The sequence below is a fragment of the Elgaria multicarinata genome, chromosome 3, assembly GCF_023053635.1.
Source record: "Elgaria multicarinata webbii isolate HBS135686 ecotype San Diego chromosome 3, rElgMul1.1.pri, whole genome shotgun sequence".
NCBI lineage: Eukaryota > Metazoa > Chordata > Lepidosauria > Squamata > Anguidae > Elgaria > Elgaria multicarinata.
Genome location: NC_086173.1, coordinates 174,513,791 through 174,585,879, shown reverse-complemented (window position 1 = coordinate 174,585,879; position 72,089 = coordinate 174,513,791). Strand labels below are relative to the sequence as shown.

The following is a 72,089-nucleotide window of genomic DNA, read 5'->3' as shown; positions in this document are numbered from 1 at the left end:
TGCTTTAGGTTTTAGTTTCAATTTAATGTGTTTCTAATTGGCAGTTTTATTTGTTTCATATGTAGCTCCTGACGAAGGAGAATGTCTGAAATGCATTGAGTACATTGAAGAACTATTTTAAGAATAAAAATATTGATTTATAGCACCAGAGCTTTGCTCTCCCCTTTTATTTCTTTGGGCAGAGCAGTAAGTCTGTGTGACCAGTTGCTGGGGAACATGGGTGGGAGGGTGCTGTTGTACCATGTCCTGCTTGTTCATCACTGGCCGATGGCTGGTTGGCCGCTGTGTGAACAGAGTGCTGGACTAGATGGACCCTTGGTCTGATCCAGCAGGCCTCTTCTGATGTTCTTACTTCTCCTCTCTCTCTATCCACCTGCCCTCCATAATTGCCTGTTAGTCCGCAAACCAAGTCCTATGTGGAATGATTGAAAGAACGAGATGTTTAGGATGGAGAAGAAAAGATTTTCCTATTGTACATTGTTTAAAATTATTTTAGATATATGTGAGTGTGTCTCTGTGTGCGCTGTCTCTTTATATGTTTGTATGTAAATGGTTTTTATAATGTGCTTCAAAGGATTTGGTCTTTGTAAATCTCACAGAGAGTCAGTGTAGAAAAGAAACACATGAAATAAAATTGAAGATCAAGGGGAGATGTGATAGAAGTCTCCAAATATCTGAAATGCTACTGTCAGAGCAGGGAATTAAGGGGTAGAAATTGCATGAAAGCAGATTAGTGCTAAACATTTGGAGAAATGTCCTCAACTGATTTGCTTTTGTAAAATCTTCTTCCTTTTACTGTTTATATCTATGTCCAAAGCTCTGGAATACGTGTTAGAAAATTGAAGGGTATATAAATGTTGTAAATAATAATAATAGGACACAATTTCAGGGTTGTTGTGAGTGACATAGGCCATGGCTAGACCAGGCCTGTATCCCGGGATTGTCCCAGGATCATCTCTGTGCATGTAAATGACACACAGGGAATCCTGGGAGCAGACAGGGATGACCCCTCCATTAGCCTGGGATAATCCTTAGGTCTAGCTAAGACCATAGTCTCAGCTTTTTGCTCCCCACAATACTAGATTATATTGAATGCCTGCTAAGTGTCTTGGAACTAGTGAACAAACTATGAAGGTGATAATATAAGCTGGGATAATGTGAGTCTTAATAAAAACAGCCTGGTAGAAATGGAAAAAAAACATCTTTCGGTACCTTAAAGCACAATATTTGCAAGCTGAATATGAGCCAACAGTGCGATATGGCTGCAAGAAAGGCAAATGCAATTTTGGGCTGCATTAATAGAAGTATAGCTTCCAAATTGTGTGAGGTACTGGTTCCTCTCTATTCGGCCCTGGTTAGGCCTCATCTAGAGTATTGTGTCCAGTTCTGGGCTCCACAATTCAAGAAGGACGCAGACAAGCTGGAGCGTGTTCAGAGGAGGGCAAGCAGGATGATCAGGGGTCTAGAAACAAAGCCCTATGAAGAGAGACTGAAATAACTGGGCCTGCTTAGCCTGGAGAAGAGAAGATGGAGGGGAGACATGATAGCACTCTTCAAATACTTAAAAGGTTGTCACACAGAGGAGGGCCAGGATCTCTTCTCGATCCTCCCAGAGTGCAGGACAAGGAATAATGGGCTCAAGTTACAGGAAGCCAGATTCCGGCTGGACATCAGGAAAAACTTCCTGACTGTTAGAGCAGTACAACAATGGAACCAGTGACCTAGGGAGGTTGTGGGCTCTCCCACATTGGAGGCCTTCAAGAGGCAGCTGGACAACCCTCTGTCAGGGATGCTTTAGGGTGGATTCCTGCATTGAGCAGGGGGTTGGACTCGATGGCCTTGTAGGCCCCTTCCAACTCTGCTATTCTATGATTCTATGATATAAAAGCTAAGAATTATTCAGCTGCTGTGAAATTAACTTCCTCATCCAAGAGTTGTAATTAAGTCCATGTAATTGAGTTTTCATTGTTGTGCTATTGCTGTTATTATAACACAGATATTGGAGGATGCAGGGTGACAGCTAAAGCTGAGGCAGGGACTTAAAATTTTTGGAAATGTGGTCCAGAGAAGAACTCACAGAAGCAGAGGAAGAGCTACTAGAGACAGCAACTCAAGTAATGTAACTCACCATCCCTCACAGACACACAGAAAAGATTTGCTCAATTATTTATTACCCAATTTAACGGCTTCTTGTTGCTCGATGAAAATGTCCCCCCAGTGTGCGGCCACTGTAAAGAAGGCAAACTCCATGTTAGGCATGATAAGAAAAGGAATTGAGAATAAAACTGCCAGTGTCGTACTGCCCTTATACAAATCTATGGTGAGACCATGGCCATAGCTAGACCTATGATTTATCCCTGGATCGTCCGGGGGTCAAACCTGTTCATCTAGGTGACACACAGGGGATCCAGTGCTCAGGTACTGTACAGTTCACCACACCTAAAAAAAAGTATTATAGAGCTGGAAAAAGTGCAGAAAAGGGCAACTAAAATGATGAAGGGGCTGGAGCATCTCCCCTACGAGGGAAGGTTACATCAACTGGGATTGTTTAGCTTGGAAAAAAGGAGGCTCAGGGGTAGGGTGACCAAACGTCCGGATTGGCCTGGACACGCCCGGAAAACGGGGGGGGGAAATCTGGGTCTGGTCGGAAATACCTTCCCCCCCCCCTTTTTGTCTGGCCCCAATGGAAGCCGGGAGAGCCTTAATAAACCCCAACTTACCAGGCCTAAATTTCCCTAGTGAGTGGTGATGGCCATCTTGAATCTCGCCCGAAATCACGCGAGATCTCGGCAGCTGGCTGGGAACTCTGCGAAACCCAGCCAACAGCCGAGATCTTGCGTGAGTTTGGGCGAGATTCAAGATGGACACCGCAAGGGGTGGGTAGTGAGAGTGGGGTGAGTGGTTGGGGGCTGCGTGCAGGAACTTCCAGCAACGCAGCCTCCAGCCCCCCCCCAGTGCAAAAGCTGCAGCAGCAGGAGCAGTAGGAACAGGAGGAGGTAAGACTGAAGTTTGTGTGTGTTTGTGTGTGAGAATGTGTGGGTGCATGGGGTCTTTGAGTGAATGCATGTGTGCATGCATGTTTTTTGAGTGAGTGATGCCTAGTGTGTGTGTGCATGAACACGTGTGCTGGCAGTGCGAGTGTATTGATGTCTGAATGGGATGCCTGGTTGTTTGACTGAATGAATGCATGTGCATGTTTGCAGTGGGGGTGGCTGTAGTTTTCTGTGAGTTGGGGGGATGATTTGGAGGTGAAGTTCCTATTAAATAATGCATTTTAGACCCATAGACCTTCTTTTCCAATTTATTTACTATAATTGGCATGACATATGTTTTGTAACAGTGGCTGACAATTGTTCATCCTTCTTAAAGAAACTTTTTAAAAAATTTACAGGGTTGCTATTATCATCATTATCATCATCATCATCATCATCATCATCATCATCTCTCTTTTCTTGCTTGTGGTTTTTCTAGATGAACATGATGGGCTTTGCCAAGTCATGTTGTCTTTTACTGATTCAGAAATGTCCTGACTATTGAACATGTTTTAAGTATAACTACTTTCTGGATGTTGGCATGCATGTATTTCGGTAGACCTAATTTCTGAAGGTTTTCTGTAAAAACAATCACAATGTCATGCTGGTGACTGATGTGACTAACAAATAATTGTATGTTTTTCCTGGTGCCATAGTTCTTTAACTTCCATATCCAGTGGTGTATATTTTTCTTTTCTGCAACATTTTTGTCATCAGGTATTGCAATTTCAAGGTAGGTGTGTTTTTCTTGGTTGTTTTTGACTGTTATGTCTGGTTGAAGTTGAAACAAGCTAAGACAAGCTTTAATCCATTTTGTTCCATGGCTCACGTTTGCAGGCTGTTACGTGATGCGTTCTCATTAGACCCATGTACAAAAAAGTCCGTCCTGCTCACAGAAGCTACCTTGTAACAACTCCCCCCATTGATGACAAACCAATCTTATTGGTGGCATCTTCACAACAATTATACAGGTTGGAACTGGAGACTTATTTCACTGGTCTAGAATCATAGTAACTACTCTTTCTAATTAGACTTTATAGCCAATTAGAATTTATCCTTAAAACAGGATACAGTATTGCAAAAACATGTTCATGCTGAAAACACAAAAGTGATAATCTGGCAATACACAATACTACTGACAGTATAAAAACTGTGGCACTTAAACATATTCTTTCTGAGGTGGGGGAACACATTTTATATGATTCTTTCATTCTTGCTTATTGCTTATGTGTGACTGCCTATGTATGGTGATTAGCTGGTGGAGGGAATGGAAGAAGAGTTGAATGTACTAGGATAGACAAAGAAACTTGCTATTAAGGAGGGAAGCATGGGGTAAACTTCACAATATTAACACTATAAATGTTTTGGGAAAACAACAATTGGAAGAGAGCACATCTTTCTTTATACAGGAGTAAAACAATTTCACTCAAAGTTCTATTTTTATTCAGCTGAGATATCAGTTCTTGATGGGACTAAAATTTCTAGAGCTTCTTCAAAAGCAAGTTTTCTTGCAACGTGCATCGCCCCAGTTCCAGCCGCAGAAGCCGCAGGGAAGACGCTATCCCTGCAGCGTCTGCCATTTTTTGTTTTGTTTTAAAGGGGCCACGTGCGCCCCGAAGACTCCGCAGCAGGTAAGGTTTTTTTAAAAAATTAAACCCCCGTCCCGCTCCTGATTCCCCCCAGCCCCCCTGCCCACTCTTTCTCCACCCTCCCTCCCCAGCCCCGATGTCCGCGCTCGCCCTCCCAGTCATCCTCCCGTGTGTGTGTTTGTGCCGCTTGTCCGTCTCCGCCGCCCTCCCTGTCCCCCTCTCCTGCCGGTCTGGCCTCCCCCTCCCCGGATCCCCTCCCGGGGCACTGTTCCCTCCGCGGCTTTTCCCGGCTACTCGCGAGCAAGCGAATAGCCGCAAAAAGCCGTGGATGCTGCTAGACCTTCCGCAGTCTCGGCCTCAGGCCGGGACTGCAGAAAGGGCGTGCCATAAGCGACTTTGCTTATGGCGCCTTTAACCAGGTCTCGGCGCGGCCTGGGCCCGGATTCCCCTGTGCGTCATCTGCATGCACAGCAGGGAAACCGGACCTCGCAGCGCGCTAAGGCCTCATCTAGCAATGGCCTAAGTTATCTGGAACGCTGCATACAGTCTATTGTGGGTCTTCTCACTGACGAGCAAATAGTCTATATGGAATTATTGGGTAGCTGCTTGTTTTGGGGCTCTTGTAGTCTTTGGATGCTGGAAGACTACTGCAACTGGTGTCATCTGGACTCTGGTCTTCTGTACTGCAGTTCATCTGGGTTCCATCTTTCATTATTACTTTTCTGAGAAGACTTCTTGCATCTCTTTAGGGTTATGATGGTGTTGGCAAAAACCTGCATAGGAAATTAACTACAAAGAAGTGTGGACTTTCTTCATCGCTGGATGAAGAGCAATAACAAAACAATAACTATGTATATGAATCTGCATCTTTTTTTTTCTCCTTAAGATTTAGAGGCTAAATTTTTACTCTGCACATGCTCTTGGCTATTATTTATTTATTTATTTATTTATAAAGCACCATCAATGTACATGGTGCTGTACAGAGTAAAACAGTAAATAGCAAGACCCTGCCGCATAGGCTTACATTCTAATAAAATCATAATAAAACAATAAGGAGGGGAAGAGAATGCAAACAGGCACAGGGTAGGGTAAAACTAACAGTATAAAGTCCGGCTAGGCTGCCAAGGGGTAGTTAAAGCTGAGTGAAACTTTCAATCAGGGGGCTTTGGGGGTGGCAGCATTTCTTGTTCTTTAAACATACTTGCATGGCTGGCTAGAATAAAGAAAACTAAAGCAATTACTCTGAAAGTTACTGGTGCTCTTTGTGCAAAGCTTGACTGAGTAATTGCAATTGAAAAAGGCTTATAGTCAGGGGGCTTTACTTTCCATTCTTTGGACTGCAAGCTACGGACACTCTCAGCTTTAGTTAGGCAAATGCTATGCTCTTTCTTGGTGTCTTGGAGGGGCTCTCCTTGTGCCTTACAAGGGTCTACCCAATGCGTGTAATTTTTGTCTACTCTCTGGTGGCTGCACTTTGAGACTATTTAATAGATTAGAGAGAAAACTAGGTTAATTTTTAAATTTAATTCAGGTTTGAGGTAGACTCTTCTTGCCGTTGGAGGCTCTATTTTTGAAGTTTTTCTGGTATGAACAGGTTGCTTATCAGGAAGCAACAGCTGGTTTGCAAACACCATGTTTTCTTTATTAGACTTTGCTACTAGTTCAGAAGACAAAGCAAGTTTTGCTTCACTCTCTTGAGATCTTTCTTGTTGTTTTATGCAGCATTCTTTAACATGCTTTATATTTTTAATTTCTATTTCTGAGCATGCCATAGGAGTTTCTTTACAACTTGGCATGGCAGAAACATTCAATTGGGTTTTCTCTTGAACTTGAGGTTGAACTGGGGGAGCTTTTAAAACTGGTTGTTCTATGGGCTTACTTGGCTCTGTAAGTGAAGCTTCAGTTTCTCTAGCGGTGCACTAGACACAGCAAGAGATTGCTTAGGAGAGTTTTTGGGGGCAGTTACAGGATTGCTTCTCTCTGTAGCTAAGGTTTTAGGGAGAGTCTGCATTTCTGTTTGCTGCTTTGGGGAGTCTCTTTCTGTTCTTTTAGATTCTTTCTCTAGCAGCAATTGTGAACTCACAGTCTCTTGGTCTTTTCTCATTTCTGTTGTTGGTTGGGCTAAGTATCCCCCACTGTAACCCTGGCAGGGGGCATCCTCTGAGCATTACACTGAAGATGTCCACGGGGAACCGGGCATCCCTATGGTGCTGCACACACTTCTCTTAAGACCTGCTTTTGCTCAGAGGTCCGGTGGTTGGTGTCAGTGACTGGAGCTAACTGGTATTTAGCTTTTATGCTTTTTAACAATTCCCAAACTTTAGACGAAACTTCTGTTGGCTGCTTGTCATACTTATTCATATCTTCTCCTAAAGAATGGAGTTTGTTCCAAAGGAAACATCTGTATGGATCTAATTTTCCTTGTCTTGGGATGAATTTGTCGCATGTCATCTTGCGAGCCTCTGAACTGGAATGAAGTTCCAAAAGCTCCAAAAGCTACAGAAGTAGGAATGAGTGAACTTAATTTCAGATACATTGAATGTCCCACTTATACTTTATTCCAGTGATTTATTCCAGGCACAGTTACAAAATGGGGGATAATTGGCTCAACAATACTACAAACGAGAAGGATTTTGGAATTGTTGTAGACCGCAAGCTGAATATGAGCCAACAGTGTGATATGGCTGCAAGAAAGGCAAATACTATTTTGGGCTGCATTAATAGAAGTATAGCTTCCAAATCACATGAGGTACTGGTTCATTCGGCCCTGGTTAGGCCTTATCTAGAGTATTGCGTCCAGTTCTGGGCTCCACAATTCAAGAAGGATGCAGACAAGCTGGAGCATGTTCAGAGGAGGGCAACCAGGATGATCAGGGGTCTGGAAACAAAGCCCTATGAAGAGAGACTGAAAGAACTGGGCATGTTTAGCCTGGAGAAGAGAAGATTGAGGGGAGACATGATAGCACTCTTCAAATACTTAAAAGGTTGTCACACAGAGGAGGGCCAGGATCTCTTCTCGATCCTCCCAGAGTGCAGGACACGGAACAACGGGCTCAAGTTAAAGGAAGCCAGATTCCAGCTGGACATCAGGAAAAACTTCCTGACTGTTAGAGCAGTACGACAATGGAATCAGTTGCCTGGTGAGGTTGTGGGCTCTCTCACACTAGAGGCCTTCAAGAGGCAGCTGGACAACCCTCTGTCAGGGATGCTTTAGGGTGGATTCCTGCATTGAGCAGGGGGTTGGATTCGATTGCCTTGTAGGCCCCTTCCAACTCTGCTATTCTATGATTCTATGATTTTAACATTAAGATGTAATGTAGAACAGGTCTGTCTTAATTGTGTGCTGTGAAATCAGACCCGTGACCAAGGCCATGTTTGGGTGGGCACGCCCCTTTGGGGGCTGGACATGCTGGTGAGCACATCCCCTTGGGGGCTGGACATGTTGGTGGGCACGCCCCCTTGGGGGCTGGACATGTTGGTGGGCACACCCCCATGGGGCGGCCATGTTGTCCTCCTTTTTGGTTTCCAAAATATGGTCACCCTACTCAGGGGAGACCTGATAGAGGTGGACAAAATGATGCAGCATGTGGAGAATGTGGAGAGGGAGACATTTTTCTCCTTTTCTCAAAATACTAGAACCCAAAGGGGTCATCCCATGAAGCTGATTGGTGGGAGGTCCAGGACAAATAAAAGGAAGGACTTCTTCACACAGTGCATAGTTAAATTATGGAACTCACTACCACAAGATGTAGTGATGGCCACCAATCTGGATGGCTTTAAAAGGGGGTTGGATAAATTCCTAAAGGCAAAGGCTATCAATGGCTACTAGCCCTGACAGCTGTGTGCTATCTCCAGTATTCGAGGCAGTCAGCCTAGCTACACTAACTGCTGGGGAACATGGGTGGGAGGGTGCTGTTGCACCATGTCATGCATGGTGGTCCCTGGCCGATGGCTGGTTGGCCGCTGTGTGAACAGAGTGCTGGACTAGATGGACCCTTCAGGGCATCAGGGCCCTTCTTATGTTCAGATGTTTTGGACTTCAAGTCCCATCAGCTCCAGCCACCATGGCCAATGGTCTGGAACGCTGGGCTGCTTGGTAAAGTTTATGCTGCCTAAAGTAGGTGAAACTCCAGGCATTTGGGCATGTTCCACACTCCTGTTATCTATCTCACTTTCTTTATTATTTCCTTCACATGCCTCTTATATATACTTAATATTTTATATGGTCTCAAGCAGATTAAAATACTGTCCATAATATCTGTGTATTTCCAGATTGGTATATGGGAGAAGGGATTATTTGAGGCGGGTGTCTCACCCTCTTACTAGGAGCCAAATTTTCTTTCTTTTAAAAAATGTTTTCTTTTCTTTCTTTCTTACACTATTTTCATTATTTGGGAGAGGGTTTTTTTGAGGGGGGATGTTGGTACTATGAGTAAGAGTTGTTTTCCTTTTGTTTTTATTTCCCTGTTCATTTTTATGGTTTATTTTAATGTTTTGTAACTTGTAGCGTAATGATACAAGTTTAAACTTTTTCAATTTTTTGGGATTGAAATGTATTCCTTCTAGGATTTATATGTTGCACAGTTTAAAAGCAGGAAACTTTTGTAAAACTAGCAAGATTTGCTTGTCTGGGGACGGATAAGCAGCATATTTATCTTGCTAATTTTGTTCTTTCTGCGTTTAATGTGACTCCAAGCAAGGTCAAGGGATTGCGAAATTTAAATCAGCAAAAGAGAGTTCTGTCTAAAGGAAAAGCATTTAGTATTGATGTGGCCTTTTTTACGAGGGACTCATTTGATGTCAGCTAATTGTTTGAGAAGGGAGGTCTATGTAACAGATACTTCTACGTGGTTTAAAGCGGTTGCTGTTTTAATTCAAGTGGTTAATGATTCCGATGGTCACTTTTTTATTTTGGTTGGCAACTATATTGGTAAGGTAATTGCCGTGATAAATATGGGCCTAATAATGACTCACCGGTGATGTTTCATGAATATTTTAGTCAATATTGCTTGTGATTATTTAATTGTGAGTGGGGATCTTAATAAGATGTTAGATTCATTGCTAGTTAGGAGTACGCCTGCTTGTCAGAGGCAAAGTGTGGTAAGCAGTACAGCAATGGAACCAGCTACCTAGGGAGGTTGTGGGCTCTCCCACACTAGAGGCCTTCAAGAGGCAGCTGGACAACCCTCTGTCAGGGATGCTTTAGGGTGGATTCCTGCATTGAGCAGGGGGTTGGACTAGATGGCCTTGTAGGACCCTTCCAACACTGCTATTCTATGATTCTATGAGATCTGTACTTCAGCCCTATATGGCTGAACACAGTTTGATTAACACTTGGTGAATTTTGCATCCTGCCAAGAGAGACACAGGGCCTTGCTAGACCTACCTGAAAATCCGGTGGGGAGTCGGGGTGACGGTGTGCTGCAATTAGCGTGTGCCATCGCCCTTTTCTAGACGTCAACACGCGATGGGGCAAGGGAAAGCCCCGTCACGTGCTCCGGGTTTTCTCCAGTTAAAGGGCCATGTGCGCAAGAGCGCACCGCCGGAAAAGGTAGGGTTTTTTTTTTAAAAAAAGGGTCTCCACTCCCCCTGCCCCTGATCCCCCCCACAATGCTTTATGCCCCCCCTCCCCGCTTGCTCGGCTGTCCTCCCCCCGCTCACCAGGCCCTGTCCCCATCCTTGAGGCCTGGCCCCGTCCTTCTTCCCTCCCCCCGTCCGCCATGCCCATCCCTGTCCTTCTTCCCCCATCCCCGATGCCCGTCTCCACTCGTCATGCCCTGTCCCCGTCCCCGATGCCCGTCCCCGCTCGTCATGCCCTGTCCCCGTCCCCGATGCCCGTCCTTCTCACCCCCTCTCCTGCCAGGTCCAGTCTTTCCCCCAGCCCCCATCTCCTCCCCCCGTGATTCCCCCCCCGGCCCAATGAGCACAGCGCTCCTATGGAGTGCTGTGCCCAGTCCGTGGCTTCTCCCGGCTATTCGCGAGCGAGCAGCCGGGAAAAGCCACGGAAGTCGCTAGACTTTCCGCAGCCCCAGCCTCAGGCCGGGGCTGCGGAAAACCCGGGCCATAAGCGAATCCACTTATTTATTTATTTATTTATTTGTTTATTACATTTCTATACCGCCCAATAGCCGGAGCTCTCTGGGCGGTTCACAATTATTATTTTTTTAGGTAAAATAGATATTTTTATTCCAAAAGAGAAGACATAAGCGTTCAAGTCAAAAAATATGTTTTTCTGCTTCTTAAAAACAAAAACAAAAAACAAATACACCACGCCACAAAATATACTAGGAAAAGAAAATCTGCTCCAAGACCTTACACACAAGTAAGGAACCACACAGGCTTTTCGAACTACACCTTGAATTTGAATAATCCTCCAGAAAAAGCTGCCTGTCAGTCAACAAAGCAGGAAGACTATCAGAATTATTTCGACTGCTGCAAAACGGATGCAAAGAACGTGCGTGGAGACGTCCTGCAAGGTGATCTGGGGGGTCGAGTGGGGTGGGGGGAGGGTGTCCCCCAGATTGCTAATGCCCATTCAATCCTGGGTTAAGGGAGGCGTTAGCCCGGCCTGTCCCCAGAATCCCCTGTGCATCATCTGGATGCAAAGGAGGGAGACCGGGCCTCACACCGTGCTAACGCCTCGTCTAGCAACAGCCTAAACCTTTATTTCATCTCTCCATGTTTAGTGTTTTCAGATAGGAGATTTTTGTTTTCTTTTCTACATCTTTCTTAAATCAAATGAATGCTTGTAAGACTGAATTGCTGGTAGTTTCAGACCATGCCTTAACTTGCTTGCAGTTGCAATTTTCAGATTTGCCCAGGCGTCCAAGTATCTGGTCCTCTAACATTTCTCTATGTAAGGATGAGATGTTTCAATCACAGGTGGTTTTTTTTTGGGGGGGGTGTACTCAAATATTTTGAAATTAATGAGGGTGCTGTTGGCTCTTCTGCCGCTGAATAGGAGGCCTGTAAAACTTTTATATAGCAAAAAATTATAGCTTATGTGTCTCACAAGAAATACATAACAAAAAAATGCAATAAATAATTGCCTCCAAATGAAACTTCTTCTAACCCATTTGCCCAACTGCACAACTTTGTCAGGATTTGCAAAACATTAAACGTGAGTTAAATAATATTTTTTCAAAAGCTGGTAGAATTTACATTAAGCTTTTTATGACTGGTGTACTGGGAAACTGGTGGGCACGCAGGTAAGATTCTGGCATAACATCTTAAGCAGCAAAAGCACAGGAATTTTATTCCAGTTAAAGATCAGACTAGAATCATAGAATAGCAGAGTCGGAAGGGGTCTCTGAGGCCATCTAGTCCAACTCCCTGCTCAATGGACTAGATGGCCTCAGAGAGGATTCCTGCATTGAGCAGGGGGTTGGACTCGATGGCCTTGTAGGCCCCTTCCAACTCTGCTATTCTATGATTCTATGATTCTATGATTCTATGTAGGAATCCACCCTAAAGCATCCCTGACAGATGGTTGTCCAGCTGCCTCTTGAATGACTCTAGTGTGGGAGAGCCCACAACCTCCCTAGGTCAGGGGTTCCATTGCCGTACTGCTCTAACAGTGAGGAAGTTTTTCCTGATGTCCAGCTGGAATCTGGCTTCCTGTAACTTGAACCCGTTATTCCTTGTCCTGCACTCTGGGAGGATCGAGAAGAGATCCTGGCCCTCCTCTGTGTGACAACGTTTTAAGTATTTGAAGAGGGCTATCATAGGGTGACCATATGAAAAGGAGGACAAGGTTACTGTATCTTTAACAGTTGCATAGAAAAGGAAATTTCAGCAGGTGTCATTTGTATATATGGAGAACCTGGTGAAATTCCATCTTCATCCCAACAGTTAAAGCTTCAGGAGCTATACTAGAGTGATCAGATTTAAAAGAGGGCAGGGCTCCTGCAGCTTTAACTGGTGTGATGAAGAGGAAATTTCACCAGTTTCTCCATATATACAAATGACACCTGCTGAAATTCCCTTTTCACTACAACTGTTAAAGATACAGGAGCCCTGTCCTCCTTCTCAGATGGTCACCCTAGCTATCATGTCTCCCCTCAGTCTTCTCTTCTCCAGGTTAAACATGCCCAGTTGCTTCAGTCTCTCTTCATAGGGCTTTGTGCCTTGAAAGGCTTGTGGAGTAAAAGAAGCAGCAACTGTATACTTCTGTTTCATTACAGACTGGGTGGTACTTTTTCTTTCCAGGAAAGCAGACACAGGATACTGGAGGATCCTGCCCTTCTTGTTTGCCATCCAGGAGATCAACTGGAATCCCAGGCTCTTACCCAACATCACCCTGGGCTACAGCATCCATAACAACTACTCTGTGGCAAAAACGACTTTGGATGCCTTGCTGGACCTGCTCTCTCCTGGGTGGGCGAACGTTCCCAACTACAACTGTGGAAGGCAGAATCAGCCATTGGCTGTACTTGAAGGGTGTGACCCTGACATCGCCATCCAGAGTTCAGCCCTATTGGACATCTACAAAATCCCACAGGTGCAGGGGAGAGTGGGGAGGTGTCTGCAGGCTCTCACACTCTTTGGGGTTCGCTGCATTAATAGAAGTACAGCTTCCAAATCACGTGAGGTCCTGGTTCCTCTCTATTCGGCCCTGGTTAGGCCTCATCTTGAATATTGCATCCAGTTCTGGGCTCCAAAATTCAAGAAGGATGCAGACAAGCTGGAGCATGTTCAGAGGAGGGCAACCAGGATGATCAGGGGTCTGGAAACAAAGCCCTATGAGGAGAGACTGAAAGAACTGGGCATGTTGAGCCTGGAGAAGAGAAGATTGAGGGGAGACATGATAGAACTCTTCAAATTTTTGAAAGGTTGTCCCACAGACGAGGGCCAGAATCTCTTCTCAATCCTCCCAGAGTGCAGGACACGGAATAACGGGCTCAAGTTAAAGGAAGCCAGATTCCAGCTGGACATAAGGAAAAATTTCCTGACTGTTAAAGCAGTACGACAATGGAACCAGTTACCTAGGGAGGTGGTGGGCTCTCCCACACTGGAGGTCTTCAAGAGGCAGCTGGACAACAATCTGTCAGGGATGCTTTAGGGTGGATTCCTGCATTGAGTAGGGGGTTAGACTCGATGGCCTTGTAGGCCCCTTCCAACTCTGCTATTCTGATTCTATGAATCTCCAAAGAAATCAAAATGTTCTCCAAAGGTCAACAATGGGAAATTCCCCGTCCCATGAAAATACATGATTCGGATCCAGACTGGGGTGCAAAATGCTAGTGGTCCCGAACCCCACCCTGTGCCAGGATCCCAATCTGTTAGAATAATTCCTGCACTCAAGGACTAATCACGAGATTAGCATCTTGTGTCGCTTAGTACTCTGTCTCTTAGCCATGTTCTGAAATCTCTTCATTGGCTTCCAATTCACTCCAGAATCCAATATAAACTTCTCCTGCTGACCTTCAAAGCTCTTCACGGTCTAGCTCCTGCCTATCTCTCCTCTCTCATCTCACACTATTGCCCCGCTCGTGCTCTCCGCTCCTCTGATGCCATGCTTCTCGCCTGCCCAAGGACCTCCACTTCCCTTACTCGGCTTCGTCCTTTTTCTTCTGCTGCCCCTTACGCCTGGAACGCTCTTCCAGAACACTTGAGAACTACAAACTCAATCACTGCTTTTAAAACTCAGCTAAAAACTTTTCTTTTCCCTATAGCCTTCAAATATTGAGTTTGTTCTGACTCTATACTGTTAGCTTCACCCTACCCGGTGCCTGTTTACACTTCCCTGTGCCTGTTTGCATTCTCTTTCCCTCCTCATTGTTTACTACAACTTTATTAGATTGTAAGCCTATGCGGCAGGGTCTTGCTATTTATTGTGTTATCTGTACAGCACTATGTACATTGATGGTGCTATATAAATAAATAAATAAATAAATAAATAAATAAATAATAACAATAATAATAATAACAGTGGAACAGACTGGAAAATGCTTCCATCACGGAGACTCAAGAGATGCTTCATAGTTTAGGGCTTCTTCATCTTTAAGCATTCTATCTTTATGAAGCCTGAACATTGTATTCATCATAAAATTCATAGAATCATAGAATCAATTTTTTTTGATTTCAAAAAAAAGTGGGTTTACATTAGAAGAGGTAAAAAAGGATGATAAGGGTAGATATCTTATGTTAAAAGGTAAAATTGAGGGAAAGGTCTATACTTTGATTAATGTTTATGCCCCAAACGAGAGGCATAGAGAGTTTTTTATAAAGTTGTTTAAAGAAATAGAAGAATTTAAGGAGGGGTATGCTATATTAGCTGGGGATTTTAATATGGTTATGGATAATAAAAGAGACAGGTCAAATCCCACTAATGCTGAAAAGAGGAACAATATGACTATATTGAATAAATTAGTAAAAGAAAATGATTATTTAGATTCGTGGCGCTTACTTAACGGGAATAGGCCTGGATTCTCATACTTTTCCCCAGTTCATCATACATACTCCAGGATAGATCATATATTTGTTTCAAAAGACTTTGCAACGAGGATTTGTAAAATGGAAATGGGGGTAATAAAAGTAACTGATCATGCCTTGTTAAGTTTAGAATTTACAGTTAAGAAAGATTATAAAGAGGCTTATAGATGGAAGTTGAACACAAAGATATTGAAATACAATAAAATAGTAGATAAAATTCGGAAGGAACTGTCGGAGTCATGGGAAATTAATGAAAAAGGAGGAACAGCTGGGTCAGTCATTTGGGACACCATGAAGGCTGTAGCAAGAGGAATCTGTATTAGAGAAACATGTAGTTTAAAAAGACAACAACGTGCAGAACAGGAAAAGTTAGAGATAGAAATTAAAAACTTGGAGGAAAGATATTGGCGAAGTAAAGATAAATATAAATTAGTGGAAATACAAGCTAAGAAGAAACAATTAGAAAATTTAAATATAGAAGAGATTCAAAAGAATTTAATGTATATGAAAAGGGAATATTTTGAAAACAGTGATAAGAACTCGAGGTTGCTTGCCAAGCTCACACAAAAAGAAAAAGGGAGGAATGGGATAGAAACGTTGAAAGATAGCCGAGGGAATTATTGTCATGCAATGAAAGCTAAAATAAAAATTTTTCAGGAATTTTATCAGGAATTGTACAAGGGTAAAGAAATTCAACAAGAAAAGGTGGAGGAGTATATTGGAAGGTTTATAAAGAAGGAAATAAAATCAGAATATAAGGAGTTAATGGAGTCAGTAATAACTCAAAGAGAAGTTGAAGAGGTTATTGATAAGTTAAAAGTGGGTAAATCACCAGGAGCAGATGGTTTGGGTCCAGAATATTATAAGGTCTTCAAAGATTGTTTAGTTCCAAAATTAATGGAACTTTATAATAGGATATTATCAGGAGAGAAGATACCCGAATCATGGGAACATTCAGTGATAATTCTGATCCCAAAACCAGATAAAGATTTGACTAATCCCGATTCTTATAGACCTATTTCTTTAATAAATCAGGATGCTAAAATTTTTACATCTATTATGGCCAAACGACTAAATAAATTTTTGGCAGAATATATAGGAGCAGATCAATGTGGGTTTGTGGTAGGAAGACATATGCATAATTTAGTGGGTAGAGTTTTAAATGTAATAAATGTAATAAAAAAAGCAAATATTAAGGCAGGTATTATGGCATTAGATATTTTTAAAGCTTTTGATTGTGTGAGCTGGCAGGCACTAAAGAGTATTATAGATAAATTGGGATTTGGAAATAAATTTAAAAATGTAATAGAACAGCTATATTCCCAAAATACGGCGGTAGTGGTGGTAAATGACGGACTTACTGAAAAGATACGACTAGCCAGAGGAACAAGACAAGGATGTCCGCTCTCGCCGGTCCTTTTTGTAATGGTTATGGAAGTTTTGGCGAAGGCACTAAGGGAGGATAAAGAATTAGAAGGAATTGGAGAGGTAAGGGAAATAAAGCTAAACATGTTTGCGGATGATACTTTATTGACCATTAAGAATCCATTAAAAAAATTAGAAAGAATTAAATATCAGTTGAGGGAATTTGAGGAAATTACAGGGTTAAAAATAAATTGGTCTAAATCAGAGATGATGTTGTTTAACTATACTAAGAAGGAAGAAAAGGATTGGGAATTTAAGGGAATGGAATTGAAAGTTAAGAACGAGATTAAATATTTGGGAATTAAAATTACAAAAAATCTAGAGAATTTAGAAAGGGAAAATTTAACGAGGTTAAAGAAGGAGGTACTAGAGAAATTGGAAAAATATAAAAGATTAAATTTATCTTGGTTTGGGAGAATAGCTTTGATAAAAATGAAGATATTAGCTAAAATTAATTTTGTATTTAGGATGTTACCTATAAAAATATCAGAAACCGAGATAAAAAGTTGGCAAAATATTATTAATAAATATTGTAATGGAGAAAAGAGAGCAAGAGTGAATAAAAATAATTGGTACCTAAGCCAAAAAAAGGGGGGAATGGGTCTCCCAAACATAAAATTATACTACGTAGCAAATAGATTAAGACATGTTGTAGAAGCAATTATGGGAGTAGGAGATTTATATTGGATGGAAGAAAAAATCATAAGTAAGGTAGAGATGAATCTGGAGAATGTTTTTTTTAAAGATGGAGGAAGAAAGTGGGTTGGAAGTATAGATAATCCACTCCTGAGGACTCAATGGGAAATTTGGAGTAAATTTAAAGGGAAGCTGCTTCCGAGCAACTCTCCCTTAGCACCGATAATAATGTTAAAGAATTTCCCAGAGGATCTAAAGGGTAGATTATGTAAAATATTAAAAGAGAAAAATAAAATTAAATTAAAGGATTGGGTAAGAGATATTAAAACAAGAGAAGATATGGAAAATTTGTTAAAGGAGAAGAAGCTATCTTGGCTAGAATATGGTCAATTAGAACAATGGAATAAAAAGTGGATTAAAGATAATAGAATGTGCAGAAAGATGACGAGGTTTGAAGAATTAGTAGTAAGTAAGGAGAAAGGAAAAGGAAGTAGTATAGTTTCAAAAGGATTAATGAGTGAAATATATAAAATATTGTTAGAGAAGGAGTTTAGAGAGAATACAGAGAAAATGATTTGGGAATCAGATTTGAAGATACAAATAGGGCGACAGAGCTGGGAGGGACTATGGAAACAAAGAGTGTTGAGAAGTTTATCAGTAAGAATAAAGGAGAATTATTTTAAAATTTTATGGAGGTGGTACCTAACCCCGGTTAGATTGAATAAGATAAGTGATCAACATTCAGCAAATTGTTGGAGAGGATGTGGGGAAAAAGGAACGTATTTACATATGTGGTGGCAATGCAAATATGTACAAAGATTATGGAAGATGGTGTTTTCAGAAATTGAAGAAATAGTGGGAATGAAAATAGAACAAACACCAAAAATAGCATTGCTGTCACTATTTGAAGATATAAAGTGTGGAAAAGGAACTATAGAGCTGATATCGAGTTTGTTGGTTGCAGCACGATTGATGATAGCTAGGAACTGGAAGATCCAAGGGGAATATTCTATTGAGGAATGGTATAAAGTAGTATGGGACATAGCCATTAATGATAAACTGACATGCAATATTAAGTGGAGAAAAGGCGTAACTAAAATAAATGAGTTCGAAGGAATCTGGAAACAGTTCCTAGTGTTTGTGTTTACTAAGGGAAGTGGGAAACCACCAGCAGAAGAAATGATTAGATTTTGGACTCAAGAATGATCCCGAGGTGGGGGGTGCACATTTATGTTAAGAATGAAGATGTTGTAGTGTGATAAGGCATATGTAATAGTTTTTGATATTTGTACTCAACAATTATTCAATATGTATGCAGCAGATATTTGATGTATTTTTTTTTCTTATTGTGTTAGTTTCAGTTATATTTTGGAATGTTTATCTATGTTTATATAGTGTTGAAAATGAATAAAAATTATTATATAAAAAAAAAAAAAGAATCATAGAATAGCAGAGTTGGAAGGGGCCTTCAAGGACATCGACTCCAACCCCTTGCTCAATGCAGGAATCCACCCTAAAGCATCCCTGACAGATGCTTGTCCAGCTGCCCCTTGAATGTCTCTAATGTGGGAGAGCCCACGACCTCCCTAGGTAACTGATTTCATTGTCGTACTGCTCTAACAGTCAGGAAGTTTTTCCTGATGTCCAGCCAGAATCTGGCTTCCTTTAACTTGGACTTTACAACAGCAGTGTTTACAGAGAGGTTACTCAGAAAAGAGCATATCAAGATCTGTCCAGCTGGAATCTGGCTTCCTTTAACTTGAGCCCATTATTCTGTGTCCTGCACTCTGGGAGGATCGAGAAGAGATCCTGGCCCTCCCCTGTGTGACAACCTTTTAAGTATTTGAAGAGTGCTCTCATGTCTCTCCTCGGTCTTCTCTTCTCCAGGCTAAACATGCCCAGTTCTTTCAGTCTCTCTTCATAGGGCTTTGTTTCTAGACCTCTGATCATCCTGGTTGCCCTATTCTTGTCTGCGTCCTTCTTGAATTGTGGAGCCCAGAACTGGACGCAATACTCTAGATGAGGCCTAACCAGGGCCGAATAGAGAGGAACCAGGACCTCACGCGATTTGGAAGCTATACTTCTATTAATGCAGCCCAAAATAGCATTTGCCTTTCTTGCAGCCATATCACACTGTTAAGACTATTCTTTCCATTGGTATGAAGTATAACGCATATATTTTCCAATTAATGGGTGTAATGTGGCCAGATGTCAGAAATGAAATTAACTTTGGAAGCAAAACAAATGACCTGTCTCTTCCTTTCTTTGCCAGGTCAGTCATGCTTCTGTTACTAACATTCTGAGCGATAAAACTCATTTCCCTTTTTTCTACCAAACGGTCCCCAAAGAAGGAGTCCAGTACCCGGGGATGGTCAAACTGCTCCTGCATTTCAGGTGGACGTTGGTTGGTCTCATTGTTCCAGAAACAAGCAATGGAGAGAGGTTCATGAGGACCTTGACACCTGAGCTCATCAAGAACGGAGTGTGCGTTGCTTTCTCACAATGCATCTCAGGAATATATGCGGGGAAACCAGAGTTCCATCATCTTCCATTTCTTAATTGGAGACAAGTCAATGTCTTCATTTTCTCTGCAGGGACTAGATACTTCTTAATATTGATACCAATTCTACAACAAAAAATGGAAATGCTGATGAAACCCTTTGTAGGGAAAGTCTGGATCACAACTGCTTTGTGGGATGCTGCCTTGGAGTTGAAGTATAAACATATTCCTTTCCGACAGATCTATGGTATGTTTTCCTTTTCTCTCTGGACCAAGAAAAGGATCAAATCTGAAGATTTTTCACTCTTTTTCTTAACTATCAAGTCTTTTGGAAAGGAAGCATTTCGGTGTTCCTATTCACAGCATGCGCCCTCTGTGAAAGGCAGGACCAGGTGCAGAGAGAAGGAGAACCTGGGGGCCCTGGCCGAAGGGGACGTGGAGGGAATCCTTTCTCTGGACAGCTACATCATTTACAACACTGTCCAGGCTGTGGCCCGTGCCTTAGATACTGCTCTTTCATCCAGACCCAAGAGGAGGGCGTTGGAGGGTGGAGGCAGCTTGGACGTTCAAAGGCTACAACCATGGCAGGTATTCCCTTTTTCCAGCACAGGTATTGACCATGACAATCAATTGTACAATTACAGCACTGCTGCCTTAGATTTAGGATCTGAGAAAATCAGAAAATGAGGTGACGTGTTGGATATTCATGGAGCAAAGCCAGCTGTGAAACTCCCTGGGCTGCTCCCTCATTTGCCCCCCCCCTAGAGGACTCATCCCATCTGGTCATAACCTTCACTGGTGCAACTCCAGTACAACAATGGAACCCATGACCTAGGGAGGTGGTGGGAAGACTCTCCCACACTAGACGCCTTCAAGAGGCAGCTGGACAACCATCTGTCAGGGATGCTTTAAGGTAGATTCCTGCACTGAGCCAGGGGGTTGGACTCAATGGCCTTTGAGGCCTCCTCCAACTCTACTATTCTATGATTCTATGAAGGGGAGTGCAACCCCATCCAAAAGAACAGGTTGAACCCCCTCCATCTGGGCAGAAGAACCACACTCTAAAACCATCTTGGTCTTGTCTGGATCATCCAGTCCAGTGTCACAGCCAGGCCCTGATTTAGCAGGATGGTGAGAAACACAAGCCCTGGGTGACCCCACTCAGCAATTTCATGTAGATGCCAAATAGGACGGGGGACAAAATCAACCCCCTGTGGAACCCCTTACTGGAGAATTCATAGGGCCATAATATGAAAACTATTTACATTAAAAATCAAAACAATTAAAAACAATTCATGGATAGAAATCCCAGTACCTTTCAAACCTTATCAGATGCTGTCAAATGCCTGGGAGTAGAAGGGCATCTTGACCTGGTACCAAAAGGATGACAATGTTAGGCAGGCCTCAATGGGGAGCGTGTTCCATAACTGTGGGGCCACCATTCAGAAGGCCCTCTGCCTTGTTGCCTTCTTGGAGGAGGTACCTGGAAGAAAGCCTCAGATGACAATCATAACGTACCGGTAGCTTCAGCACCCCCACTGCTAAAGCAGACAAGGGACATTCAGGGATGAAAGCAGGTCATTTGAGAGAAAAGAGACCCATCCAGCTAGTTGAAGTCTGGAACCAGCCCTGAGCCATAGAAGATTCGAGCATGAAATGGGCAGACCTCTGATACCAAACATGGCTTCCTGTTTCCTCAATCCTGGTGTTTCCTCTGCCATTCTAGCTTCACCCTTTTCTGAGAACCCTCTGGTCCTACAATTCTTCTATGGATGGAGTGTATCTGGATGAGAACGGAGATCTGGCAGCCGACTTGGACATCGTGAACTGGGTGGTCTTTCCCAATAAGTCTGTCCTTAGAGTGAAGTTTGGGAGTCTGGAAAGTCGGGGGTCCCCAGGCCTCAAGTTCACCATCGACCAGGATGCCATGGTGTGGCCCAAGTGGCTGAACAAGGTCAGGAAAATGAAACGGAGTCCACATCAGCTTTTCCCTAACCTGCTGCTCTCCAGATATGTTGAACCAGAACCATTGCCAGCCCCAGGTTTCTGAGGGTCCATGGGCCCCCTCCTTCAGTGGGTTGATCTTTTGACAGGGGTCTGGAAACAAAGCCCTATGAAGAGAGACTGAAAGAACTGGGCATGTTTAGCCTGGAGAAGAGAAGATTGAGGGGAGACATGAGAGCACTCTTCAAACACTTAAAAGGTTGTCACACAGAGGAGGGCCAGGATCTCTTCTCGATCCTCCCAGAGTGCAGGGCACGGAATAACGGGCTCAAGTTAAAGGAAGCCAGATTCCGGCTGGACATCAGGAAAAACTCCCTGACTGTTAGAGCAGTGCGAGGGTGGAACCAGTTACCTAGGGAGGTGGTGGGCTCTCCCACACTGGAGGCATTCAAGAGGCAGCTGGACAAGCATCTGTCAGGGATGCTTTAGGGTGGATTCCTGCATTGAGCAGGGGGTGCTATGGTGTGGCCCAAGTGGCTGAACAAGGTCAGGAAAATGAAACAGAGTCCACATCAGCTTTTCCCTAACCTGCTGCCCTCCAGATATGTTGAACCAGAACCATTGCCAGCTCCAGGTTTCTGGGGGTCCATGGGCCCCCTCCTTCAGTGGGTTGATCTTTTGACAGCCATCGCCAGCAATTGCTCTTGCGTCGTCTCCTCTTTCCTGTCATTTCTCCCACTTCCTTGCTGGACAGGGAGACAGCTAGTGAGCAAGCAGGCTGTGGCATCTCCTGCTCCTCCTTCCCACCACCACTGTTGTCTGGGCTAACAGTGATTGCAACCTCCATTCTGGAAGTCCGGGAATAACGGGCTCAAGTTAAAGGAAGCCAGATTCCAGCTGGACATCAGGAAAAACTTCCTGACTGTTAGAGCAGTACGACAATGGAACCAGTGACCTAGGGAGGTGGTGGGCTCTCCCACACTGGAGGCCTTCAAGAGGCAGGTTGACAACCATCTGTCAGGGATGCTTTAGGGTGGATTCCTGCATTGAGCAGGGGGCTGGACTCGATGGCCTTGTAGGCCCCTTCCAACTCTGCTATTCTATGATTCTATGATTCTATGAAGTGTCCAAGTGGAAGTCAAACCGAACCAGAAAGAAGACTGCCTTCCAGGTCCTCACTGTCAGGCCTTTGGGATGGAGATTGATGGGGGAATAAGTTCAGCTAGCATGGCAACAAAAGTGAAGAGAGGGATTGCCCAGTGGTGAGGGGTGATCCTCCACATTTGGAAATAACAGATGGGATTGTGCGAGAGTAGAGGCCCCCATCACATTCTCCACATGGTAATTGATGGACTACAAGAGGTCAGCTCCCTTAATATTTGACACTAGGGAAGCAAGAGAGGAAGGGCAGGAGAAGGACCAGGGAGAGTAAACTGGAAAGCCACATACAAGCCACAGCTAGACCTAAGGTTTATCCTGGGGTCATCCAGGGTTCACCCCTGCCTGAGCACTGGATCCCCTGTGTGTCACCTAGATGAGCAGGTTTGACCCCTGGATGATCCAGGGATAAACCCGAGGTCTAGCTATGGCCAAAGTTGTATCAGCTGCAAATGCTCAGGCTTAGTTACAGCGTCACATTCAATCCTAGAGGCTCTGTGGAGTACTTTGAGCTCTTTCTCCCATCTCTGGAGAAACTTCGCCCCCCAAACATTCTCCGTGACGCTTCTTTTCTTTCTGCTCAGCCCCTGCCTCGTTCCAGGTGTGTGGACAGCTGTCGCCCCGGATTCGTGAAGGTGGTCCAGGAAGGAAGGCCTGCTTGCTGCTATGACTGCTATCCCTGCGCAGAAGGGACCATCTCCACCCAGGAAGGTAGTGAGAAATCCCAGGGCTTCTTTTGTTCACCCCACTTCTTTGAATGGTGAGAAATGCCAGGAAGGGCGTGCTCACCAGGGAGGCTTAGCAGCACGTGGTAAGACCTACGTTTATTCACAATTGAACATAAGAACATTAGGAGAGCGATGCAGGGTCACACCAAGCCTCCATCTCACCCAGCATTCTCTTTCCTCAGTGGCCAATCAGCTGTGTACAAAATTATGCATGGTGTGGAGAATGTGGATAGTGAGACATTTTTCTCCCTCTCCCAAAATACTAGAACCCAAATGGGGTCATCCCATGAAGCTGATGGGTGGGAGATCCAGGACAAATAAAAGGAAGGACTTCTTCACACAGCGCAGAGTTAAATTATGGAACTCAAGACCAGAAGATGTTGTGATGGCCAGCAATTTGGATTCCTGGAGGCGAAGGCTATCCATGGCTACTAGCCCTGATGGTTGTGTGTGATCTCCAGTATTCAAGGCAATAAGCCTGTGTGCACCAGTTGCTGGGGAACATGGGTGGGAGGGTGCACCATGTCCTGCCTTGTTGGTCCCTGGCCAGTGGCTGGTTGGCCACTGTGTGAGCAGAGTGCTGGACTGGATGGACCCTCGGTCTGATCCAGCAGGGCTCTTCTTAAGTTCTTATGCCCCAGTGGAAAACTCACTAACAGGGCATGACTGCAAGAGCACCCTCCCACCCATGCTCCCCACCAACTGATATTAAGAGGCATACTGCCTCTGATACCAGGGGAAGAGCCTTCAGCGTGTTGGCCCCCCTCCTGTGGAACTCCCTGCCTCTGGAGGTCAGGCAGGTGCCAACCTTGTACTCCTTTCGGCGCCTCCTGAAAACATCTTTATTCCAAGAAGCCTTTCTTTAACATGAAGCCTTGGATTTCTGTTATTGCTTCTTTTACATTTTGTTTTAACTGTTTTTATTCTGTTTTTACTTTCATTTTACCTTGTACACCGCTCCAAAAATTTTCAATGGGGAGCGGTATATAAATATTCTAAATAAATAAATAAATAAATAAATAAATAAATAAATGGGGGGAAGAGCAGAGCCAGGGTGGGGGGATTGCGGCCACGGGGGAAGGGAGATCATGGCTGAAGGGAGGGAGATTGGGGGCAGGGGGGGAGTGGGTAAACCTTTTTTTTTTAAAAACCACTTACCTGAGCGCTCCTGCTCCAGTCCCTTTAAAACATAAAAAAAATGGCAGACGCAACGGGGTTTCCTTTACTCCGTTGCGTCTGACATCTAGCTAGGAGCTGCAGCGCGCGCGCTGGCCCCTCCACACGCCCGGGTTCACAGGTAGGTCTAGCAAAGCCCCAAGTTCTCTCTGTGTCTTTTGCTCTGCCTCAATCAAACTGTGGCCTATTCTTTGTCTAAGCTGTGTGGAAGAAGACCCAAACTGGCTCTAACCTTCCAGAGGAATGGTTCATATTCTTAGTCATGGTGGGCCGTTGACCTGTAATTTCCCTAACAAAGGAGGAGATCCTTGGTAATTTTCTGAGCACAGAAAAAGCATTGGATCTTCTCACCTGTCCAACCCCCGGTCCTACAGGGGTGGTGAACTAAAGTATGTTGCATGGCCAGGTGCCTCCTACCCAGCCCTCTACAGGCTCAATGACATCCGGTAGAGGCCCAGGGTCCTGACATCGCTTTACTGATCGGCTGGGACCCAGCATATCCCATCACAGTGAAACCACCGTGACAGACCAAAGGCAAAGCTGCCACAACCAAGTTGATGTCAGGAGGACTGCTTTCGCCACCAGCTCAGTTGGGGATGCTTTCCCAGGGAGGAAGGTTCTCTTCTTGATCATCCCAGAGTGCAGGACACGGAATAATGGGCTCAACTTACAGGAATACAATACTCAACCAAAAGTTAAGGGTATATATATACAGTGAAACCATAATATTTAATGTACAAAGAAGTAAAATGAAGATTAACAATAATATCACATTAAAAGTTCAATAGCATATTGCACAGACCAAGATGTGTCTAAAACTTCAAAGAGAGAGGCCAAATGCGTTTTGATGGGAAAAAGTCTTCGTCAGTGGCCAATAGGGGCTGCTGTTTACTCCCTACAGGTTTACTGGGGCTAACTTTACAATTCTCACACGTGTGTGAAATAAGATATAAGATGTCACTCCCCTTTGAAAGTATGTTGGGATTCAGCCTTTTACACCGCCTAGGTCATAGACTTTAGAAGAATGGTGTTAAGGCTGGCTGATAGCACTCATAGAATCATAGAATAGCAGAGTTGGAAGGGGCCCACAAGGCCATCGAGTCCAACCCCCTGCTCAATGCAGGAATCCACCCTAAAGCATCCCTGACAGATGGTTCTCCAGCTGCCTCTTGAATGCCACTCTTCAAATACTTGAAAGGTTGTCACCCAGAAGAGGGCCAGGACCACTTCTCGAATCCCCCAGAGTAAAGGACATGGAATTATGGGCTCAAGTTACAGGAAGCCAGATTCCGGCTAGACATCAGGAAAAACTTCCTGACTGTTAGAGCAGTACGACAATGGAATCAGTGACCTAGGGAGGTTGTGGGCTCTCCCACACTAGAGGCATTCAAGAGGCAGCTGGACAAGCATATGTCGGGGATGCTTTAGGGTGGATTCCTGCATTGAGCAGGGAGTTAGGCCCCTTCCAACTCCGCTATTCTATGATTCTATGGTTCTATGATTCTATGAAAATCAATGTATGCTGCCAATCACACCAGAAAGATATCTTTGAAGAAATGTAAAAGGACAGAGATTTCTAAGGGATGAAACAGAGATGTTTCTCTTCTTCTTTCCAGATGCAGACCATTGCACCAAGTGTCCAGATGATCAGCACCCAAACAAGGACAGAGATCAATGTATCTCCAAAGTCATAACCTTCCTGTCTTATGAAAAACCTTTGGGGATCACCCTGGCATCCCTTGCCCTCTTCCTGTCCTTAATTACAGGATTTGTGTTAGGAATCTTCATTAAGTTCCTAGAAACCCCAATAATCAAAGCCAACAACCGGGACCTCTCCTACGTTCTCCTCATCTCCCTGCTGCTTTCTTTTTTGTCCTCCTTCCTGTTCATTGGCCGGCCAAAGAAAGCGACCTGCCTCCTACGACAAACTGCCTTCAGCATTATCTTCTCAGTTGCCGTCTCCTCTCTGTTGGCCAAAACGATCACTGTGGTGTTGGCCTTCCTGGCCACGAAGCCAGGCAACAAGGTGAGGGGATGGTTGGGGAAGAGTTTGGCCAACTCCATTGTCATCTCCTGTTCCAGCATCCAAGTTGTCATCTGCGCCATCTGGTTGGGCATCTCTCCCCCATTCCCTGACTCTGACAAGCACTCCCAACCTGGAGAGATCATCCTGCAATGCAATGAAGGATCTGTCACCATGTTCTATAGTGCCCTTGGCTACATGGGCTTCCTGGCTGCCATCTGCTTCACTGTGGCCTTCCTAGCCAGGAAGCTGCCTGGGTCCTTCAACGAAGCCAAGTTGATCACCTTCAGCATGCTGGTCTTCTGCAGTGTTTGGGTGTCCTTTGTGCCCACCTACCTGAGCACCAAGGGGAAATGCATGGTGGCCGTGCAGGTCTTCTCCATCTTGGCCTCCAGTGCTGGGCTCCTGGGCTGCATCTTTCTTCCCAAGTGCTACATTATTATGTTAAGGCCTGATCTGAATACAAAGCAGTGTGTCATGATGAACACTGGATAAATAGGATTTTATTGTTACCAATATTCTACAATTTTTAATGAGCTGTGTTCTGTTCTTGCAAAAGAGAACTTCATTCCAACTTTGGAAAAGCTTTAGAGAAAATCCTTTTGCTTGGGTGACCATATTTTGGAAACCCAAAAGGAGGACAACATGGTCTGCCCCAAGGGTGGTCTGAGCATCGACATGTCTGGCCCCAGGGGGCATGTCCAGCACCCAAACATAGCCTTAGTCACATATCTGATTTTACAGCACATAATTAAGACAAATCTGTTCTACATAACATCTTAATGTTAAAATCACTGGAATAAAGAACAAGTGAGAGATTCAATGTATCTGAAATTAACTTCACTCATTCCTACTTTTGTAGCTTTTGCTGTACTTTGAAGCTTTTGGTATACTCTGTGTGATACATTCTCCCCTTCCCTCAAATAACTTTTCTGACTGTATCTTCACTCCACTGCAAGCTGCTGCTGTTAAGAGGGGTTGCTGCTGGCCGGCCGGCTTTGTTGAGTTATGGCTTTAGAAGCTGATTAGTTATGGCACAGACTGGGTTTCTGGCACATAACCTTTTGTGTTAAGTCTCTGTCTGGGCCTTCCAGAGACTAGCAGAGATTGCAGCGGTTCTCAGCCAAGTCAGCAAAGGCGTGAATTAAGACAGAGATTTATGTAGGTTAAAATAAACCTTTTACTGGCAAATAAATATATAATTTAGTTATGGCAGTACAGATACAAATACTTACAAACGGTCAGTCAATACAGCTCACATCAAATTGGGTAAGGGACATGGAAGTAGTAATGAACATGAAAACACATTTACTTTTATAGACAACCTGTACAATGATGCAACTCCTTGCAACCCTTAATTGAAGACAATCAGTTAGACAATTATTCAATTATGACACTCAATGTCCAGGTGTAGAGTTGACCTTTAAGTTTCTGCTGAGTCTTCTGTTCTTCCAGATCCTCAGCAATTAACAAAGCAATGGAAAAGATAACCAAGATCCATTCCAGGATCCAACACCCCTTCTTATGATTTACACATTGATTTACAATAACACATTTTACAGTTATTTACACTTTTTCCTCCCTGAAACCTAACTTTTCACAAATCTCCCTGTGTTTGGTGGGACCTAGTGGTTTTGTGAAAATGTCTGCTAGATTCTCTTTAGACTCACAATAAACTAACTTTAAAACTCCACTTGCTATGTGTTCCTTCACGTTTTGATACTTTATAGCTATATGTTTGGACTTAGATTTAAAAATCTCTGTGTTGGCCAAACCTATGCATGCTTGTGAATCACAGTAAACTGTCACTGGCTTCTCCACCGAGACCTTAAAGTCCTTTATTAACTGAATTAGCCAAGTAACTTCTCCACACAGTTCAGATAGAGCACCATACTCAGCCTCGCAGGATGATATTGAGACAAACACTTGCTTCCTGGACTTCCAGCATATCGGTGCCTTTCCAAATGTCAAAACATATCCAGACGTGGATTTGCGGTCCTCGACACAGCCACCCCAGTCTGAATCCACATAGCATAACAGCTTCTTATCTGCATCAGCAGATAACTTCAGGCTATGATTTAAGGTCTCTTTCAAGTACCTTAAAATTCTTTTCACTGCTTGCCAAGCAGGCACAGTTGGATTAGCAACAAACCTGCTTAAAATGTTGACAGAAGCAGACAAATCTGGCCTTGACCAGTTCACTAGGTACATCAACATTCCCACCACCGAATGATACAAGCCTGGATCACTAAAGTCCTCTCCTTGTAAGTTCTTTAGGGCTTCCAATTCCATGGGGCTTTTTGCTGGTTTGCATTCAGACATTCCACACCATTCCAGCAGACTCAGAAAAAACTTCCATCTTCTGCCCGGTTGATTTCTACTCCTAAATAATTCTTTACAACACCTAGGGATTTCAAATTGTACCTGCTACTCAGTTGCTCAGCTACTTTGTTGATTTCAGCGTCACTGGAACAAGATATTATCACATCATCCACATAAATCAAAATAGCCTTGTAGGCTTTACCTTTTCCCTTTGTATAAAGACAAGGGTCAGTTAGGCTCCTTACAAATCCCATTTCACTAACCAGAGTATTGTTCAGTAAAGAATTCCAGCACCTAGCACTTTGCTTTAACCCATAAATCGCCTTCTTTAGAAACCACACGGTGCTGTCATCTGTTTCTAAACCTTCAGGCTTCCTTAAATATATTTTCTCAACAATTGGAGCGTTGAGATAAGCGGTCTGAAAATCATATTGCCTCACTTTAAGGTTTTCTTTGGCTGCAATTGTCAAAAACAAACGCAATTTTGCTGTTGGAGTGAATGTTTGGTCATAATCGACCTCCTTAACCTGGTTGAACCCTTGGGCGACCAGTCGAGCCTTGAATCTCTGCTCCCCCGTCTCTAACTGCTTGCGTTTAAACACCCATCTGCAGGTTAGAGATTTTTGCCCTGCTGGCAAAACTGTCTCCTCAAAAACTCCGTTTTCTTTGAGACTATCTAGCTCCTTTTGCATGGCACGTTCCCACTGTTGTCTCTCTAAAGAATTCAATTTCTTCACATCAGAGTAGGAATTAGGCTCATAATTAGGGGTATGCACGGACCCCCCGCTCTGCTTCTCTTCCAGATCTGCGATTTGTGGATCAGGCCACTCCACCCCACCCCTGCTCCGCCTATGTCCACTCCGCTCTGCTTGGAGCTCCGGATCCGGATTGTAGCTCCGTTTCCCCCCCCCCCCATAGGCTTGCATTAAGCTAAAAAAGTATACAACTTTTTTCTGTTAAAGTTAGAAACCTCAAGTTTGGCACCATGACACCTCATGGTGGTATACACACGCACGCCAAGACTCAAGGCAATCCCATCATCCCCTGATTTTTGGGGAATTTATGAAAACCAGGCACCCCATTCACACCCCTTTCCATAGCTCCGTCAATTTGCACGTTAAAAATCTCAAACTCACCACCAGGAAAGCTTATCCAGGCATGCACATGCACGCCAAGACTCAAGACAGTCCCATCATCCCTTGATTTTTGGGGAATTTATGAAAACCGGGCACCCCATTCACACCCCTTTCCATAGCTCCGTCAATTTGCATGTTAAAAATCTCAAACTTGCCACCATGATAGCTTGTCCAGGGATACATACGGACGCTGAGACTCAAGGCAGTCCCATAATCCCCTGATTTTTGGGGAATTTATGAAAACCGGGCACCCCATTCACACCCCTTTCCATAGCTCCGTCAATTTGCACTTTAGAAACCTCAAACTCGCCACCATGATAGCTTGTCCAGGGATACATATGCACGCCGAGACTCAAGGCAGTCCCAGCGGCAGAGCCCGGTAAAGGACCAAGGGAGAGGGGGACCTTACCTGCCTCCGTCCGTGGTCCGTCACCGTCTTCAATTGAGCCCGCGGTTCCACCAGGAAGTCTGGGCCGCAGCCCAGATTTCCTGGTGGAACCGCGGGCTCAATTGAAGACGCTAATGGATCGCGGACGGAGGCAGGTAAGGGAGAGGAGGGCGGGGGGGTTACCGGGCCCTGCTGCCATCGCCGCCCATGCGGCGACGGCGGCAGAGCCCAGTAAGGGACCAAGGGAGAGAGGGGCCTTACCTGCCTCTGTCCGTGGTCCATCACCGTCTTCAATTGAGCCCGCGGTTCCACCAGGAAGTCTGGGCCGCAAGCATTCTCAGGGCCGGTGCCAAGCTTTTTTGTGCCCTAGGCAAGGTGAGCTGCTTTCACACACCCCACACACCATATCCTCGCCACCCCAGGTAGGCAGAGACAGGTTACCTGTCCCTTGCCTGAAGTCCTCCTGGCTTGGCGGGATGCTGCGGTGGGGTGGGCGGGCAGCTCCAATTACGTTCATTCCCCCCCCAGCTTCCCGGCTTGGGTTTGGCTGGGAGCCCCGAGCTGAAGCCAAGCTGGGAAGCTGGATGAGGGCGGAAGGCTGGGAGGGTGACTTCTGGGGGCACTTACCTTGGCGCTCTAAGCGGCTGCCTAACTGGCCTCTATGGAAGCGCCGGCCCTGGTTTCTCTCTATTCGGCCCTGGTTAGGCCTCATCTAGAGTATTGCATCCAGTTCTGGGCTCCACACTTCAAGAAGGACGCAGACAAGCTGGAGCGTGTTCAGAAGAGGGCTACCAGGATGATCAGGGGTCTGGAAACAAAGCCCTATGAAGAGAGACTGAAAGAACTGGGCCTGTTTAGCCTGGAGAAGAGAAGATGGAGGGGAGACATGATAGCACTCTTCAATTGCTTAAAAGGTTGTCACACAGAGGAGGGCCAGGATCTCTCCTTGATCCTCCCAGAGTGCAGGACACGGAATAACGGGCTCAAGTTGCAGGAAGCCAGATTTCAGCTGGACATCAGGAAAAACTTCCTGACTGTTAGAGCAGTATGACAATGGAATCAGTGACTTAGGGAGGTTGTGGTCTCTCCCACACTAGAGGCCTTCAAGAGGCAGCTGGACAACAATCCATCAGGGATGCTTTAGGGCGGATTCCTGCATAGAGCGGGGGGTTGGACTGGATGGCCTTATAGGCCCCTTCCAACTCTACTATTCTATGATTCTATGATTCTATGTGTCCGATGGTAGCCTTCCCCAACTGGGTGGCCTCCCAACTTGTTGGACTACAAGTCCTATCATCCCCAGTCAGGGGGTGTTGGGAAGTGTAGTCCCACACATCTGGTGGGCACCAGCTTGGGGTAGGCTGTGCCTTTGTTTCAAAATTCATGCCACTGATTCCTTTTCACTTTGATTAGAGTGTTCATCCTTCTTAAAAACCTTAAAATAATTAACAGGGTTGCCATCATCATCATCATCATCATCATCATCATCATCATCATCATCATCCTTTTCTTGCTTGTGGTGGTTTTTCAAGATGAACATGATGGGCTTTGCCAAGTCATGCTGTCTTTTACTGATTCAGAAATTTCCTGACTATTGAACATGTTTTTAGTATGACTGCTTTCCGGATGTTGGTGTGCATGTATTATGGTAGGCCTAATTTCTGAAGGTTTTCTGTAAAAAATAATAATGATGTGATGCTGGTGACTGATGTGACTAATGAATAATTGTAACTTTTCCCTGTTGCCATAGCTCTTTAACTTCCAAAGCCAGTGGTGTATATTTTTCTCTCTTGTCCTCTTCCTTTTCTGCAAAATTTTTGTCATTAGGTATTGCCATGTCAATGAGGTAGGTATGTTTTTCTTTGTTGTTTTTGACTGTTATGTCTGGTTGAAGTTGAAACAAGCAAAGAGGTGCTAGCTTTTAGTCCATTTTGTTCCACGGCTAATGTTTGCAGGGTAATAGTAGTTTATACTATTTCTGAATGCCTGGTTGCTTGTTTGTTGTACTAGATTTTTCTGTACTTGTCAACTACTTCATTTGTTCAGTGATAGCAGTATGCTGAATGTGTGAGTATGGATATGAGAAAGGTGATGGGGAAAGAGTGTTAAATTTTAGGAAAGGTAAGACTATGGTCATCCAGTTTTGTGGTAAAACTTTTGTGGTAAAACAATGAGGCTTATTTAGGTCATAAGAGTCCTAGCTAAGGGGATGCCGGGCTGCTTCATATAAGCCCCAAACCTGAGTTTAATCATTACAACTGAAAATATGGAAAAAATACTGTCTACGGTGGCCATCAGATCTAACATGGAGCTGTTAAAAGTAGGGATGTGCTCCGCTTCTAATCGGACCGGCGAATTAGAAGCGGAGCGGGGTGCTTCGCCTCCCCTTAAAGCAGAGGCGAAGAGGATTGGGGGGCCGGTGGAGCATTGCGAAGAGGATCGAGGTGAAGGTGGATACTTCGCCTCGATCCGGAGCTCCGCAAGAAAGGTAAGTGGGGTTTACCGGGCCCTGCCACTGTCGTTGTCACCCATGCGGTGACAGAGGCAGGGCCCGGTAAAACCCCCTCCCTCCTCTCCCTTACCTGCGTCCATCCGCGGTCTCTTGGCTTCTTCAGTTGAGCCCGCGGCTCAACCAGGAAGTCTAGGCCGCACTTGCCGGGCTGCTTCATATAAGCCCCAAACCTGAGTTTAATCATTACAACTGAAAATATGGAAAAAATACTGTCTACGGTGGCCATCAGATCTAACATGGAGCTGTTAAAAGTAGGGATGTGCTCCGCTTCTAATCGGACCGGCGAATTAGAAGCGGAGCGGGGTGCTTCGCCTCCCCTTAAAGCAGAGGCGAAGAGGATTGGGGGGCCGGTGGAGCATTGCGAAGAGGATCGAGGTGAAGGTGGATACTTCGCCTCGATCCGGAGCTCCGCAAGAAAGGTAAGTGGGGTTTACCGGGCCCTGCCACTGTCGTTGTCACCCATGCGGTGACAGAGGCAGGGCCCGGTAAAACCCCCTCCCTCCTCTCCCTTACCTGCGTCCGTCCGCGGTCTCTTGGCTTCTTCAGTTGAGCCCGCGGCTCAACCAGGAAGTCTAGGCCGCACTTGCGGCCCAGACTTCCTGGTTGAGCCACGGGCTGAATTGAAGAAGCCGAGGGACCGCGGACGGACGCAGGTAAGGCCCCCCTCCCCCTTGGTCCCTTACCGGGCTCTGCCGCCGCCACCGCACGGGCAGCGGCGGCGGGAAGGCCAGGTAAACCGCTCTCCCTTACCTGCGTCCGTCCGCAGTTGGGCGTCTGCTTCAACTGAGCCCTCGGACTCAACCTGGTTGAGTCCTGGTTGAGCTCTTCCTGGTTGAGCCCTCGGGCTCAATTGAAACAGACACCTGACCGCGGACGGACGCAGTTAAGGGAGAGGAGGGAGGGGGGCCTTACCTGGCGCCACTCCCCTCCACTGCGGAGCTCCGATTCCTGGCTATCCCAAAGCACATATCCCATATGACTTGGATGTAGTTTGGAATAGGCAGGTGGAAAGAAGCTAACCTTTTGGATGGATTTCTCAATGTGAGCTAACAGTGTAAGGTTGCAGCATACAACGCAAATGCAGTTTTTGGTAGCAGTATTTTAAAATGCATTTAAATCTCTGATGTGGCTATTACAAGTGACTTCTAAGTCATATGTAATAGGCACGTCTGAGATTTAAAATGCCCCCCACCCCACTTAATGCCCCACCCTACTTCACTTACCTTCTGTGGCAGCGGCAGGCCCGGGCTACCGCACCCGCCACTGCCAGAGAAGGTACCCCCCCCTGCCTGGGCCCGCCGCTGCACAAACTGCGGTGGCGGGCCCAGGCAACCCCCCCTTTACTTACCTTCTCTGGCGGCAGCAGGCCTGGGCTACCGGGCCCGCCACTGCCAGAGAAGGTAGCCCCCGCCACTGCCGCTGCACAAACTACAGCGACGACAGTGGGCCCAGGCAACCCCCCACCCAACTTCACTTACCTTCCCTGGCAGTAGCAGGCCCAGGTTTAAATTGAGTCCCTGGCTCCACCCGGAAGCAAGGGCCCAATTTTTGGCCTTGCTTCCGGGTGAAGCCAGCGGCTCCAGTTTAACCCGGGCCTGCTACCACCAGAGCAGTTAAGTGCCCCCCGTCCCGCCTGGGCCCGCTGCCGCACAAACTGCGGCAGTGGGCCCAGGCAACCCCTCCTTCACTTACCTTCTGTGGCAGTGGCGCGCCCGGTAGCCACCGCCACCACACAAACTGCAGCGGCAACAGCGGGCCCAGGCAACCCCCCACCCCACTTCACTTACCTTCTGCGGCAGTGGTGGGCCTGGGCTACTGTGCCCGCCGCTACCAGAGAAGGTGGCCCCCTGTCCCGCCTGGGCCTGCCACCGCCACCACACAAACTGCAGCAGCAACGGTGGGCCCAGGCAACCCCCCCCCCCACTTACCTGCTTTCTTGGGGATGAGCGCAGGCCGCGCTCTCCCTTCTTCTCCCCCCTTCTCTCTGGGGAATCTGAGGTGCATGCGTTAGCTTATCAGATTCCCCATAGGGAAACATAGGAATTTTAAAAAATTAATAAAAAATTGATGGAATGGTCTTTTGAAAAAAGAAAGGCCATTCCATCAATGGGGAGGATAGGGCAGTGCAATCCTACAACTGGATTGCATGGGGAGGCTCCCAATTTGCAGCTATTAGTGTGCAAAAAAATGGTCGCCAACCCGGAAGCATTTCTGTGCCAGCACTCCCCCCTTTTGTAATTTAAAGTGACATCCTGCCCTCAATATTTCATCAATCTTCTTGAAAAGGGCAGGGTATGTAAAACCAGCATTTCTTTCTGGCAGTACTCCGTTTCAGAAAGATTGCTGAAATATTTTTCATTTTAGAATGCTAGGTTGACCCACCCCCCAATAACTCCTTTTAACATGGTGGAATGCTCTTTTTACTGAGCATCCTTAACACAGGGAACACTGCTGTGTTCCCTGTAATAACACCTGCAGAAATTCCCTTTTCTATGCAACTATTAAAGATACAGGAGCCCTATCCTCCTTTTCACATGGTCACCCTATAAAAGCATTAGTTTGGAAGTCAACAGGTTCACAATTCTTCATCCTAACATAACCAGGAAGGTAAATACTAAGAGGCTTCTGAAAGCCTCTTCTGGGATTTGCCTGTATGGGGGCAGAGGGGGGTTATGACAACAGCAAAAACAACAACAATTCTCACTACTGTTATAAAACTTTTTAATGCAGTAGCGTAGATCCTGCTTTGGATTCATTCATTTATTCAGTGATAGAAAAACATTACTCTACCACATTTTGTCCCTGAAGGGGTGCCGAAGTTGCTTATGAATCATAAAAACTTGAATGAGTTCAAAACACAGAGCAGTTATAGCCAGAATAAAACATTGGAAGCAACAACCTTAGCAAGCCAGATTTAAACAAATAGAATATATATATATATATATATATATATATATATATATATATATATTGCATTTACCAAGCTGTAATGAAGACTCTTTCTTTAAACACAAACTACTTTAGAAAAATAGCAAAATATGTTTGTAAGAAATACAAATCAGATTTGTACTTTGCTTTTTGTCACAAGATGATCTTTCCTATTCAGATCAGGCCTCAATATGATAATGTAGCACTTGGGAATGAAGATGCAGCCCAGCAATCCAGCACTGGAGGCCAAGATGGAGAAGACCTGCACGGCTACCATGAATTTCCCCTTTGTGCTCAGGTAGGTGGGCACAAAGGAGACCCAGACACTGCAGAAGACCAGCATGCTGAAGGTGATCAGCTTGGCTTCGTTGAAGGACCCAGGCAGCTTCCTGGCTAGGAAAGCCACCGTGAAGCAGATGGCAGCCAGGAAGCCCATGTAGCCAAGGGCAGCATAGAACATGGTGACAGACCCTTCGTTGCATTGGAGGATGATCTGTCCAGGCTGGGAGTGCATGTCAGAATCTGGGAATGGAGGAAAGATGACCAACCAGATGGTGCAGATGACAACTTGGACGCTGGAACAGGAAATGACAATGGCTTTGGTCACACTCTTCCCCAGCCATCTCCTCATCCTGTTTCCTGGCTTTGTGGCCAGGAAGGCAAGAACCACAGTGATCGTTTTGGCCAACAGAGAAGAGACGGCAACTGAGAAAATTGTACTGAAGGCCGTTTGTCTGAGAAGGCAGGTGGCTTTCCTTGGGTGGCCAATGAAGAGGAAGGAGGACAAGAAGGAAAGCAGGAGGGAGATGAGGAGGATGAAGGAGAGGTCCCGGTTGTTGGCTTTGACTATTGGAGTTCCTAGGAACTTAATGAAGATTCCTAACACGAAGCCTGTGATTAGGGACAAGAACAGGGCAAAGGAAGCCAGGAGGATTCCCAAAGGTTGTTCATAGGACAGGAAGGTTATGACCTTGGGGATACATTGATCTCGGTCCTTGTTTGGATGCTGATCTTCTGGACACTTGGTGCAATGGTCTGCATCTGGAAAGATAACAAGAAATGTCTCCCTTACATCCATAGCAATCTCTGCCTGGTACATCTGTCTGTCTCACGCAGATGTCTAGTCTCTGATAGAAAAGAACAGTGGTCATTTGAGACAACGGAGGACTCAGCCACCTCCTTCCAGTGCCCCTTAGGTGTGTTCCCCACTGGGCAGGATGCCATGTGTGCAAATCATCTCTGAATGAACCTGCAGCTTCAGCACTCCTCCAACCACTATTGGATCAGCTTCACTGAGTGCAAATTATCCCACATGGAGGAAGTGACAATAAACTATGGAGTTCGCTACCACAGGAAGTAGTGATGAGCACCAATCTGGATGGTTTTAGAAGAGGATTGGACAGCTCCATGGAGGAGAAGGCTATCCATGGCTATACGCTACCTTCAGTGTCAGAGACAGTGTGCCAATATAAACCAGTTGCTGGGGAACATGGGTGGGAGGGTTCTATTGCACTCATGTTCTACTTGTGGGTGTGTGAAAAGATTGGTGGAGCTGATGGACCTTTGGTGTGATCCAGCATGACCGTTCCAATTTTGTAATGTATATTTGTGAATGAAGGCAAATATTAAAATGTGCCAATAGATCTGTGCTCATCTCCTTCCGAAGGAAACCAAGTCTTGGTAAGCACTCCGTTCCTGGAATTTCTCACCACGTGGAGAATTGGAGTGAACACAGTGATATTCACCATGGATGATGTGTATCAGGATGTGCTGATGCCTGCCCCATTCATAGCCTCCCCATCTGCAGCTCCAACGTCTCTCCTCCAGGGCCCTTTTCCATGACTTACTTTGTGAAATAAATTATGCCTATTGCAATAAAGGATCCAACTTTAGAGATGCCCTTAAGAAAACCTTCAATGCACATGTCTGCGTGGGTCTTTACCCTTCCTCACATGGGCTGCATTTCCCTCTGGACTCACCCACCTTCTTGGGTGGAGATGGTCCCTTCTGCACAGGGAAGACAGTTGTAGCAGCAAACCAGTTTTCCTTCCTGAACCACCTTGACTAAACCAGGGCGACAACTCTCAACACACCTGGAACGAGGCAACGGCTGAGCACAAAAGCAAAGACAGGGAAGGAAAACGTGTTAGGGCCAAATTATCCACAGACATGAGACTCAGGGGCTGTCTATACACTGTTTTCCCCCTGGGGTGGCCCTGAATCCATGCTGCATCAGATACATGATGCAGCTGCCATTTTGGAGTCACCCCGGGGCAAAGACCTGAAGATGCAGTGTAGAAAAGTCAGGGATTCGCCCCGACATTTCTTGCCCAAACAAGGAGCTTCATCACAGCAGCGTTATACTGTGCAATCACTGTGAATTGCATGCAAAGGACTCAAGTTTTCCACCTTATAATCTGCTTTGATTGTAAAGTACTCCCAGGCGTCCTGCCTTCATTGTGCAATAAAACAAAAAGATTCACCGTATTTAGCCCCTACTTTTTGAACGTATCTTCCGAGCCGCCGCTGAGGTGCAGGAGCAGGATTTTAAAGAAATGTTTATATCTGCATAAGCTTTAAAGGCAAAGATACCAAAACTGGCACAGTAATAGATATTACGGAGAGCTTTAAACTTACCAAATTTGAATTGAATTGGGGCATCTGTTGATTTTTTAATGATTTTTTACATTTCACCCTTCAAACTCACTTCCTGGTATGCAAAGAATCGCTGTCGCCCGGTAGTAAAAACAACAACAAAACCGAAAGCTTAACGCTATGGGGATAATCCGAGGGAAGCAGGTATGTGGGGTGAAGCTAGAGGTCAGCACAGCTCTTGTATTTCTATCCTCGCTTGGGCTGCGCTGTGGATCATTCATAGGCAGACGGCAACCTGCCATTGGTCGCATGAAACCATGGGAAGGGTTCACAAGATGACAGGATTTGGTGGTGGAGCGGCGCCATCTCAGTGCTGTGAAGACAGCCCACAGCGTTAGAAAAGGCCCAGCAGGACATCTAGGGTTTAACTTGTACACTGTAACTAAGCCTGTAACTGAAAGAAGTAGAATCCTAGAATAGCAGAGCTGGAAAGGGCCTACAAGGCCATCTAGTCCAACTCCCTGCCCATTGCAGGAGTCTACATGTTGGTTCCCAGTTTACTCTTCCTGTAGCCTTCCCCAATCTGATACCCAACAGGTGGGTTGGATTCCAATCCCCATTGTTCCAGCTTCCATGTCCAATAAGGGCAGCTGGAATCCAACCCATCTGTAGTCTGTAGTCTGTTCCATGTATTAGGGAAACATCATAGGAACACAGGAAGCTGTCTCAAATTGAGTTAGACCCATGGTCCATCTAACCCAGCATTGTCAACACTGGACAATATCTAGCCCAGTTGTTGTCAACAGCTGTACCGGGAGATGCCAGGGATTGACCCTGGAAGCTCCTATACGTGAAGCAGGGTCTCCATTATTGAGCTAGACTAAGGCTGTTGCTAGATGAGGAGTTAGCGCGGTGTAAGGCCCAGTCTCCCTCCTGTTCATCCAGATGACACACAGGGGATCCCGGGGTCAGGCCTGGCTAAGTCCTCCCTTGAACCGGGATAAGCGGATCCACATATGGCCCGGCTTTTCCGCAGCCCCGGGCTGAGGCCGGGGCTGCGGAAAGTCTAGCAGGGTCCATGGCTTTTCCCAGCTGCTCGCTTACTCATAAGTAGCTGGGAGAAGCCACGCACTGGGCACAACATTCCATAGGAGCGCTGTGCCCATCGGGCCGGGTGGGGGGAAATCATGGGGGTGGGGAGATGGGGGTCGGGGGAAAGAGTGGACCCGGCAGGAGAGGGGGGGAAGAAGAACGGGGCCAGGGCATGGCGGACAGGGCCAGGGCATGATGAGCGGGCAGGGGGTGGGCATGGCGAGCGGGGGGAGGACAGGCGAGAGAGCGGGCAGGGGGGGCATCAGACATTGTGTGTGGGGAAATCAGGGGCAGGGGGAGTGGAGAACCCTTTATGTTTTTTAAAAAACAGCCTTACCTTTTCCGTTGGTGCGCTCCTGCACACATGGTCCTTTAAGTCCTAAAAAAATGGAGGACGCGACGGGGCTTCCCTCCGCCCCATCGTGTCTTACGTGTGGACAGGGCCTACAGGCCGCGCTACTTCTAGCGCGGCCTGGCCCCTCATCCCAAACGGATTATCTGGTAAGTCTAGCAAGGCCCTAAGAGATGGTCAATGAATATTGTGAAAGGGAAGGAATGATTTGCCCCCACCCTGTTGAGCCGGTTGGGCCACACGAAGGCATCCTGGTCAATGGTGAACTTGAGGCCTTGGGATCCCTGTCTTGCTAGACTCCCAAATGTCACTCTAACGACGGACTTATTGGGAAAGACCACCCAGTTCACGATGTCATAGTCGGCTGCCAGGTCTCCGTTCTCGTCCAAATACACTCCTTCCATAGAATTATTGTAAAACTGTGAGTTTCTCAGGAACGGATGAAGCTGGAATGGCAGGGGAAGCACCGGCATTGAGGAAAGAAGAAACCACATTTGATATTTCAGTTCTGCCCTTTTCATGTCTGGATATCAATACTACGACTGTTTCTACCTCTGTCTCTTTTCCCGGGATCATCCCGGGATCGTTCCTGTGCATCCAAATGACCCGCAGGGGATCCCAGGAGCAGGCAGGGATGATCCCTCCATTTTCCTGGGATAACCCTTAGGTGTAGAAAGGGGTAATTCTACAACTTCATTGGCTGCCAGTCCAGGTCCGGGCCCGATTCAAACTGCTGGTATTAACATTCAAAGCCCTAAACGGTTGGGGCCAGGCTACCTGAAGGAACGCCTCCTCCCCTATGTACCTGCCTGAACCTTAAGATCATCCACAGGGGTCCTTCTCCATGAGCCCCTGCCAAAGGAAGTGAGACAGGTGGCTACCAGGAGGAGGGCCTTCTTTGCTGTAGCATCCCGGTTGTGGAACGAGCTCCCCAGAGAGGTTCGCTTGGCACCTAAATTATATGCCTTCAGACGCCAGGTGAAGACCTTTTTATTGTCTCAGTATTTTAACACCTATTTAACTTAAATTCAAACTTTGCTGTTTTAATCTCATATTTTAACCTATATTAATTTTTGCTGTGTGGTATTCTACCTGTATTCTATGATTCTATGATTCTATAACATCAATTACATAAATACGAGGCTCATAATAGGTCCACTGAAATATATTATACAGGTAATTGAACAAAGACTCATTTGAAGAGCATGAATGCAAATAGCCCCTTTTATAGAATAGCAGAGTTGGAAGGGGCCTACAAGGCCATCGAGTCCAACCCCCTGCTCAATGCAGGAATCCACCCTAAGGCATTCCTGACAGATGGTTGTCCAGCTGCCTCTTGAAGGCCTCTATTGTGGGAGAGCCCACAACCTCCCCAGGTCACTGATTCCATTGTCGTACTGCTCTAACAGCCAGGAAGTTTTTCCTGATGTCCAGCTGGAATCTGGCTTCTTTTAACTTGAGCCCGTTATTCCATGTCCTGCACTCTGGAAGGATCGAGAAGGGATCCTGGCCCTCCTCTGTGTGACAACCTTTTAAGTATTTGAAGAGTGCTATCATGTTATTTATGATATTTCAGTGTACGTATTATGAGCCTCGTATTTATGTAATTGATGTTATATTTCAATGCAAATTGCTGTTATATTTCAACGTGTGTTGACTATTTACATTTATATTCACTTATTACATACTGTAAAACGTGAATGAATTTTTGCATATGTTTACATGTATGGGCATTCTTATATCCCTGATAATACAGAATCAATAATCATCAATTTGTATATTTTTGGGTCCTTTTGTTTGTTCTTGTTTCTGCAGCGAGGGCTCCTCTCTTTTGTGTTAAACTCACTGGGATCATTTCAGAGCAAAACTAAGGATCTGTGAAGGTGAGGTTGCTAAAGAGAGGTGTCAACGCAGAACCAGATAGGTGCAAAAGAAGCACCCACATGGGATGGCAGGAAGGAGCTGAGAACCAGAGAATGGGTCAAGGCAAAAGCAGGAGAGTTGAGCCAAGGCTTGGGGCTATGAGCAGATGGTCTGGGTACTTGCAGGCCTGTGTATGGGAATAAAATAAGCACCGGCACAGAGAGTTTTGCCTCAATAATTCTAGTATTGAAAAGTAGGGATATCCATGATAGAAAAGGGAATACCTGCCATGGCTGTAGCCTTTGGACATCCACCCTGCCTCCACCCTGGGCCACCATCTTGTTAGATTTGGACAAATAAGCAGCATTTAAGGCACGGGCCACAGCCTGGACGGTGTTGTAAATCATGTAGCTGTCCAGAGAGAGAATTCTCTCCAGGTCCTTGTAGGACAGGACTTCCACCTTCTCGTTCTCCCTGCATCTTGTCCACCCTTTCACAGACAATGCATTCTTGGAAAATGAACACTTATACACTTTCTCCAGAAACTGCTCCATTGCCAAGAAAAAGGGTCGTAAATTATCATAGTTAGGCCTTTTATTTGTCTGGAGAAAGAAGGAAAAAATACCATGGATCCTTTGGAAAGAGACATCATTATACATTAAATCCAAGGTGACATCCCATAAAGCGTTTGTGATCCAGACTTTCCCTACAATGGGTTTCATCCACATTTCAATTACTTGTTGCATGATGCCAATTCCTTCTAAAAAGGAATTAGCCTCAGCGCAATAAACCAAAACGTTGACTTGTGGCCAGTTTTCGAATGAAGGTTGGCCGATTTTGACTTCGTTTGTATTCAGTCCTGAGATGCTTTGTGAGAAAGCAACACAAACGCCATTCCTGGTGAGCTCAGGAGTCAAGGTCCTCAAGAACCTCTCTCCATTGTCGGTATCTGGAGCAACAAGACCAATCAATGTCCATCTGAGATGCAGGAGCAGTTTGACCATCCCTGGGTACTGCGTTCCTTCTTTGGGAACCATCCGGTAGAAAAAAGGGAATTGAGTTCTATCACTCAGAACAGGAGAAACAAAGGAATAAGTGACCTGCGAAAGAAAGGAACACACCGGTGGTTTGGTGAGATTGAGAACAAAGTCGATCTCACCCCATCTTCCTAGCAGTATTTAATTTGGTCAAGTCACCCAGAATAGGAATGTTCTTGATTCTTATGGGTGACTGACCACTGTAAAATAATTTAACTGCTGTTCATGGGTGCCTGCCTTGCTTTCTGAGTTATAAGCATATGAATTGGGACAAAACTATGCATCATGTTCATAGAATCCTAGAATAGTAGAGTTGGAAGGGGCCTACAAGGCCACGAATCCAACCCCCTGCTCAGTGCAGAAATCCACCTCAAAGCATCCGTGACAGATGGTTGTCCAGCTGCCTCTTGAAGGCCTCTAGGGTGGGAGAGCCCACAACCTCCCTAGGTCACTGGTTCCATTGTCATACTGCTCTAACAGTCAGGAAGTTTTTCCTGATGCCCAGCCGGAATCTGGCTTACTGTCACTTGAGCCCATTATTCCGTGTCCTGCACTCTGGGATGATGTCAATCACATCATTTGTCCTTGAGCGTAGGAATATCATCCATAGCCATCATGGACCCCTAACACAAACTGGTTTGTGTATGTGTGTTGGGATGGGGGTTAACTCCACCATGGCTCCAGATATTTGTTTATACATAAATAATTAAAATCTATAAATATAGGCTGGCTGTCCATGACTTAAATTTTGATGGGGAGGGTAGTACCTACTGATCTTCTCTGGAGAACTTTTATTTCCTTAGAGGTGAAATTAGTCTCAGCCTGCAAAAGCTCCTCCCCCACCTGTGGGATTTTGTAGTTGCCCAACATGGTTGAAATCTGGATGGAGTTGTCAGATTCAGACCCTTCCAGGACAGCCAATGGCTGATTCCGCTTTCCACATTTGTAGTTGGCCACATTGGCCTGCCCTGGAGACAGCAGGTCTAGCAAGGCATCATAAGTCTTCCTTGCACTGAAATAGTTCTCATGGATGCTGTAGCCCAGGGTGATGTTGGACAAGAGCTTGGGATTGTGGTTGATCTCCTGAACGGCAAACAAGAAGGACAGGACCTTCGAGTGATCTGTGAAACTTTTCCTTGAAAACAAAAAAAATATGAAGTGTCACTGAAATGACGTTAAAGGAAGGGATACTAGTGCATACTAGTACAGTCTTGTTATTATTATTATTATTATTATTATTATTATTATTATTATTATTATTATATTTATTTGTATCCCGCCTTTTGCCCAATTCTGGGCCTCAAGGCAGCCTTACAAAGTTTAAAATATACATGGGGGGGGGGGGAGGGAAACAAAACCATAAACAATTAAAAAAATACACAACAAATTATAAGACATTAACATAGATGGAGGGCTGGATTATTCTCCAAAGGCCAGCTTGAACAAAAAAGTTTTAGCCTGCTTCCGAAAGCCTATCAAGGAGGGAGCCAACCTAGCCTCCCCGGGAAGAGAGTTCCAGAGCACCGGAGCAGCCACCGAGAAGGCCCTCTCCCATGTTTCCACCAAGCGCGCCTGTGAAGAAGGTGGGACTGAAAGAAGGGCTTCTCCAGAAGATGTCAAAGCACAGGCAGGCTCATAAGGGAGGATACGTTCTTTCAAATAACCTGGACCCGAACCATATAGGGCTTTATAGGTCATAACCAGCACTTTGAATTGTGCCCGGAAACAGACGGGAAGCCAGTGGAGCTGTTTTAACAGGAGAGTTGTCCGCTCCCTGTAAGCAGCCCCGGTCAACAATCTGGCTGCAGCTCTTTGAACCAGCTGGGGTTTCCGAACACTCTTCAAAGGCAGCCCCATGTAGAGCGCGTTACAGTAATCCAATCGGGATGTAACTAAGGCATGTGTCACCGTGGCCAGGTCCGACATCTCTAGGAACGGGCACAGCTGGTGCACTTGTTATTTGGGCAACCAGTTACTTGGGCCACCAGGATGATCAGAGGTCTAGAAACAAAGCCCTCTGAAGAGAGACTGAAAGAACTGGGCCTGTTTAGCCTGGAGAAGAGAAGATTGAGGGGAGACATGGTAGCACTCTTCAAATACTTCAAAGGTTGTCACACAGAGGAGGGCCAGGATCTCTTCTCGATCCTCCCAGAGTGCAGGACACGGAATAACGGGCTCAAGTTAAAGGAAGCCAGATTCCGGATGGACATCAGGAAAAACTTCCTGACTGTTAGAGCAGTGCGACGGTGGAATCAGCTACCTAGGGAGGTTGTGGGCTCTCCCACCCTAGAGGCCTTCAAGAGGCAGCTGGACAAGCATCTGTCAGGGATGCTTTAGGGTGGATTCCTGCCTTGAGCAGGGGATTGGACTCGATGGCCTTGTAGGCCCCTTCCAACTCTGCTATTCTATGATTCTATGATTTCTGGCTGGGTTGGAGGAGATCCATAAAAGACTGGTCCTGCAAAATGTGTGGCTCACGAAAGGAGCTAGCCCATAGACCTTGGGCCCCAACGATCTCTACCCCAGCTGGTCAGGCTTAAAAAGAATAGCTATTGATATTTTAGTTCCATTGCCTATTACTCCTTGAGGAAATAAATACGTTATTGTACTAGCTGATTTTGGGCATGTCTACACCAGCCCTATATCCTGGGATCATCCCAGGATCATTCCTGTGCATCCAAATGCCATGCAGGGAATCCCGGGAGCAGGCAGGGACGATCCCTCCATTTTCCTGGGATAACCCTCAGGTGTAGAAAGGGCCTATTTTTCAGAATTGGCTGAAGTAGGGTGACCCTATGGAAAGGAGGACCGGGCTCCTACATCTTTAACAGTTGCACAGAAAGGGGAATTTCAGCAGGTGTCATTTGTATATATGGGGAACCTGGGGAAATTCCCTCTTCATCACCACAGTTAAAGCTGCAGGAGCTATACTAGAGTGACCAGATTTAAAAGAGGACAGGGCTCCTGCAGCTTTAACTGTGGTGATGAAGAGGGAATTTCCCCAGGTTCCCCATATACACAAATGACACCTGCTGGAATTCCCTTTTCTATGCAACTGTTAAAGATTCAGGAGCCCTGTCCTCCTTTCCATAGGGTCACCCTAGGCTGAAGCTTATGCCCTTCCAGTTCAGGAGGCTCAAACAGTGGCAAAGGTGTTCGTGGAAAGATTTCTATGTCACCATGGAGTTCTCGGATGGCTTCATACAGATCAAAGGAGGAATTTTCAATCCCAGTTTCATTTATTTATTTATTTATTTATTTATTTATTTATTTATTATTGCATTTATATCCCACCTTTTTCCCTCCAAGGAACCCAAGGCAGCATACATAATCCTGCTCCTCTACTCTTTATCCTCACAATAACAACAACCCTGTGAGGTGGATTAGGCTGAGAGTCTGTGACTGGCCCAAAGTCACCCAGTGGGTTTCCATGGGTGAGTGGGGACTAGAACCTGGATCGCCCAACTCTTTCCACTACACCACATTTCAACAAGTATGCGAACTCTTAGAAATTCACAAAACTAGGGCAAAACCCTACTGCAGTGTAATGCTCTCCCACACTAGAGGCCTTCAAGAGGCAGCTGGACACAACCATCTCTCAGGCACGGTTTAGGGTGAATTCCTGCACCTCCCAGGCACCAGGTGGGCAGAGAGGCAGGCAGAGATATGCCATAGATCTATGGGGGAGTCAGTCCCGGCAGATGCCCCACCACAGCAGCACCCCAAGGGGAAGGCAGGCAAGGCAGGCAGGCAGCAGACATTTCTGGGGCCACAAGGAAGTGACCCAAGGATTGTTTCAAAGCCAGTAATGCAAACCATCCCTGTGAGGCAGGAGCAGCACAGAGAGATGCCTTTTCTTTTGCATCCCATAACTAGGAGGCTAGGAGGATAAGAGTAAAGCTTTGCGATCCTTGCTTCAGAGTTGATTGACTGCATTGTGATCACAGCCATTATTAAACAACAACAAAATAATAACATTAATAATAGCAGTACTAATTAATATTAATAGCAATAATAATAATAACAACAACAACAATAAGGAGTTGAACCACAATGAAAGCCTGCCTGACTTCACTGAAGAGGAAAAGCCAGGAGAGCTTGGGGTATGGGGTGTATAAATAAAGTCTAGAGCAGCTAGTAGTAGGGATGTGTGTTGTGGTTAGGTTTTTACCCACAGAAGGAAAAGGACTCTAAAGAGTTAAAAAGATGTCCTTGGCCAGATTGTCTCTGCCAGGAGAAGTCCAGTATGAAGCAGATTCTTCCCTGGCCTACGTGCGGTACGAGATGTACAAGATGAAGAGACTATTGGTTAATTGGGCCAAGGAGAAAAGTGTATTTAAGAAGTCCATGTTGTATGGCTTCTTACTGCTGGAACTTACTGCTGGAACTTACTGCTGATGTTATACTGCTACGTTGTGTTGCTGTACTGTTGGTGAAAGGACTGTATATATGACCATTTATTCTGTAAGTAATTTATTTAGTGTCAGTAAAGCTTCTTACTGACCAAAGACCGTGAGTGCTTCTTTTTGTTCCTAAATTCAAGCTGAAACCATTTCCAGACTCTACGCTGCTGCTATTTCGCACTCTGCTATATTTTGGGTAAGCAATTACCCCGATAGGTTATGCGCCCAGAGAAAGTCTGGAAGGCATAATTTTTGGTTGCTGGAAAGCTTGAGAGCAAAGGAACGCTGGAGGGAAAGACGGAGTCGAGCTCAGGCAGTTCATCGAGCTCAGACGGGTCTGTATCCAGTGTGAGTCGCGCTCCAGCCCAGCCGGTGAGGATGGCCCAGGTTCAGATGGCATCCAGTATTCCGGTGGAACGGCTGAATGAGAGAAATTACTTAACGTGGTCATTCAAGATGGAAATGTTTTTGAAGCGGGACAGATGTTGGAACGTCGTGAGTGTCCCGAGGCCGGTTGGTCAGACTGCTCAAGAAGCACAAGTGTGGGAAGAGCAGAATGAAAGGGCCAAAGCAAACATTGTCTTGAGTATGGAGGACTCGCAAATTGTCCATATCAACAGAGATGAGACGGCAAGAGACAGCTGGAATGCGCTGAGACAGATTTATGTGCGTGCGTCGGCAAGCACACGGCTGAGCCTCACCAGAGAGCTGTATCGGTTAAAGTTGGAGGAGGCTGGAAGTTTGGCAAATCATCTCCAACAGGTGAGATCTCTATTTGTCCAGTTGCAGGAGGTCGGAATCGTTTTTACGGAAGAGCATAAGTGCTACCTGATTTTGGGGTCGTTGCCTCAAAGCTGGGACGTTCTGACAACCAGTCTGGAAAGTATGAAGACTGATGAACTCACTCTTCATTATTTGACGGGTCGTTTGCTCCAAGAAGAGAAACGGCGTCTTTCCAGGAAGGAGGAAAACTGCCAGGAAAGGGTTAAGCAGTCAGCCCTTGGCAGCGGAGAAAGAATGCAGAAAGATAAGTGTTTCCAAGACAACAGTGTGGAGAGAGCCGCAGTTGCAGTAAGAAAGTGTTATTTTTGCAAACAGCCGGGTCATATCAAACGCTTCTGTAAAAAAAGGAAGAAGAGAGTTACACAGGCTGGAGAGGAGAAGGAATGCTCGAATGCATTTGTTTCAGCCACAGTGAGGTGTAACGAGGCCCAAGAGGTTTGGCTGATTGATTCTGCGTCGTCCAGAACAATTTCTAATAATCCAGAGGCGTTTCGGAAGTTGGAACCAAGCAAGGTGAAGTCAATCACGCTTGCAGATGGACGAACGTCGAGGGTGGAAGGAATTGGCTGTTGCTACGTTCCATGTCTGCAAAAGGAGTGTGAACAGGTTCTGTATGTTCCAGATTTAGATTTTTGTCTCCTTTCTGTTAGTGCTCTAACGTCTGAAGGATACGTTGTTACGTTTCAGAAGGATGAGTGCCAAGTGATTAAGGATGGACAAAATGTGGCACTGGGACATGTTAAAAATGGACTGTTTTACATGGGTGCAGGTAAAGAAAGGGTGGCACAAACTGGTAACGTGCCAGACCATAAAAATTGTGTTCATGAGTTGCACAGGCGTTTAGGTCATGCAAGTTTTAAAGTGTTAAGTCACATGCCTCAAGTGTGTACAGGGTTAAGCTTGCGAAACTGTAAAAATTTCTTGGATTGTTCAATCTGTCATCAGACCAAATCCCGGGTGCAGAACATCTGCAGGAAAAGTGACAGGGTGTCACAAAAGCCTTTTGAATTGGTGTTTATTGACTTGGTAGGGCCATTCACGCCTACACAAGGGGGATCCAGTTACGTGCTTGTAATTCTGGATGATTACACACGCTTTAGTTGGTGTTATTTACTGAAGCGAAAATCAGAAGCTTTTGAAACTTTTAGGGATTGGAAAACTTGGGCAGAAAAGTTCTTTAACAAGCCCATTATTTCTGTGCAGTCGGACCGTGGGGGTGAGTTTGTTTCTGGAAGGTTCTGTGAGTGGTTTAGGAAAACAGGAATCACACACAGGTTAATAGATCCCCAAACTCCTTTTCAAAATGGGTCAATTGAGAGAAGAATTGGAGTACTTCAAATGAAGAAAGATTCTCTCATGGCTGATGCAAACGCTGAGCAAGATTTGTGGGGAGAAGCATTTTTAACCGCAAACTATCTGTGTAATAGAACCTGGAGCAGGGTTACAGGCAGTTCGCCTTACTGTTTACTTTTTGGTTCAAAGCCAGATTTGTCTCACTTGAGAACATGGGGGTCTTGGGCATACGTGCATATCCCAAAGTCCAAAAGATCTAAAGGTGAAACCAAGTCTGTGAAATTACGTTTTGTGGGTTATTCTGGCATGCAATCCAAATCTTGGCGTTTTTCCCTAAGTCATGGGAAGGTGGTTGTTTCTAGGTCTGCTACTTTTCAGGAGGCAGGTTGGGACAGGATTCAAGGTTCCCAAGTTCTGTTAGAAACCGTGAACAACCAGGAGAAAACAGTAACTCAGGGGTTAACTTCTCAGAGCCCTCACATCTCTGAGAAGAGTGTTTCCACTCCCAAAAGTGGAAGGGAGGAGGGAAATGAAAGGGAGGAAGAAATTTCCAGTGTACCTCGTCGTTCACAAAGAAAAAACAAAGGAATTCCACCTTTAAAGTATTCAGATGAATTCAGTGTGTGTTGTGTGAAGTCTGAACCTGAGAGTTACAGTGATGTGTTGAAATTGTCTGAACAAGAGCAAGAAAAGTGTTTTCAGGCAGCGAAAACTGAAAGGGGGTGTTTTCAAACACACGTGTCTGTATGCAAAGGGGCAAGCAAAAGAGTACATGATTGTGGAGCTAGTGGTTCGTCTACTGGTGGCAGGGAGTTCCCAAGACCACATTCAAGAAAACTCAGCCCAAAGCTGCAGGAAGGGTTGAAACTGAAGTCTCTGGGAAAGTTAGGTGTTACCTTGGTGTAGAGGTAGAAAAGTTTCCAAAGGAAATTACCTAAAAAGCCAGAAGCAGAAAGTTTTTAAAATTGCTGAAAGTTTGCAAGTTGGAAGATTGCAAAGTAGTTCAACGCCCCAAAGCACAAAGTTTTTCAACAGTGCTTGGAAGAAGAAGAAAAGAAAAGCTTACATATAAATAAGTCTCTGGGAAATGTAACACACAGAGAAATGTACACAATGTTGGGATTGTTGTAAACATGTAAAGTTGATTTCTTACAGGTGAAATGTAATGAAATGTAAATTGTATTTTTTTCTGTAGTTAAAAATGAAAGGGTGTTGTGGTTAGGTTTTTACCCACAGAAGGAAAAGGACTCTAAAGAGTTAAAAAGATGTCCTTGGCCAGATTGTCTCTGCCAGGAGAAGTCCAGTATGAAGCAGATTCTTCCCTGGCCTACGTGCGGTACGAGATGTACAAGATGAAGAGACTATTGGTTAATTGGGCCAAGGAGAAAAGTGTATTTAAGAAGTCCATGTTGTATGGCTTCTTACTGCTGGAACTTACTGCTGGAACTTACTGCTGATGTTATACTGCTACGTTGTGTTGCTGTACTGTTGGTGAAAGGACTGTATATATGACCATTTATTCTGTAAGTAATTTATTTAGTGTCAGTAAAGCTTCTTACTGACCAAAGACCGTGAGTGCTTCTTTTTGTTCCTAAATTCAAGCTGAAACCATTTCCAGACTCTACGCTGCTGCTATTTCGCACTCTGCTATATTTTGGGTAAGCAATTACCCCGATAATGTGCTCCGCTTCTCCTCGAACCGGAGAAGCAGGAGCGGAGCGGGGGGGCTTCGCCTACCCTTAAGGCGGAGGCGAAGAGGATTGGGGGGCCGACGGATCGAGGCGAAGAGGATCGCCTCAATCTGGAGCTTCGCCTGAAGGTAAGTGGGGGGAGGGGGACTAATCTGGAGCTGCCGGCGCCGCCATCCATGCGGAGGCGGAGGTGGCAGCAGCGCCAGGTAAGGGAGCAGGGAGGAGAGACGCTTACCTTCCTCCGTTGCCGGCTTCAATGGAGTCCCCGGTTGAAGCTGGAAGTGAAGGCCGAGGCCTCTTCCGGCTTCAACCGGGGCCTCAATTGAATCCCGCGACGGAGGAAGGTAATGGGGCGGGGTGGGTGGGTGGTTTCTCTGGTGCCGCTGCCGGCACCGCCGTCGATAGAGTGACGGCGGCGAAGCCGGATCTCACTCCGCGGAGCGGAGCGGGAGACGGGCGGAGCGGCGCGAAGAGGATCGGGCCCAATCCGGATTTTCCAGATCGGGCCACGAAGCGCATTGGGGGGTCCATGCACACCCCTAGCTAGTAGAGTCATTGAGAAAGCAAGAGAAGGCTATTTCGGATAGCCGTTTGTCTATCCCATCAGGTTATACTTGAAGTTTTTTTTTTTTTTTTTTGCCTTAACGCGCATCACCTTACACTTGCTTACATTGAACCGCATCTGATTCTATGATTTGCATTACAGCTCAAAAGGAACCCAGCCAGCTGCAGTTTCAGATTCTGAAACAGGAGGTTGTGCACTACCCTAATCCCAGAATGGCTTTAGACTGAATTGCCCCACCATTATCATATAATTCTACACATTGTAAAGTGAACAGGCAGGTTATGCAGTGAATGGTTCTTCCATGTTGCTTCCTAACGGGGAGAGTCACACACAGAACGACTCACCAGAGAAGTCTGTCCGAGGGAGACAAGTTGAAAGTATAGGGTAGAAACGAAGCAAGTGTTGCAGCGATGACCCCGCTAATGAGGTGGTCTCCAGGCCTGTAATGATTCCTGGAATCTACCCCACCATTTTTCACATTCAAGGGGCATTTGGCCTTGAGCGTCCCACAGGTTTCCTGGGGGAGCAGCAGCAGCAGAAGTAGAATCATTCCGGGGATACCTGGGGCAGCTTCCACCTTGCTCCTCTCAGGTAATTGGAAGGGTAACTCTCAGAAACCAGACCCCCTTTGCAAAAGCAAGGCTTCTGTGGATTACCTAAGAGAGATGGGTCTGAGCCAGTCACAGCTTCACATCTGAAGGGGATCGTAGGAAGTCAACGTCACGCCCACACAGTCCTCCTGACCTGTCCGAAGCCTCCTTCCAAGTGCAGAGGGCATTTCTTTGTCAGTCCTTTCGTGCCTGGATGCAAGACGTCACCTCATGTCGCTTTTCACCCTGGTGTTTATGCCGGTGGACTCCAAAAACCATTTGGGAGGGGTGCTCCCTTGAGCGTCGGCATGAAGAAGAGCAAACCACTATGATTTCGATAATGATAAGGGGCACATGCTGCATCGCCTCTTTCACTCCCTGAACTCTGCATTTGCTCAGGGGCACGTCTGAGTATTTCAGTGGACAGAGGCAACTACATGAATTGTCCTTTTTGGAGTGGCTGCCCAATTAATCCAAGGAGCGTTGGGAAGTACAAAAATGGCCTCCCTAATGATCCTACAATCCTAGAATAGCAGAGTTGGAAGGGGCCTCTTAAGGCCATCGAGTCCAACCCCCTGCTCAATGCAGGAATCCACCCTAAAGCATCCCTGACAGGTGGTTGTCCAGCTGCCTCTTGAAGGCCTCTAGTGTGGGAGAGGCCACGACCTCCTTATTTATTTATTTAAACATTTGTATCTCTCCTTATATCTGACCTTTTTATTTTCTCAGTATTTTAACACCTAATTTAACTTAAATTTAAACTCTGCTATTTTAATTTCATATTTTAACCTATATCAATTTTTGCTGTGTGGTTTTATCCTGGTTGTGCTTTTTATATTGTATTTTGTATTTGTGTTTTTAAATTGTTGGTTGTTTTATTATGCTCTTCGTGGTTTTAATTTTTGTGAACCACCCAGAGAGCTTCGGCTATTGGGTGGTATAGAAACGAAATAAATAAATAAATAAATAAATAATAAAAATAAATAAATAAATATCACAAATATCTCAGGGCACCATACAGATGAAATGATATGAACAATACAAAACAAATATACACAGCTAAAAAACAAATAAAACAATTAATAAGCAAAAACCAGTATAGAATTTAAAACAACAACAACAGGAAAACCAATTAAAACTATGTACAGGCTTGGTGAATTTAGCCATCGAAGGCTTAACTTGACACCGAAATGAAACCAGTGCTGGTGCCAGTCGGGCCTCCGAGGGGAAGGCATTCCACAGCCAGGGTGCCACAACAGAGAAGGCCCTCTCCCTTGTCCCACCGTAACAGATGTCTCATGTCAGTGGGATATGGAGGAGGGGGGCCTCCAACAGATCTCTCTCGGGCAGGCATGTCTAGGGTAAGGCACTCCCTCAAGTATTGAGGTCCTAAGCTGTTTAGGGCTTTAAACGTTGTTACAAACACTTTGAATTCTGACTGGAAGTGAAAAGGCATCTGGTTCAATTCCTTTAAGACCGGTGTTACACGGTCTCTGTAAGATGTACCTGCCAGCAATCTAGCTGCTGCATTTTGCACTAGCTGCAACTTCCGCGTCGTCTTCAAGGGCAGCCCCACGTAGAGTGCATTGCAGTAGTCTAAGCGGGAAGTTACCAGTGCATGCTCTACTGTGGCTTGGTTGTCCCTGTCCAGGAAAGGCCGTAGCTGGCGGATCAGCCGAAGCTGACCCCAAGTACTCCGTGTCACAGAGTCCACCTGGGCCTCCAGTGACAAGGATGGGTCTAGGAGTACTCCCAAGCTACGTACCTGCTCCTTCAGAGGGAGCGCCACCTCATCCAGAACAGGCCGCTTCCCCAATTCCCGGACTCAGGAACCACCAATCCACAGAGCTTCCATCTTATCAGGATTCAGCTTCAGTTTATGGGCCCTCATCCAGCCCATTACAGCCTCCAGGCACTGCTCCAGCACCTTCACAGCCCCAGCTGACTCCGATGACAAGGAGAAGTAGAGCTGAGTAGCATCAGCATACTGATGACACCCAACCCCCAAATCCCTAATGACCTCACCCAGGCCATAGCTAGACCTAAGGTGTATCCCTGAATTGTCCAGAGGTCAAACCCATTCATCGAGGTGACATACAGGGCCTTGCTAGACCTACCAGGTCTTCCGGTGGGGAGTCGGGGCGAGGCCGCGCTGCAGCTAGCATGGGCCGTCGCCCCTAGCTAGACGTAACACGCAACTGGGTAAGGGAAAGCCCCGTCGCATCGGCCATTTTTCTAAAAATTAAAGGGCCATGTGCGCAGGAGTGCACCAACGAGAAGGTAAGGCTTTTTAAAAATATATATATAAAGGGTTCCCCGCTCCCCCCGCCCCCGATTTCCCCCCAATGTCTGATGCCCCCCGCTCGCCAGTCCGCTCCCCTCCGCTTACCTGTCTGCTCCCCGCTGCTCGCTCGCTTGCTCGCCCATCTGCTCACCCCCCCACTCGCCTGTTTGCTTGCCTGTCCACTCACCCCCCACTCGCCCGCTTGCTCACCCGTCTGCTGGCCCCCTGTTCACCCGCTTGCTCGCCTGTCCGCTGGCCCCCCACTCACCCGCTTGCTCGCCCATCCACTGGCCCCCCTGCTCGCCTGCTCGCTCACTCGCCCGTCCGCACCCCCCACTCGCCCGTTTGCTTGCCCTCCGTTGCCCCCCCCGTTCGCCCACTTGCTCGCCCATCCGCTCGCCCCCTGGCCCCCATCTCTCCCCCCCACGATTCCCTCGCCCCTGGCCCGATGGGCACAGCGCTCCATAAGAGCGCTATGCCCAGTGCACAGCTTCTCCCTGCTACTCGCAAGTAAGCTGCATAGTCAGGAAAAGCCACGGAACCTGCTAGACTTTCCACAGCCCCGGCTTAGCCCGGGGCTGCGGAAAAACCGGGCCAAAAGTGGATCCAGTTATCCCGGGTCAAGGGAGGGTTTAGCCCAGCCTGACCCTGGGATCCCCTGTGTGTCATTTGCACTCACAGGGGTGAGCCTGGGTTTCAGCCCGGGCTAAACCCTCGTCTAGCAACGGCCACAGGGGATCCAGTGCTCAGGACGGGGTGAACCCTGGATGATCCCAGGATAAACCTTAGGTCTAGCTGTGGCATTAGAGATGGGGTGGAAGTTCTCACATATGTCTGGGTCCAGGGAGGTCCTCTTCTGGAGAGGGTGTACTACAACCTCTTTCAAGGCAGCAGGCACCACTCCCTGACTAGGTGAGGTATTTACCACCACCCTGGACTCACCCAATCAGTCCATCTCTGCTGCACAGTATTAACCAAGATGGGAAGGGTCAAGTTTACATGTGATGGTATGGACTGATCCAAGCATGATTGGTTCCATTGGCATGATTGGTTCCATTGTCATCTCAGACAAGACTGAGATGCTGTTAGTAGGTGATTCCGCTGACAGGATGGGTGTGTGTGTTCTACCGGTTCTGGATGGGATGGCACTCACCCTGAAGGAGCAGGTTCGTAGCTTGGGGGCTCTTTTAGACCCATCATTGTCACTTGAGGCTCAGGTGACCTCGGTGGCACGGAGTGCCTTCTACAAACTCCGGTTGGTGGCCCAGCTACGCCCCTATCTAGACAGGGATAACCTGGCTTCAGTTGTCCATGCTCTGGTAACCTCCAAGTTAGATTACTACAATGTACTCTACGTAGGGCTGCCTTTGAAAACGGTTCGGAAGCTGTAGCTCGTGCAAAATGCAGCGGCCAGATTGATTTCGGGAACCAGAAGGGTCGACCATATAACACCTGCTCTGGTCCGCTTGCACTGGCTGCCTGTATGTTTCCGAGCCCAATTCAAGGTGCTGGTTTTGACCTATAAAGCCTTACACAGCTTGGGACCACAATACCTGATGGAACGCCTCTCCCGACGTGAATATACCCGGTCACTACGTTCAACATCTAAGGTCCTCCTCCAGGTGCCTACTCCGAGAGAGGCTCGGTGTGTGGCAACGAGGGACAGGGCCTTTTTGGTGGTGGCTCCCAGACTGTGGAATGATCTCCCTGACGAGGCTCGCCTGGTGCCAACGCTGCTATCTTTCTGGCGCCAGGTTAAGACTTTCCTCTTTGCCCAGGCATATGGCGGCACATCTTAATCACCCACATGTTTAGTTTTTTAATGGTTTTTAATGCTTTATGTGTGTATGTTCTGTGTTCTAGAATTTTAAATTTTGTATACTCGTTTTCATCTTAATTTTAGAATTTCTGTAAATTGCCCAGAAAGCCCTGGCTATGGGAGCAGTATATAAGTGCAATAAATAAAATATAAAAATAAATAAATAAAATCCTGCTCTAACAGTAAGGACGTTTTTCCTGATGTCCAAATGGAATCTGGGTTCCTGTAACTTGAGTCGATTATTCCGTGTCAAGCACTTCATGGGGATCGAGAAGAGATCCTGGCCCTCCTCTGTGTGACAACCTTTCAAGTATTTGAAGAGTGCCATCATGTCTCCCCTCAATCTTCTCTTCTCCAGGCTAAACATGCCCAGTTGTTTCAGGGAGCAGGCAAGAGTATAAGGAATGAGGCGGTCTTTCAAATAACCTTGATGTATTGGATCATAGAATTATGGTAGAGTTGGAAGGGGCCTCTAAGGCCATCCAGTCCAACCCCCTGATCAGTGCAGGAATCCACCTCAAAGCATCCCTGACAGATGCTTGTCCAGCTGCCTCTTGAAGGCCTCTAGTGTGGAAGAGCCCACAACCTCCCTAGGTAACTGGTTCCATTGTCGTACTGCTCTAACAGTCAGGAAGTTTTTCCTGATGTCCAGCTGGAACCTGGCTTCCTTTAACTTGAGCCCGTTATTCCGTGTCCTGCACTCTGGGAGGATCGAGAAGAGATCCTGGCCCTCCTCTGTGTGACAACCTTTCAAGTATTTGAAGAGTGCCATCATGTCTCCCCTCAATCTTCTCTTCTCCAGGCTAAACCTGCCCAGTTGTTTCAGGGAGCAGGCAAGAGTATAAGGAATGAGGCGGTCTTTCAAATAACCTGGTCGTTAGGTGTTTAGGGCCTTGTACAGTAATACCAAGAGTTTTAACTTGGCCCAGTAGCATATAGGCAGCTGGTAGAACTCTTTCAGCAGAAGTGCTATCCTATGGTTATAGATTTCTCCACATGGTATCTCAGCTGCTGCTTTTGGAATGGAGACAATGTCCGGACCACCCTCAAAGACCCAGTTTCCATGTAACCCATGGTATTATGGGTCGCCCAGTCAGTGATTTCTCTTAATCATCATCATCATCATCTATTTATTTCTTACTCGCCTCTCCCTCTGGATCGAGGTGGGGTACAACACAAATACAATACGCCATAAAATACATATAATTGATTAACCATATAAGAGCATGGAGCAAGGAATGGGGGAGGCCACAACATCTTGTTCAGTCTGGTTGGAAGTCCAGGAGCATCATTACATTTGAGATGAAGGCTGTAGTTGGGGTTTTTCATTACACCAAGACATAAGTCACACTAAGGCCAGAACTACCCCAAGCAAGATATATAACAATATGAAAGTGGTTTGAAAACGGTATATGGAATGGGTCATGGGCTTGAACAGTTGCCAATACCATTATAAACCATTATAAAGCAGTAGTCTAGATCCTGCCCGAATTCACTGTGTATAGGTTTGCAGCCTTAATTGCACACAAAATCATTTGCTATAAGTGTCTACGCAGAACAAAATCCCATAGAATCATAGAATAGTAGAGTTGGAAGGGGCCTATAAGGCCATCGAGTCCAATCCCCTGCTCAATGCAGGAATCCACCCTAAAGCATCCCTGACAGATGGTTGTCCAGCTGCCTCCTGAAGGCCTCCAGTGTGGGAGAGCCCATAACCTCATTAGGTGACTGGTTCCATTGTCGTACTACTCTAACAGTTAGGAAGTTTTCCTGATGTCCAGCCGGAATCTGGCTTCCTTTAACTTGAGCCTGTTATTCCGTGTCCTGCACTCTGGGAGGATTGAGAAGAGATCCTGGCCCTCCTCTGGGTGACAACCTTTCAAGTATTTGAAGAGTGCTCTCATGTCTCCCCTCAATCTTCTCTTCTCCAGGCTAAACATGCCCAGTTCTTTCAGTCTCTCCTCATAGGGCTTTGTTTCCAGAGCCCTGATCATCCTGGTTGCCCTCCTCTGAACACGCTCCAGCTTGTCTGCGTCCTTCTTGAATTGTGGAGCCCAGAACTGGACGCAATACTCTAGATGAGGCCTAACCAGGGCCGAATAGAGAGGAACCAGTACCTCACGTGATTTGGAAGCTTTACTTCTATTAATGCAGCCCAAAATAGCATTTGCCTTTCTTGCAGCCACATCGCACTGTTGGCTCATATTCAGCTTGCGATCTACAACAATTCCAGGATCCTACCCTGCCACATAGGCAGTGGTTGAATAACCTTTGCCTATGTGGGCTCTGTGAAGCTTAACTAGAATCTTGTTTGCTTGTTTATTTAGTAAGAACCACACTAATTATACAAATGTAACAAATAACAGAAATGCAAAAATACTGATTCCACTTTGCCTTGCAATTCAGCTATAAACGTACATCAGTTTGTTTTAACTTATACAAAATAAGAAGTGTCCAATGTTATTCATCAGTTCACTCACATATTTTCCTCATCACTTTCCTCTGAGTGGAGATTCCACCACTACAGAACTAAACCAGCGAGTCTACGTTGGTTCCTTCTGTCGACGAGGGTTTAATGGTGCAATTCCCGTACTACATCTGTTGTAAAATTCGTGGATTACAACCCAATTAGATCCAGATAAAAAAAAATCTGGATGTCACCTTTGAAAAAGATTTATTTCCACCTTCAGGTACCTAGGTTACTCCATGCGCCTGGAGTCCCCCTTCCCTGGCAAACACTCGATGGAAGAAGGCACAGAACGGAAGTTAACCTTTGATTTTATACAGAAAGAAAACATCGCATACATATCATAGAATCATAGAATCAAAGAATAGCAGAGTTGGAAGGGGCCTACAAGACCATTGAGTCCAACCCCCTGCTCAGTGCAGGAATCCGCCCTAAAGCATCCCTGATAGACGGTTGTCCAGCTGCCTCTTGAAGGCCTCTAGTGTGGGAGAGCCCACAACCTCCCTAGGTAGCTGATTCCATTGTTGTACTGCTCTAACAGTCAGGAAGTTTTTCCTGATCTCCAGCTAGAATCTGGCTTCTTTTAACTTGAGCCCGTTATTCCGTGTCCTGCACTCTGGGAGGATCGAGAAGAGATCCTGGCCCTCCTCTGTGTGACAACCTTTCAAGTATTTGAAGAGTGCTATCATGTCTCCCCTCAATCTTCTCTTCTCCAGGCCAAACATGCCCAGTTCTTTCAGTCTCTCTTCATTAGGCTTTGTTTCCAGACCCCTGATCATCCTGGTTGCCCTCCTCTGAACACGCTCCAGCTGGTCTGCATCCTTCTTGAATTGTGGAGCCCAGGACTGCCAATATAATTGGCTGTCAGCTTTCGTCACCCCCCTCCATGTCACTTTGAAACACTCAGATGAGAGAACTAAGGTATGCACTGCCCACGTCACTACTGCAAGATTTTTAGCCGATTTAACTTTTCCTGCTTCAGCCTCCTTCGCCCAATGAGCGCCCAGTATTCCTTCCCAAATTTCCGCCAGACTGTGGGAAAGAAGAAACTGTTTATCCACAGAAATGGCGCCCAACTTTCTTCCCTTCAATTCCTCAACTCAAAGTTTTATTCCCATACTTTCATCTGGTCAATTTCTACGGTAAATTGAACGTTTCCTTTCCCCGCCGTGTTCCTGACTTGACCCCTGCTTCAATTCTCGCAAAACACATCTTTGCGGTTTGCTTTATCTCTTCTGTTTACAAGGTGTTAACCACAAAGGCACCCAGTGTTCTTCTACTCGCTTTGCCTGTACGATACGGTGCTGAGACAGGGAAAATGGGGCTATTGAAGAGGCTCATTTCTCCATGCATACATCTGGGTGCTTGCTGGCTTAGCTGATGGTCGGGACATCTAGCACGAGTAGCCGGGAAAAGCCACGGACTGGGCACAGCGCTCATACAAGCGCTGTGCCCATCGGGGCGGGGGGATTCCAGGGGGGGAGATAGGGGGGGAAGGCTGGACTGGCAGGAGAGAGGGGGGGAAAGCCGGACATCGGGGATGGAACGGGGCGAGAGACGGACAGCCAGGGATGGCATGGGGGAGGGAGGGAAGGACAGCCGGGGATGGCACGGGTGAGGGAGGGAAGGACAGCCGGGGATGGGATGGGGGCGAAGGAAGGATATATTTTTTTTAAAACCCACTTACCTTGTCCGGAGTCTTCAGGGCGCACGTGGCCCCTTTAACAAAAAAAAAAAAAAAAAAATGGCTGATGCTGCAGGGCTTCCGGAGTCCCTGCACGTCGTGCGTGTAGGAGGCGGGGCGGCGTGCGCTAAAGTTAGCGCGCCGTCGCCCAGCCTCCCTGCCGGCTTATCCGGCTTGGTCTAGCAAGGCTCTAAAATGAGGAGAAAGGATTCTAAAGTGTTTTCCCCAAAACTGAATGAACAGTCTTTGTTCAAGTGCAGACTACGGCATAAAGAAGAGGGGAATGTCAGGGTCATTGAGAAAAAAATATGAATGAGATTTATGGATTTGTTTTCATCATGAGATGCTCCTTTGTATTCAAATCTGGCCTCAATAGGATAATGTAGCACTTGGGAAGAAAGATGCAGCCCAGTAGCCCAGCACTGGAGGCCAAGATGGAGAAGACCTGCACGGCGACCATGTATTTCCCCTTGGTGCTCAGGTAGGTGGGCACAAAGGAGACCCAGACGCTGCAGAAGACCAGCATGCTGAAGGTGATCAGCTTGGCTTCGTTGAAGGACCCAGGCAGCTTCCTGGCTAGGAAGGCCACCATGAAGCAGATGGCAGCCAGGAAGCCCATGTAGCCAAGGGCAGCATAGAACATGGAAGCAGACCCTTCATTACATTGTAGTAGGATCTCTCCAGGCTGGGAGTGCATGTCGGAATCTGGGAATGGAGGAGAGACTCCCAGCCAGATGGTGCAGAAGACAACTTGGACACTGGAACAGGAAATGACCACAGAGTTGGCCAAACTCTTCCCCAGCCATCTCCTCACTCTGTTTCCTGGCTTTGTGGCCAAAAAGGCCAGCACCACAGTGATTGTTTTGGCTAACAGAGAAGAGACGGCAACTGAGAAGATGATGCTGAAGGCTGTTTGTCGGAGGAGGCAGGTGGCTTTTCTTGGCTGGCCGATGAAGAGGAAGGAGGACAAGAAGGAAACCAGGAGGGAGACGAGGAGGATGAAGGAGAGGTCCCGGTTGTTGGCTTTGACTATGGGGGTTTCGTGGAATTGAATGAAGATTCCTAACACAAAGGCTGTGATTAAGGACAGGAACAGGGCAAAGGAAGCCAGGATGATCCCTAAATATTCCCCATAGGAGAGGAAGCTTATATCCTTGGGGATACATAGATCTCGGTCCTTGTTTGGATACTTATAATCTGGACACTTGGTGCAATGGGTGGAATCTGGAAAGAACAAGTTTTTTCCTACTTATTTGAAGAACAAGAGTAATGCCATTCTTACATCCTTAGCAATATCTGTTATTTTAAATTCTATCCAATGTATTTTTTGACATGATTGAAGCATATATTAATTTCATGCAGGACATGGTCAGGCCTCCTGCTTCTCAATATTTCCCCATGTATAAGGTGACCACATGAAAAGGAGGACAGGGCTCAAGTATCTTTGACAGTTGCGAAAAAAAAAGGAATTTCAGCAGGTGTCCTTTGTATGCATGCAGCAACTGGTGAAATTCCCTCCTCAGCACAACAGTTGAAGCTGCAGCAGCCCTGCGCTACTGACCAGATACAAAAGAGGGCAGGGCTCCTGCAGCTTTAACTGTTGTGTAGAAAAGGGAATTTCAGCAGGTGTCCTTCGTATGCATTTATTTTATTTTATTTTATTTTATTTATTTATTACATTTATATACCGTCCCATAGCCGAAGCTCTCTGGGCAGTTCACAAAACAGCACCTGGTGAAATTCCCTCTTCAGCACAACAGTTTTACATGGACCATTGGTCTGAGCATTGAGTCCAACCCCCGCTCAATGCAGGAATCCACCTTAAAGCAACCCCGACAGATGCTTGTCCAGCTGCCTCTTTAAGGCCTCTAGTGTGGGAGAGCCCACAACCTCCCGAGGTAACTGATTCCACCGTCGCACTGCTCTAACAGTCAGGAAGTTTTTCCTGATGTCCAGCCGGAATCTGGCTTCCTTTAACTTTTGCCCATTATTCTGTGTCCTGCACTCTGGGAGGATCGAGAAGAGATCCTGGCCCTCCTCTGTGTGACAACCTTTTAAGTATTTGAAGACTGCTATCATGATTCCCCTCAATCTTCTCTTCTCCAGGCTAAACATGCCCAGTTCTTTCAGTCTCTCTTCATAGGGCTTTGTTTCCAGACCCCTGATCATCCTGGTTGCCCTCCTCTGAACACGCTCCAGTTTGTCTGCGTCCTTCTTGAATTGTGGAGCCCAGAACTGGACGCAATACTCTAGATGAGGCCTAACCAGGGCCGAATAGAGAGGAACCAGGACCTCACGTGATTTGGAAGCTAGACTTCTAGTAATGCAGCCCCAAATAGCATTTGCCTTTCTTGCAGCCATTTCGCACTGTTGGCTCCTATTCAGCTTGTGATCTACAACAATTCCAAGATCCTTCTCGTTTGTAGTATTGCTGAGCCAAGTATGCCCATCTTGTAACTGTGCATTTGGTTTCTAGTTCCTAAATGTAGAACTTGGCATTTATCCCTATTAAATTTCATCCTGTTGTTTTCAGCCCAGCACTCCAGCCTATCAAGATCCCTTTGAAGTTTGCTTCTGTCTTCCAGGATATTAGCTATCCCACCCAATTTGGTGTCATCTGCAAATCTGATCAGCGTTCCCTGCACCTCCTCGTCCAAATCATTAATAAAAATGTTGAAGAGTATCTCACTGTGAATATCTCACTGCTCGAGGAAATGGGGTGAACATAACACAAATGTCGTTTTTTGGTGCTGCGCCCTGTCTCCGTCCACCATTCTCCCCACTATCACCACCACCCACAGCTCCATCCTCCATCATTTCTTGTGACTCACTTTGTGAAATAAATTGTGGGTGTCGCAAGAAAGGCTTCAAGCTTAGAGATGCCTTTAAGAAAACTTTCAGTGAACATGTCTGGGTGAAACGTCTCCCTCCTTCCCTCGTGCTGCATTTTCTTCTGGAGTCACCCACCTTCCTGAGCAGAGATGGTCCCTTCCACGCAGGGAGAACAGGCGTAGCAGCAAAGGGGCTTTCCTTCCTGAACCACCTTCCTGAATCCTGGGCGACAGCTTTCCACACACCTGGATTGAGGCAGGGGCTAAGAAGAAGGACAGAGTATGTGCATCTGAAGCAACCACATGATGCTTTCTTGTTTACTTAGGGTGAGCCTATGAAAAGGAGGACAGGGCTCCTGTATCTTTAACAGTTGCATAGAAAAGGGAATTTCAGCAGGTGTCATTTGTATATATAGAGAACCTGGTGAAATTCCCTCTTTATCACCACAGTTAAAGGTGCAGGAGCTATAGAAGATTGACCAGATTTAAGAGAGGGCAGGGCTCCTGCAGCTTCAACTGTAGTGATGAAGAGGAAATTTCACCAGGTTCCCCATATATACAAATGACACCTGCTGAAATTCCCTTTTCAATACAACTGTTAAAGATACAGGAGCCCTGTCCTCCTTTCCATAGGGTCACCCTAGTTTACTATCCCAGAGGCCTCTCTTTCCTCTCTTGTTTTTCTTGTTTCCATTTCTAGATTGGAACTACCTTGGGGCAGGGACACACTCTCTTGTAGTCTTCAAAGTGTCACGGTGATGGAGCTATGACAAGAGATACATTATTGAAGTACTGGGCATGTTTGGCCTGGAGAAGAGAAGGCTGAGGGGGAGACATGATAGCACTCTTCAAATACTTGAAAGGTTGTCACACGGGGCGGGGGGCAGGATCTCTTCTCGATCCTCCCAGAGTGCAGGACATGGAATAACGGGCTCAAGTTAAAGGAAGCCAGATTCCAGCTGGACATCAGGAAAAACTTCCTGACTGTTAGAGCAGTACGACAATGGAACCAGTTACCTTTAGGTAACTTTAGGGTGGATTCCTACATTGAGCAGGGGGTTAGACTCGATGGCCTTGTAGGCCCCTTCCAACTCTGCTGTTCTATGATTCTATGATTCTATGAATCTATGACCCCTGTGTTTCAAGGGAATATATCTGGTCAAGAACTGGGTGTATAGTAGGCATCATTCATAGAATCATAGGATAGTAGAGTTGGAAGAGGCCTACAAGGCCATCCAGTCCAACCCCCTGCTCAATGCAGGAATCCACCCTAAAGCATCCCTGACAGAGGGTTGTCCAGCTGCCTCTTGAATGTCTCTAGTGTGGGAGAGCCCACAACCAACCTAGGTAACTGATTCCATTGTTGTACTGCTCTAATAGTCTGGAAGTTTTTCCTGATGTCCAGCTGGAATCTGGCTTCCTGTAACTTGAGCCCGTTATTCCGTGTCCTGCACTCTGGGAGGATTGAGAAGAGATCCCGGCCCTCCTCTGTGTGACAACCTTTGGAGTATTTGAAGAGTGCTCTCATGTCTCCCCTCAATCTTCTCTTCTCCAGGCTAAACATGCCCAGTTGTTTCAGTCTTTCTTCATAGGGCCTTGTTTCCAGACTCCTGACCGTCCTCACTGCCCTCCTCTGAACCCCCTACATGTCTGCATCCTTCTTGAAGTGTGGTGCCCAGAACTGGACACAGTATGCAAGACTAGTTCCGAATAGAGGTGAACCAGTACCTCATGTGATTTGGAAGCTATCTTGAACTGCTGGTAGATGGATTTAGCAGGGAGTCAAAGGCAGACCCAACCAGCACAGCCTTGATGGAATTATTAACTTTAGGTTTTTCTACAACTGCCATCCTAACTCTAGGGTATGCCAAAGCAAAAATTGGTGTTTCCAAGCTAATTCGAAATATTGAATTCCCAAATCATTTAAGCCAAGCAGCTCTATATCCTGTTTTTAGGGTAATAGAGGGTCATTTGCACCTGCTAACTATTTGATAAACCTGACCATCCCCAAACTTAGAAAGGCATTTATGTTAGCCAAATTTAATGTTTTACCGTTCGCACTGTTGGAAGGTAGATTCAAAAAGATCCCTTATAGCAAGCGGATTTGCCCATGTGAGATGAGAGAAGTAGAGGCAGTGGGTCACGTCCTACTTCATGGTAACTTTTATCAAGACCTTAGATCTTCACAACCCATACAAAACAACAACAACCCAATTTTAACTCTATTTTACTTGTTCTTGTTTTTAACTGTATTTTATTGTTCATTTGTTCTGACATGCTGGCTGTTTGCCATAATAAACTGGATTGATTGATGGATGGATTGATTGAGAGCAGCTTTGACTAGCCTAGTGCTCTCTGTATATGTTTGGTTGCCCCATCCTTCCCAGTATGGAATAAAAGAAGCTGTGGTTCAGCACATCTGGAGGGCACAAGATTAAGGAAGGATGACCTAAACTGTCTTCCATTTATTTATTTATTTATTTATTTATTTCATTTCATTTTTATACCGCCCAATAGCCGAAGCTCTCTGGGCGGTTCTCAAAAAGGCAACAAGAGACCATAAATAAATACAATGAAATGAAGTCGATGAGTTGACTGCACCTGGTTGAGCCATTTGGGCCAGACAATGGCATCGTGGTCAAGGGTGACTTTGATGCCTGAAGTTCCCCGTCTTTCCATACTCCCAAATTTCACTCTGATGACGGACTTATTGGGAAAGACCACCCAGTTCAGGATGTCCAAGTCGGCTTCCAGGTCTCCATTGTCGTTCAAATACACTCCGTCCATAGAATTATTGTAAAACTGTGGGTTTCTCATGAGAGAGTGAAGCTAGAAGGGCAGAGCAAACATCAGCAGTGAGGTGGGGGGAAAGAAACCACATTCCCTACCTCAGTTCTGCTCATTTCATGCTTGATGACCTAGAATTTGTAAGTGGTCTGGGCAAGAAAATCTAATTATGTAAAGCAGTGTTCAAAACCTAGCTTTTTTGATGTATAATGTCCCTACCTTGATGGCAGTGTATCGTGAGCCAGAATTCCCAAGTGTAAACTTTTTTTACTGTGCTGAAAATAAATAGACTAAATAAAAAAACAAACAAAAACAAACAAACCGGGGTGTGGAAACAAAGCCCTGTGAAGAGAGACCGAAAGAACTGGGCATGTTTAGCCTGGAGAAGAGAAGATTGAGGGGAGACAGGATAGCACTCTTCAAATACTTGAAAGGTTGTCACCCAGAGGAGGGCCAGGATCTCTTCTCGATCCTCCCAGAGTGCAGGACACGGAATAACGGGCTCAAGATAAAGGAAGCCAGATTCCAGCTGGACATCAGGAAAAACTTCCTGACTGTTAGAGCAGTACGACAATGGAATCAGTGACATAGGGAGGTTGTGGGCTCCCCCACACTAGAGGCCTTCAAGAGGCAGCTGGACAACCATCTGTCAGGGATGCTTTAGGGTGGATTCCTGCACTAAGCAGGGGGTTGGACTTGATGGCCTTGTAGGCCCCTTCCAACTCTGCTATTCTATGATTCTATGATTCTATGGTGCAACAGCGCCCTCCTACCCATGTCCCCCAGCAACTGGTCCATAACAGATGACAAAGGGAATACCTGCCATGGTTGTAGCCTTTGAAGGTCCATCCTACCTCTGCCCTTTGCCACCATCTTCTTGGATTTGGATGAATAAGCAGCGTCTAAGGCACGGGCCACGGTCTGGACTGTGTTGTAAATGCTGTACCTGTCCAGAGACAGGATTCTCTCCATGTCCTCTCGGGGCAAGACCTCCTGGTTCTCTTTCTCTGTGCATCTTGACCGGACTTTCACAGACCATTCATGCTCCAAGTATGAACAATGAAATGCGTTGTCTACAAACTGCTTGATAACATAGTAAAAAGTTTCTAAATTATCGTAATTAGGCATTTTATTTGTCTGAATAAAGAATGAAAAAATACCACGGACATTTTGGAACGACATGTCATTATACATCAAATCCAAGGTAACGTCCCACAATGCCGTGGTGATCCAGACTTTCCCCACAATGGGTTTTATAAAGAATTCAACGTATGTTTGCATAATGTATATTCCATTGAAGAAGTAACTGGTCTCTGCGTTATAAATGAAGACATTGACTTGTTTCCACTTGTAGAATGAAGGACGAATGAGTCTTGCGTTTACTGAATCCAGTCCTGTGATGCTTTGTGAGAAAAGAACACAGACACCATTCCTGATGAGTTCAGGCGTCAAGGTCCTCATGAACTTTTCTCCATTGTCGGTGTCTGGAGCAACAAGACCCACCATCGTCCACCTAAAATGCAGGAGCAGTCGGACAATCCCCGGGTACTGGCTTCCTTCTTCGGGGACCATCCGGTAGAAAAAAGGGAACTGAGCTTTATCACTCAGAACATGAGAAACAAAAGCATAAGTGACCTGGCAAAGAAAGGAAGGTACTCTTAATTTGTTTTGTTTCAGAATCAGATTTCCATCCATTGTTGGGTATTTCATAGAATCATAGAACAGTAGAGTTAGAAGGCCATCGAGTCCAACCCTCTGCTCAATGCAGGAATTTCTCAAATCTGCCCACATTACACTTCTTAACTGCTAATCATTTGTGCCATACTTCATACCAATGGAACAAATAGTTCTAACTTTTTAAATTTATGGATAGGGAAATTGTTTTGTGAATGACCGGTTGTCAACGCAATAAAGTAGACTTGAAATTTGATAAATACTTCTAATTTTGTAATGAATAATTTTTCAATCTTTGTAAGGATAGAACACAAAGAAATTATGATGCCTTAAACTACAGAGCAAGCCTCGTGCGGCGCAGAGTGGTAAGCGGCAGTTTCTGCAGTCAAAACTCTCCCCACGGCCTGAGTTCGATCCCAGCGGAAGCTGGTTCTCAGGAAGCCGGCTCAGGTCGACTCAGCCTTCCATCCTCCAGAGGTCAGTAAAATGAGTACCCAGCTAGCTGGGGGAAAGGTAACCACAACTGGGGAAGGCAATGGCAAACCACCCCACTACAAAGTCTGCCAAGAAAACGTCAGCGAAAGCAGACGTCCCTCGAGGAGTCAGCAATGACTCAAGTGCTTTGCACGAGAGGTTCCTTTCCTTTCAAACTACAGAGCAACTCCTCCATCCCCGTTAAGAAACCACCTTAAAGCACACCAAAGAGGCCTAGCTGGAAAGGCTGAATCAATTACTGTCAGCTTATGAGGTCAGCATGACCAAGGAGAATAGACAATAGGATGAGAATAGCCCCCATAAGGTTCATGCCAGAGAAAGGTCTCATCATAGGGTAGATGCAGAGGACGGACTGGGGGACTTAGGAACTTTCTGAAGGACTTTAGAGTAAAGAAGACACCAGCAAAAGACGCAAGCAAAAAGGGTAACCTAGATTCTGAGAGGTTTTTTTTGAGAAGGCTAGACCACCGTATTTAAAGCCAATAGAATATAGGGACCAATCACATCATGTTCCAGTGTGAAACTATCAAAGTAAAGAGAAGATTTGTAGGTGGGGCTGGTTCTGGTAGAGGGTTACCTCTGTCACAAGAAAGCGGTATTGGCAATGCTTGCATTACACTGTCTACTAGTACCATTTTCTTTCTGTAATTGTCTTAAATACATTTTATTTTTGTTGATAAAAGTTTTTAAGATTAACCTAAACATATGCGCAAATATTTATGAAGTGACGATGTTGTTCAGTGCTGCTTCCTTGCACTAAGACAAAGCCCTTCTCCAAACACTAAGGCCAGAGGTTTATCCCAGGATTGTCCTGGGGTCAAACCTGTTCATCTAACTACCACACAGGGCATCCAGCGCTCAGGCAGGTACGAACCCGGGATGATCCTGGATAAACTGTAGGTCTAGCTACGGCCCAAGAGAGTTTCATTAATTGAAGAAAAGACAGAAAAACAATGCCTGCAAAAGCCGCTGCCCTTCCACCACACCTGTGGGATTTTGTAGAGGCCCAACATGGTTGAAATCTGGATGGAGATGTCCGAGTCGCCCCCTTCAAGGACAGCAAGCAGGTGACTTTGTTTTCCACAGCTGTAGTTTGGAACATTGGCCTGGCCTGTGGAGAGCAGATCCAGCAAGGCATCAGAAGTCAGCCTGGCACTGAAATAATTGTCATAGAAGTTGTAGCCCAGGGTGTTGTTGGGTAGGATCCTGGGATTCTGGTTGATCTCCCAAATGGCATAGAAGAAGGACAGGGCCTTCCAGTACTTTGTCATTGCTTCCCTGGAAGAATAATAATGAACGTATCATGTCATCACCATTAAGAACATAAGAACATAAGAGCCCTAATGCTGGATCAGACCAAGGGTCCATCTAGTCCAGCACTCTGTTCACACAGGGGCCAACCAGCCATCTTCGGAGTCTTTGGAGCCCTCCTGCTGCAGGAAATCTTAATCCTAAACTGAAGCGGTTGCAGCCAGGAGCTCCTGAGGAAGGATTATTTTTAATCCGAAACGTCGAGCATTCTAGACACAGACGAGAATTACTAATGATTTTAATCACTTTTATCGGCAGAGCTGGTCTCTCAATCCGCGCCTGCACAGTGGTGCCTTCTTACCCTGCCAACTACACGCTTGTCCAAACAGCCATCGGCCAGGGATGAACAAGCAGGACATGGTGCAACAGCACCCTCCCACCCATGTTCCCCAAGAACTGGTGCACACAGGCTTAATGCCTCGAATACTGGAGATAGCACACAACCATCAGGGCTAGGAGCCATTGATAGCCTTTGCCTCCAGGAACTCTTCCAACCCCCTTTTAAAGCCATCCAAATGGGTGGCCATCCCTACATCTTGTGGTAGTGAGTTCCATAATTTAACTCTGCGCTGTGTGAAGAAGTCCTTCCTTTTATTTGTCCTGGATCTCCCACCCATCAGCTTCATGGGATGACCCCATTGGGTTCTAGTATTTTGAGAAAGGGAGAAAAATGTCCCCCTCTCCACATTCTCCACACCATGCATAATTCTGTACCCCTCTATCATGTCTCCCCGTAGCCTCCTTTTTCCCAAGCTGAACAATCCCAGTTGATGTAACCTTCCCTCGTAGGGGAGATGCTCCAACCCCTTCATCATTTGAGTTGCCCTTTTCTGCACTTTTTCCAGTGCCATAATATCCTTTTTTAGGTGTGGTGACCAGAACTGTACACAGTACTCTAAGTGTGGTCGTTATGTGTTCAAAGTAAGTAACATATTCAACTCTGTTCATTTGACTCCACAACCCTATCCAGGCAATACAAAGCTATGGATTCAATTTCTATAACATTTATTTATTTATTTATTTATTTATTTATTTATTTATTCATTACATTTTTATACAGCCCAACAGCCTGATGCTCAACAACTTAATAGCTAGTGTATTTCTGTAGGTGGGGAGAGAAGGTATCCTTATTCCAGGGTTAACAGCCAATACTGTGTTCAGAGGAGGGCAACCAGGATGATCAGGGGTCTGAAAGAACTGGGCATGTTTAGCCTGGAGAAGAGAAGATTGAGGGGAGACATGAGAGCACTCTTCAAATACTTGAAAGGTTGTCACACAGAGGAGGGCCAGGATCTCTTCTCGATCCTCCCAGAGTGCAGGACACGGAATAACGGGCTCAAGTTAAAGGAAGCCAGATTCTGGCTGGACATCAGGAAAAACTTCCTGACTGTTAGAGCAGTGCGACGGTGGAATCAGTTCCCTAGGGAGGTTGTGGGCTCTCCCACACTAGAGGCCTTCAAGAGGCAGCTGAACAAACATCTGTCAGGGATGCTTTAGGGTGGATTCCTGCATTGAGCAGGGGGTTGGACTCGATGGCCTTATAGGTCCCTTCCATCTCTACTATTCTGTGATTCTAAGATTCTACCACACTTTACAGCTGACACACAGCAGACTGTCATTTAGCACTGATACATCTCCCAGGTGTTCCCCACAACGTGCTAAAATATTGCATTTGACTGATTTAATTTTTGTGACCTGCCTAGAGAGCTTCGGCTATTGGGCAGTATAGAAATGCAATAATTATTTAATTTAATTTAATTTAATAAAACAGGACAGTGATTTAGCAGGAACCAGATAGCATGGACAGCGCCTGACACTCCGGGATGATTAGAGCTCATGAAATCGGTAGTGAGTGGAGCAGCAGCAATCCCATCCTACACCGAATGACTTACTTGTGAAGTCTGTAAGAGGGAGGATTGTAGAAACTGAATGGTAGAAATGTAACATCTCTTGCAGAGATGACCCCACTGATAAGGTGGTCTCCTGGCTTGTAATGGTTCAGTGGGTCAAGTCCATCCCTTTTCAGAGTCAAGGGGCATTTGGCCTGGAGCATCCCCTGGAGTGCCCAGGGCAGCAGCAGCAGCAGCAGCAGCAACAGCAGGAGCATTCTAGGTACCCCCGGCACAGCCTCCTCCGCCCTTGAGATTGATCCTCTCAACTAATAACAGAAATAATTAAAGGCAGCCAGAGTCCTCTTGCAAGACTGAGGCATCAGTAGCCTTCTTAATACTGATGGAGCCCAGCCAGCCAAGGCTTCACCTCATAAGGGGAGTTTAGGAAATAAACCTTATAGTCCTCCTCACCTGCTCTAAACCTCCTCCCAGACTCTGTGTGGTACAAGAGGCATTTATGCACCAGTTCTTTTGTGCCGGGATGCAAGACGTCATCTCATCATGCTCTTGAATCTAAAGTCAGTAGACTCAAGATGAGCTATTTGGGGGGGGGGATCTCCCGAGGTTTGGCAAGAAGAAGAAGAAGAAGAAGAAATCACTGTGATTTTGATAATTATCAGGGAAGAAGTTGTTGTGTACTGAAACAGAGA

At 46.0% G+C, this 72,089-nt stretch overlaps 1 protein-coding gene across 1 annotated transcript; it reads right to left on the bottom strand.

Annotated features, from left to right (window-relative positions):
- Positions 1 to 36,061: 36,061 nt before the first annotated feature.
- On the bottom strand, positions 36,062 to 46,073 carry LOC134395827 (vomeronasal type-2 receptor 26-like). The gene is made up of 4 exons (XM_063121986.1): positions 46,050 to 46,073; positions 43,714 to 43,953; positions 40,189 to 40,416; positions 36,062 to 36,712 (listed from the first exon to the last, which is right to left on the bottom strand). Exons 1-4 carry the CDS (start codon positions 46,071 to 46,073, stop codon positions 36,062 to 36,064), a joined length of 1,143 nt encoding a protein of 380 aa, XP_062978056.1.
- Between the last annotated feature and the right edge of the window lie 26,016 nt (positions 46,074 to 72,089).

Coding starts and splice junctions, on each gene's coding strand:
- LOC134395827 (XM_063121986.1), bottom strand. CDS start 46,073: ATGAAGCCATCCGAGAACTCCATG. Junction 43,954..46,049: donor AGCCATCCGAGAACTCCATG/GTGACATAGAAA, acceptor TTTGCCGTTCAG/GAGATCAACCACAATCCCAA. Junction 40,417..43,713: donor GCAACTACAAAATCCCACAG/GTGGGGGAGGAG, acceptor CTGCCATTCCAG/CTTCATCCGTTCCTGAGAAA.